At 43.0% G+C, this 60,948-nt stretch overlaps 2 protein-coding genes across 2 annotated transcripts; both read right to left on the bottom strand.

Moving 5' to 3' along the window:
• Window positions 1-11,057: 11,057 nt before the first annotated feature.
• On the bottom strand, window positions 11,058-12,266 carry LOC120930983 (olfactory receptor 11L1-like). The gene has a single exon (XM_040342115.1). The coding sequence runs from the start codon at window positions 12,254-12,256 to the stop codon at window positions 11,255-11,257; it is 1,002 nt and encodes a 333-aa protein (XP_040198049.1). The 5' UTR covers window positions 12,257-12,266; the 3' UTR covers window positions 11,058-11,254.
• Window positions 12,267-53,798: 41,532 nt separating this feature from the next.
• LOC120930652 (olfactory receptor 11L1-like) lies at window positions 53,799-54,746 on the bottom strand. Its single transcript, XM_040341830.1, has one exon. The coding sequence runs from the start codon at window positions 54,744-54,746 to the stop codon at window positions 53,799-53,801; it is 948 nt and encodes a 315-aa protein (XP_040197764.1).
• Window positions 54,747-60,948: the final 6,202 nt, after the last annotated feature.

Below are 60,948 nucleotides of genomic sequence, written 5' to 3'. Positions count from 1 at the left end.
TTCACAACCTTCTTCGGGTTACTCTATTTTTTCACATTTTTAACATTGTCGTTTTTCGGGTTGTAAAAAATGGTCGTGTGTGGGCTTTAACGATGTGAAAAATCTGCGCATGCTCAGAAGCAAGTTATGAGATGGGAGCGCTCGTTCTGGTAAAACTACCGCTCGTAATGGAGTAAGCACATTCATCACGCTGTAACAGACAGGAAAGCGTGAATCGTCTTTTACTAACATGAAATCAGCTAAAGCAGCCTAAAGGGTGGCATCATCCGAATGGAACTTCCCCTTTATAGTGCCGTCGTACGTGTTGTACGTCACAGCGCTTTTCTCAAGCATTTTTTTTTTCACGATCGTGTGTAGGTAAGGCCGTTTTTAATGATCAAGTTGAAAAAAACTTTGTTTTTTCTAGAGCCTGAAAAACGTTGTTTTTTACAACCTGAAAAATGATCGTGTGTACGCGGCATTAGACTTGTTTTTCCAGCACATCCCACACATACTCATTGTTGGGTTCCTCAATCCATTTTTGAACCAATTTTGCAGGTGTATTATGCTGAAATAGGCCACTGCCATCAAGGAATACCATTCTCATGAAAGTGTGTACCTGGTCAGCAACAATGTTTAGGCAGGCGGTACATGTCAAAGTAACATCCACATGACTGTCAGGACCCAAGATTTACCAGCAGTATTCACCCCCCTTGGCTTTTTACCTATTTTGTTACAATACAGCCTTTAGTTCAATGTTTTTTTTTTTTATGAATCATATGTGATGGACAAGTACACAAGTGCAATTAGAACAATATATACTTAAAACTATTTTTCAGAAATAAAAAAAAATGATAATTGGCATGTGCGTATGTATTCACCCCCTTTGTTATGAAGCCCATAAAAAGCTTCAGAAGTCACATAATTAGTGAAATGATGTCCACCTGTGTGCAATCTAAGTGTCATATGATCTGTCATTACATATACACACCTTTTTTAAAGGCCCCAAAGGCTGCAACACCTAAGCAAGAGGCATTACTAACCAAACACTGCCATGAAGACCAAGGAACTCTCCAAACAAGTAAGGGACAATGTTGTTGAAAAGTACAAGTCAGGGTTAGGTTATAGAAAAGTATCCAAATAATTGATGATCTCTAGCACCATCAAATCTATCATAACCCAATGGAAAGAACATGGCACTACAGCAAACCTGACAATATACGGCTGCACACCAAAACTCACGGAGCGGGCAAGGAGGGCATTAATCAGAGAGGCAGCACATAGACCTAAGGTAACCCTGAAGGAGCTGCAGAGTTCAACAGCAGAGACTGGAGTATCTGTACATAGGATTACAATAAGCCAAACGCTCCATAGAGTTGGGCTTTATGGCAGAGTGGCCAGAAGAAAGCCATTACTTTTAGCAAAAAACAAAATGGCACATTTTCAGTTTGTGAAAAGGTATGTGGAAGACTCCCAAAATGTATGGAGGAAGGTGATCTGGTCTGGTGAGACTAAAAGTTGACTTTTTGGCCATCAAAGAAAATGCCATCACCTAAAGCACACCATCCCCACAGTGAAACATGGTGGTGGCAGCATCCTGCTGTGGTGATGTTTTTCAGCAGTCGGGCCTGGGAAACTGCTCGGGGTTGAGGGAAAGGCGGATGGTGCTAAATACAGGGATATTCTTAAGCAAAACCTGTACTATTCTGTGTGTGATTTGAGGCTAGGACAGAGGTTCACCTTCCAGCAGGACAATGACCCCAAACACACTGCTAAAGCAAAACTTGAGTGCTTTAAGTGTAAATGTAAGTGTAAATGTGTTGGAATGGCCTAGTCAAAGCCCAGACCTCAATCCAATAGAAAATCTGTGGTCAGACTTAAAGATTGCTGATTACAAGCGCAAACCATCCAACTTGAAGGAGCTGGAGCAGTTTTGCAAGGAGGAATGGGCAACAATCCCAGTGGTAAGATGTGGCAAGCTCATAGAGACTTATCCAAAGCAACTTGGAGCTGTGATAGCAGAAAAAGGTGGCTCTACGAAGTATTGACTTTAGGGGAGTGAATAGTTATGCACATTGACGTTTGCTGTTATTTTGTCCTATTTGTTGTTTGCTTCACAATACAAAAAAATAAATAAAAAAAACATCTATAAAGTTGTGGGCATGTTCTGTAAATTAAATGATGCAAATCCTCAAAAAATCTGTGTTAATTCCAGGTTGTGAGGCAACAAAACACAAAAAATGTTAAGGGGGGTGAATACATTTGCAAGGCACTGTATATTTACTTGCTGCATAATATATCCCGCAGGCTTTCAGATGCTATTGTCATGAGATAACCAATGTTATTCACTTTACCTGTCACTGATCTTGATGCTTTGGCTGATCGGTGTATATCAATCTAGCAATGAAGTACAATAAAATCAGTAAATTATGCTTTATTAATTCAAGGAATAAAGTAGGCCTAAAGTTGCAAACAGAATTAAGGTCCACCTGCCACCCTCCACATCCCATGCTGCCTTTCTCCAGTAAAAGCTAAGAGACCAGCCAAATACTTACCTCTGATCTGGAGTTGCTGATTCCCTGATACAGCATGCCAAAAGCCATGACCCAGGGACAAGAAATGTGAAAGGCAGATACACTGACTGGTCTTTTTAGCTTTTCTAGAAGGAAGACAGATCAGGAAGGGTCTGAATTCAAGGCAGATTGCGACTTTAGGTTGGCTTTAACCAAACTTTTATCATTCTTTAATACATGTTTATATCAAATTTAATCTCATGCACTTACAGTATTGTACTGTATAACCTGCTGGTAATGATTTAATGCTACAGAATAGTGTTCCTTTATATAGAAGTCAATGAAATGACATGTAATCCCTGGGAAGCTATTCATGATAATTTCACAGAGCTCATTATTTTTGATGTTAGGATAATATATTTCGATTATTTTTTTTCTCTCAAAACCATTTTGTTAACTGTTTATTGGAAATAAGTAAAATGATTGAGAACTGTAGGAAGAATATACACTGATTTAAAGCAAGCTATGAACATTCAAGTAATTGCATTACATTAAAAAGCAGCAACTATGATAAAACAAAAGCAGAAGCAACGCCCCTAACTGCAGGCACTGCAAAGCAAATTAACCGCAGTGCTTTCGCTGGAAGCTTTAATGATGAATTGCTCCACAATGATTGCAGCTACAAATATAAGTGATGACTTATTTAAAAGCACATTTTGTGATTATTAAGACTATGGAGACATCTGAATGATCAATACTTGGCTGCATTATCACCTTAAACTAATCTAAAAAAAGAAAAAACATTTTTGCAAACATGTCAATACTTTTTTTAAGAGTAATTTTTACTATTATACATATGAGATCTTGTGATTTAGAGATGTTGAGGGCACTTCTGCATCTGTGGTGTTTCTTTAACCAGGTTAAAAATATAAATGTAACCTTTTTTTCCTTCTTACTCACAAGTCTCTTGTTATCATTGACAAGGCCAAGAACCAAGATTATGCTGCTGTAATGGTGCACTTCCCTGATCTGAAAAAATAATATATACAGTAGAAGTTAGTGTCAGGTTTTAATGATAATAAGATCTTGTAGATTACCAACTCAGGGTTCCACAGGGTGCAGAGTCTAAGCCCCAGCCTGATTCATCACTAGAGACCCTGATGGCGGGGATGGGCTTGCAGCAAGCTGGAAGCAGGTCACAACCCCCAGGTACGCCCAGCTGAAAAATGGGGAGACCACTCGCTTGTAGAGTACAAGGTTCGAGGTCAGGGCAGGCGGAAGACAAGCACAATGGTAGACATGGACAGTACACAGGAAGTCAGGCACAGAATGCAACAAGGGGGCCCCAAGATCTTGCCTCCCTATGTGAATTAGTGGGGGTGCATTGTACCCCTAATCATTTACCAAAAGAAGTGTCAAAAAGAAATAAGAACGCACACACAGTTTTTGACAATTTCTTTATAAAAAAAAAATGTCCCCTGATGTAGATCCATCATCAATAACGATGCCCTCCTCCACCACTGGACCCAAAAAAAGGAATTTAAAAAGAGCCTTCTAAGGTTAGTAGCAGTGGACTTACGTGGCATGAAGCCTGCCTGGTCTGGATGGACAATAGATCAAAGGATTTTGTTCACTCTTTAGACCAATACTTTTGCCAGCATTTTTACATCACTTTGCAATAAAGAAATGGGTCTGTTAGAACTGGCTTAAGAAACAGAATAACATTTGCCCTGGACATGGATGTAGGTAGCTGTCCCATCTTCAAAGAGGCATTAAACACTTCCAAATGTTTAGGTAGAATAACCTCCCCATATTGTGTGTATACCTCCATGGGGATACCATCATACCTGGTCGCTTTCTAAGTGGGGAAAGAAGCATCTACTGTTCTCAACTCATCCAATGTGAGCGGTGCATTTAATTCTAAGCAGGCCTGTTGGGTCAAAGCTGGTAAAGGTGTGGATTGTAAATAGCACATCAATGCCTCATCAGAATAGTTGTCACATGGATTATACAGGTCAGTGTAAAAATTCACTGTGTCCCTTGTGAGGTGGAGTTTTTGCAGGCCTACAATGGTCAGATGGAATTTCTGTAGACAAGAGGTGATCATGGTTTATTTTAGTATATCATGCACTCCTCGGACATTCCACTAAACTATTGGGGTGGTAGACATATTGTGTATCATAAAAGACCAGGTTCCTTGTGAGGAGACTCTCACAAACTAAGAGGTAAATGAAGACTTCCTTTTGGTCGGCTGAAGGTTGAGGAGTCAGGACTGAAATAGTGACGAACAAGAAGGTATTGATGCAAAAGTTTCAGAACAATGCGTAACTGAGCAACAGTAGCATCTCTATAGGGTGATGTATCACTGGAGAGCCGAGGGGCCGCAATCACCAGTGACAAAGTCAAAGCGATCTCCCTTCTCACCCCAGATGGCCAGTTTTGAATAGATGCATGTGTGCATCTATTCAAAACTGGGCACAAAAAGGAGTACCACAAGAACCGCAACACATATCAAGATGGGTGCGTGTAATCATGGCTTACATGTTTTTCCATTATTCTGAGTGATGTACTAAGCATTTTGTCAGAAGCTGTTTCAATCGCTGAACCAAACTAACTTTAACATGTCCCCTTGAAGAATATATAACTCAAGGGTTAACAAAAGGCACCATATTGGTTGTGGCATATAGTCCTCACAGATGTCAGTCACCCCTGTTGGCATCTCAACGTCGTTGGAGGTTTTGTTCATTATGATCAAGCCATGCTGCTGTACCAGAGGCTGTTTCAAAGAAGATGGACTGCCCTCTGGCTGTGATATGCAGCTTGGCTAGGTAAAGCATTGCGTAGGTCACTTGAAGCCTCTGCAGCCGTTTCTTCACCTCTGCGAATTTAGATCTCTTGCATTGCATCTCTGCTAAAAAATCAGGATAGAATGAAACTTTAGTTCCCTTAAATTGAACAAAGCCCTTCTCTAATGCCAGCCTAAGGATTATCTCACGGTCTTTGTAATTCAAAGTCTGGCCAGCATGGACCTAGCTGGAATGCAAGGTGGGAGGGGCCAAGGTGGTGTCCGATGAGCACGTTCTATGTAATAATGGGGTGATTACCAAATATTTCTTGTAGCCATTGCGCTGTGAATGCCGTAGGGTCTCGGCCCTCAATCTTCTCAGTGAGCCCCGCAATGCCAACATTATTACACCTGAGGCGATTTTCTATGTCATCCGCTTTGTTGTTAGCCTGTATAATTTGCTGTACAGCCATCCTGGTATCCCTGGTGAGAGAGGGTAATTGATCTTTCAAATCACTGATCCTACCCTCCACAGCCGTGGTCCTCTCCCTTATTTTTTGGAGGTCTTGTCTTAATAGGGAGACCATTTTCGTGAGCCCATCGAACCGCTCTTTAAGGTCACCTACTGAAGTGGTGCACTTGTGGACTGCTTGTAAGATTTCAGTAAGTTTGGGCTGCGGGGTGTCATCAGGTGGCAAGTCCAAAATATCAGGCGAGACTTCCAATGGCAGTGTGTCATCTAAAGCTGGTATGCTCTTCTGTCCCCTGACTCATATGCAGAGGCTTGTGCAGGTATAGAAGAGGAGCTGAGAGGACCAGTTAGTTTATGGGTAGAGTTGAACGGACACCTGCTATGTCACTGGGTAAGCCCGAGAAGAGGAAAGGTCTTTCCTCTTCTTGGGCTTACCCAGTGACGTAGCAGAGGGTACGTCAGAGGGGGCGGGGTCACATGACGGGTGGCTCTGCCTCCTCTATATAAGAAATGTCACAGCTTCAGCCGCTCATTCGCTGGGCTGTGCCCAGCGGTGAGAGGAGGTCCGGGATGCTGCTGCTGCGCTGGATGAATGGATGTTCTCATCGCCGGAGCGGAGATCACCCAACGCAGGATCTTCTCATCGTGGGAGATCACCCGCAGGATCAGGACAACGCAACTTCCAGATTCTGATAAACCTCCCGCCCGCATACTCCCACAACCACCGGGCAAGGGTTGTGGGGATGAGACCCTTGTCCCCATCAACATGGGGACATCCTCCCCATGTTGAGGGCATGTGGCCTGGTGCGGTTCAGGAGAGGGGGGGGGCGCACTCTTTTCTGCGGCTGGCCAGGTCAACGTGCTCGGATAACAGGTCTGGTTATGGATATTTAGGGGGAACCGCACGTCATTTTTGTTTTAAATTGATGGCGGGGTTCCCCTGAATATCCATACCAGACCTGAAGGGTCTGGTTATGGATATTTAGGGGGAACCGCACGTCATTTCTGTTTTAAATTGACGGCGGGGTTCCCCTGAATATCCATACCATACCTAAAGGGTCTGGTTATTGAATTTGCGGGGACCTCCGCACATTTTTTTTCCCCCGAACTCCGATCCCGGACCCAAACTTTTTTCAATTATTCGGGTTCGGGTCCGGGTTCGGGAAAAACCCAAAGTCCGTACCAAACCCGAACTTTACAGTTCGGGTTCGCTCAACCCTATTTATGGGATTAGTAGTGCATATCCCTTGGTTACTCCTTCCCCTGTATTTTGTTTGTTTTATGGGACTTACCCCAGGACTCTTTCTGCTTCTCTGCTCCATGTGTTGCAGGCTGAGGCTGTGGAAACCGGGGACCCCATCTTGGGCCTCCAGGGCCGCTGTGGCTGTGGCACATTTTACTCCTTTTTGGGTGATCATGCGCTCCAAGAGGTATTGGATAGGCGCCAGGTATGTCCCAGGTGTAGTAACAGGCGGTTGGGAATGGTGCTGGTCCAGAGAAGCAGCCAGGAAAGGATCAATGTAGGATGTTCAGCGGGAGCTCCGAGCAGTGTGTCCACACACATGCCCGTGCAGACCATGCCCCCCCAAAAAATACTGATATTTACTCAGGAACTTGTGATGCCCATGTGCAAGGGGCCAAAAACATGTGTGCAAAGACATATTATAATGTTGGGAATAGGCGAGTAAAGTTGTATATGTGTTATATATATAGTTTTGTTATATTGTTCTTTATTTTTACCTTTGTGTAATATTGGCTGATTGCTATTTTAGGCTGGTTACAATATATGCAGTAGTTTACATTGTTTAATTATTCATGCCGCTTTGACTGTATGGCTGGTAGGACTAGTTCCCTTTAAACTTCGACCTACATTCCAGGTGACCTCTGTAGTCCCACCTCCCACCTTCTATAACAGCCAATCAGGTCTTAGGAAGAAGCAAAAAAGCTTTGAAATGCATAACTGCCCCCATCCAGAGCAGCACATGTTCCAACTGTTCCATTCCAGCGCCATCTTGTGTTCCACGCTGGTTGTCGCGGTGGTCAGCTGCTTCCTGGTTTCCTTGCTGTATTGGTACTGCTACTGATAAGGACTTGACAGGAGACTCCCAATGTTAAGCCATGGAATGAGGGGTCAGTAAAAACAAGTGGCTGAGCTCCAGTTTTACCACTCCCAGCCGTCCAAATAAGTGCTAATATTACAGCCTGACAGGTTTTGCTTTGCTTTTGATCAGCAGCACTCGCCAACTGAGTTCAATGGTAGAGCACCATGCAAAACATGAACTAAGCGCTGTAAAAGCCTTATCAGATTTTTTGGAACAATTCCACTGGGAAAAGAAAGCAGCCATAGGTTTTCTGCTGTCCTCAGATCTGCATTGATCCACATTTAATAATGAAGGCCGCTGTGAGGATGAATGAGCAATGTAAAATATTTGTTCCTGGTCACCAAAATTGCTCACAAGTAGGCTGCATAAAGAGTGTATAATTAAACTTTTGCCACAACCATTTTATTAAAGGTGTTGAACCAAGTCTCAAATAGATTTAATCAATTATTAAAGTACAATGGAAGTAGGGAACCAGTATCAAGTCTTCATAAACATCGTGGCCAAATGACTGGTAGTTTGCAGGTCGGGGCTTGCTGACCCACCAACCCAGAGCATGAGAGTGCAATGCAGAGGGACTACTTGTAAAGTTGGGGGTGAAGTAGCGAGCAAGAGCCCCATAAGCCGATGTCTCCACTGTAGTGCTGGCTCCTGTCCCACGCAGAGTGATACCAAATGCACTCCACCTTTTATCCCAGCTTATCCGAGCTAGCTTCAGGTCATGTGAAGCAATACACTGGGCATAATGAAAAATGGGGGGGAACCTAATGCGCAAACCACACTAAGCAGAGAATAGCTACAAATAATATATTAAACTAACATCCACCATAACAATAATGATAAAGTGAAATTAAAAGGAATGGTGGTATATATTCCCTAGCAGCGGCCACAACTAAATAATGTTCGCACACTCATAGTATATGAGGAATGGGGGGTATTGGGGCGCTTACTAATAATACAAGTGATAAATACCAATAATGTCAAATAGCAATAAATTAATAATAATAATAATACATAGTAAATATTAAAGTGCATATAGATCAAGCTATAGTGCTTAATAATACAGTGTTAATCTTGAGGAATTGCAAAATTGACAATAAAAAATAAACATAAGATCGTCATGCAGCCAATTCCAAAATGGTGATCCTCAGTAATGTATCCAATCTCATGCAAAAATAAATGAAAAGTCCATAAAGTTCAAAAAGTGCAAAGTGAAACAAAATGTAATTCTCACCTCAGCTGGCTTGTAACATAAGCCTCCCAGTAATAGCAGCAGCAGTAGACTATCAGGGATTACACTCCAGCACTTCCAGGGCTGACAATTTTCTAGCAGATCTCAATAGCAATACCAGGCTCCCAGCAGTGGATAGAAAACAAAGAGGGGCTCCATAGTGCAGTATTGATTAATAAACACGTTTAATCCAATAATTGCACACTTACATAACAGTTGAATGATAACAGCATAAAACAGATTCCACCGCTCTCGGCCGCGAACGGGGATGACATCACCAACGGCTCTCCTCCTCCCGAGTTAACCCTTTGATTGTTCTAGATGTTTAACCCCTTCCCTGCCAGTGTCATTAGTACAGTGACAGTGCATATTTTAGTACTGATCACTGTTTTAGTGTCACTGGTTCCTACAAAGTGTCAAAAGTGTCAGTTAGTGTCAGACATATATGAACAAATACAAATTCCAGTATATATCCCATAGTTTGTAGACGCAATTACTTTTGTGCAAACCCATCAATATATGCTTATTGAGATTTTTTTTTTTTACCAAAAATATGTATCAGAATACATATTGACCTAAATTTATTATGAAATGTGGCTTTTAACATTTTTTTTATTAGATATGTTTTATTGCAGAAAGTAAAAAAATATATATATATGTATATATATATATATATATATATATATATATATATATATATATTTTTTTTTTTATTTTTTGGTCTTTTTTTTTTTATAGGGAAAAACAAACAAACACAGTAGTGATCAAATATCACCAAAAGAAAGCTCTATTTATGGATTTTCTTTTACATAAATGTCATTTGGATACATGACTGCCCAATTGTCAGTTAAAGTAACACAGTGCCGTATTGCACAAAATGGCCTGGTCATAAATAGGGATGAGCCGAACACCCCCCTGTTCGGTTCGCACCAGAACTTGCAAACACACCAAATGTTTGTGTGAACTTTAGAACACCGTTAAAGTCTATGGGACTCGAACAATTGAAATCTAAAGTGCTAATTTTAAAGGCTAATATGCAAGTTATTGTCCTAAAAAGTGTTTGGGGACCTGGGTCCTGCCCCAGGGGACATGTATCAATGCAAAAGAAAGTTTTAAAAATGGCCATTTTTTTGGGAGCAGTGAATTTAATAATGCTGAAAGTGAAACAATAAAAGTGAAATATTACTTTAAATTTCGTACCTAGGGGGGGGGGGGGTTTAAAGTTAGCATGTGAAATAGCGCATGTTTCCAGTACTTAGAACTGTCCGAGAGGATTCCCCTTAAAATCCACACCAGACCTGAAGGGTCTGGAATTGATATTTGGGGGGAACCCCACGTCATTTTTTTTTTAAATTGACGGCGGGATTCCCCTTAATATCCATACCAGACCTGAAGGGCCTGGTAATTGAATTTGGGGGGACCCCCCACGCTTTTTTCAATTTTTTTTATGAATGAATCCTTCTCTGAATTGCCTGGAGCCGACAATTCATTATAGCCGCAAGTCCTGTTTTAAATTACTTTTTTTCTTTCAGAAATGTCACTTTGTGCAGGGACAGTTCTATGTACGGGAAAATGCACTATTTCACATGCTAACTTTACACCCCCCTAGGTATGAATTTTAAAGTAATATTTCACTTTTATTGTTTCACTCTAAGCATTATTAAATTCACTGCTCCCAAAAAAACGTTAGTTTTTAAAACTTGTTTTGCATTTATACATGTCCCCTGGGGCAGGACCCAGGTCCCCAAACTATTTTTAGGACAATAACTTGTATATTAGCCTTTAAAATTAGTACTTTAGATATCTCCCATAGACTTTAACAGGGTGTTCCGTGGCTTTTCAAATTTGCCGCAAACACCTCAAATTGTTCGTTGTTCGCCGAATAGGCGAACAGGCAATGTTCGAGTCGAACATGAGTTCGACTCGAACTCGAACCTCATCCCTAGTCATAAAGTGGGGAAAATCTTCCGGAGGTCAAGTGGATAAGAAAGATTAAATAATTGATGTAATCAGATTTACAGGGAATGATATAAATTAGGAGAATTACAATGATCAATCTATGACTGCAGAACTTTTTAAAACAACGATGTGGAGTCAGGTCTAATGAATTTCATCTTTGAAATGAAGATCTGACATCCAACTTCAATTTAAACTTGCTAAATTATTATTTTATGACTATTTACTGAAATGTGAGTGCCGACAGTTGTTGATGATTTTAGCTACAGCTTCTTTTAAGTCTTTATTTCTCAGGCTGTATATAATTGGATTCATCAGTGGGGTGACCACAGTGTACAGCAATGACAAGAATTTAGTGATATCCCATGACTGTCCATTACGGGGTACCAAATAAACACAAACCATTGAACCATAATAACTGCAAACAACAGTTAGATGAGAGCTGCATGTTGAGAAAACTTTTTGTCTACCGGTAATAGATGGAATTTTAAAAATAGTGATTATAATATAAACATATGATATAATAATTGTAAAGAATGGAATGATAGCAATAATAACATTCAGTAATGTCACTTCAAGTAAAACATTAGCAGGATCAGAGCAGGAAAGTTGTAGGATTGGATCAAGATCACAGAAAAAGTGATTGACAATATCGGGACCACAAAAATCCAATTGTGATATTGTTAAAGTGAGAATCAGTACTACTAAAAGACTTAACACCCAACATGTGATAATCATCACCCAGCAGAGCTGGAAGTTCATTAATAAAGAATAATGTAATGGTTTACAGATGGCCACATATCGGTCATAACACATCACCGTCAGAAGAAGACACTCAAGAAATTCAGAAACAGCAAAAAAATAAAACTGGGTGATGCAATCAGAAAAAGATATTGTGATCCCTTTCATCAAAACAGTATGGAGTGTGTTAGGAAGAATGTCGGTTGCCACTAAGATATCTGATATGGAGAGCTGATAGAGCAAGAAGTACATGGGGGAATGGAGGGATTTGCTGTAGGACACCAGTGCTATGATCAGGAAGTTTCCACATATTGTCATACAATAAATCAAAAGGAAAAGAAAAAATATCAGAAATGTTATACTGTGTGGAGTCTGAAGTCCTAATAGGTGGATCTTGGTAATACGGGACACATTTTTCTCCTCCATAACCTGAAGAGAGAACAAAAAAAGGGAAAAAACTTTTATATATTTTTTCCACATAAGTTTTATTGAAAATATTAAAGTAATGTTTACAGAACAGTAATCACATTGATTAAAATGGTACCCATGACATACTTGTACATCAAAATAACATAGGTTGTAAATGAGTCATGGATCGTATCAAAAAGAACAGAGAAATATTACTCAAAGTTGAAGCGAATAAGGAGACTTGAATGTTGCATGAACAGTAAACATAAGGAACCATTTAGATATCAGGTTCTTTTCTGAGTAAAGCATCTATAATAATGGTAGTAATAACATTAAAACCAGTACCACCAATTCTAATAATAATAGTAATAATGTTAGTAACCCCAACCTGTATTTTTGTAGAAGGGTTTCTGGTTAATTGTGGTGGGATGCAAAAATTGCTAAGGTTGTAGACAGAAGGGGGGGGGGAGGCAATGGAAAATAAAGTAAGAGGGGAAAGAAGAAAAAAGGGGGAGGGGGAAAGGTAATCTCAAGAAGGAAGATTGAATGAGAAATGGTAGGGGTGTGGGTAGGGACCGCTCTCCGACCCAGTAAGAGGTGTGGATCAGTTTCTCCATCTCCTCTAGCTTAGAGATTCAGGTCAGTCATTCTTTAATTGATGGTATATCTGAGGATCGCCAGTGAACAGGTATATAGAGTCTAGCCGCATTGACCATGTGCATAGCAAGTGATTTGTGATAGTCCTTTTTAGGTAGTGTCGTATGGTGTAGAACACATGTGTCAAACACAAGGCCCGTGGGGCAAATCCGGCCCACCAGACCACTTTATGTGGCCCTTGCATCACTCCTGCAGTTGCAGGAGAGCTCCATCCCTTCTTTGGTCCTCCTCCAGTCCCTGCACTTTTTGCTTTCTAGCAATGCATCAGCTTCTTCCCAGCAGCATCACAAGGTAAGGGGGTGTGTACTGTGATGTAAGTGAGAATGGGGGACTCTTGACATATTATGTAAGGGAGGGTGCTCAATATGTAGTGTTACAAATACAACTTACCCTTTGAGGGCAATCATAATGCTGATGCGGCATGCAATGAAATTGTGTTTGACCCTGCGGGATTCTAGACCATTTAGTTGCAATTTTATAGCAGTTTTCCTGAATTGCTACATTCATCGAACCCTTCTGTACATACTCATATATGTCGTCCCAATTTTCATCAGTGAGAGTCATTAGGTCTCTTTCCCAGGAAATATGTGATGCATCTGTTTTTTTTTTTTGGGGGGGGGGGTCTTCCAGGGGTAAGGTGTAGATGTAGGATATTAAATGTCTTTGTGGTGATTTATGCAAGCAAAGGGATTTGAATGGTGTAAGTTGCCTATTCCATGTGGTAGATGAGTCCTGTGTTGTAAGAAGGTACCTCAGTTGTCTGTAAATCCAAAAGGGAAATGAGTTGGTACATGATGAAGACACCAAGTCTTCGTATGGATGTATGCATCCTTTAGAGAAACATTGGGACCATTCCTGCTGCAGGAATGTTCTTGATACCCCAGGAGGAATTTGGGATTTTCCCTCAGTGAAGTCAACGTGTCTGGAATTAAGGAAAGTTTTGAAGTACTTTTTTGAAAGCTACCGAGGTGTAAATGAGGGGGTGTGTCATTAGGGTCTGAGGCTAGTGGGAGGTATCAGCCAAGGGAACATGTGTGTTGGGGTGCGTGTGAAAGAATTTTCCAAGGTGACCCATACCTTCCCAAGTTTGTGGACCTTCCAGTCCACAATCCTTGTCAGATGAGAGACCAGATAATATTTATAGAGGTCCGGTAGTCTGATTCCACCTTTAGTTTTTGTACGTGTGAGGCAAGTGTATTTGATGCGTGGGGCAGTATTTTTTCTCGATGAAAGCCAAACACACTTTCTTGTATCTCGCAAAAAAGATAGAGTAGGAAGTATCATTTTTTACTAGGGCTGAGTCTCCAAACCGGGATACATTTAGGCTGGTCCATTCCTTCAGATCTGATTGTAATCTTGGAGAGTGCTGACAGGAAATTGTAGCTATACAGGTCAGCTATCTTCCATGTGATTTGGATGTCAAGGTAGGTAATGGTGTCCTTCTTCAATAAGAATGAAAAGGATTCTTGACAGTGAGTTACTTCTTGTGGGGAGAGTGAAACATTCAGGTCATGTGTTTTGGAGGAGTTAATTTTGAGGTTTAACAGTTTTCCGAAATGTCCTATATCTTTCAGTAAGTTGGGCAAGGATAATCGAGGTGATTGTAGAGAGAGGAGTATGTCATCAGTGAAGGCTGCAAATTTGAAGTCTCTGTTGGCTCTGGTGAGTCCCTTAATATCAGGGTTAGCTCTCAGTCTGTTTAAGAGGGGTTCTAATGACAGGATGAAAATCAGGGGAGATAATGAGCATTGTTGCCGTGTCCCATTGCTTATGGCAAAGGCATTCGACAGGTGGCCATTCACTCGTACACTCGCTGAGGGAGTGGAGTATAATGCTTTAATATGCGCATACATGCAAGGTAGAAGTCCAATTCCTTTCAGTACCTCTTTAATGTAATCCCAGGCCACTCTGTCGACTGCCTTCTCTGCATCAAAGGAAAGGAAGAAACCCTGAGTTTCAGATGTGGTGAGCCAATAGTATAGATTTAATGCATGTATTGTGTTATCTCTTGCCTCTCAGCCCGGGATGAAGACTGAGGAGATAAGATTGGGTATAAGAGGAAGTAACCTGTTGGCTATCATCTTGGCATAAAGCTTCATGTCCACATTGAGAAATGCTATGGATCTGTAGTTTGAGACTTGTCATCTTTCGGGATGAAAGCTATGTGGGCTTCTAGCATTCTTCCCAGAGATGTCAGGGGGTTAGCAAGGGTAATAAAGGGTAATACAGGTTGATAACATCTTAGATGATAAAGCATCCAAGAAGCATGTATAATATTGTAGTGGGAGGCCGTCAGGTCCAAGCTTTTTACCTACTTTGATTTGTTTTACGGTGGTTCATAATTTCTCCTCGGAGAGAGGAATTTCCAAATCTTTGGCCTGCTGAGTGGTATTTGTTTTGAGGTAATACTGGGCTAGGAAATCCCTGATTTGTGTGGTACAGGATTTTAAGGTATTTGGGTCTGGGTTATCAGATATTAGGTTATAAAGCTTGGAGTAGAAGATTTCAAATTGTTTAGCTGTATCTTAATTTTTGGAGAAAAGATTGCCCTGGTTATCCCGTATATGATGGATCGTAGATGAAGATTTAGCAGCCTGTACCGTGCACGCTATAAGCCTACCACTCTTGTTGTCGTGTTTATAGAACACTCTTTGTTTGAAAACATAACGTCTCCTTGTGTGTTTCCCTAATTCTTCCAGCAGCATGAAGCATGTATGTATTTAAGGAATTGTAAAGGAAAACTTTTTTTTTGCCTAAAATTAATGTATGCAAGGTAGAAAGACAGAATAGTTTAATGATTAAAAAAACAAGTAAATACCTATTAAATTCCTTCATCTATATCACCTCCGGCATTCTAGTTTCTGTTCTCTCATTCACTTCCTTGTTTGCGGCACCTCCTTGAAGTCTCTAACACGTAGAGAGCGTCCTGCTGCACAGATGTAGTTCCCAGGAGGGGGCGAGCATGTCACTGACCACCGCAGTAAAGCCTCCCTTCACGGTGGTGAGTAACAATCAGACAAGCAGGAAGTGAACAGAACAGAGAAGAAATAGAGCAACTTCTGAGCAAAAATGAACAATGAGGAAGTGAAAAGAGGAATGTCTGCAGGTAAAGGATGCTTATTATGATTTTTTTTTCCTTTACAACCCCTTTAATAATTGGATATGAAAGTTATACACCAATCACTATAACATTATAATGACCCACCTAATATTGAGTAGGTCTCCCTTTTGCCACCAAAACAGGCCCATTGCTGCATGGATGCCCCTATAACCACTGACAATATATTGTGGTATCTGTCACCAAGCAAACACTGGCAGATCATTTAAGTCCTGTAATTTTTGAGTTAGGGCCTCAATGTATTAGATTTGTTCTTCCAGAACATCCTACATATAGTTACATAGTTAATCAGGTTGAAGAAAGACACAAGTCCATCTAGTTAAATCATAAAAAATTAAAAATTAACATATTGTACAATCCCATATACCCAATTCTGTACCTACAGCTGATCCAGAGGAAGGCAAAAAACCCCAGCAGAGCATGATCCAATTTGCTACAGCAGGGGAAAAAAACCCTTCCTGATACCCAGAGAGGCAATTGGATTTTCCCTGGATCAACTTTACCTCTAAATGTTAGTACCCAGTTATATTATGTACCGTATTTTTTGGACTATAAGACACACTTTTCCCCCCAGAAATATAGGGGAAAATGTCCCTGCGTCTTATAGTGCGAATATACTGTATGACAGGCACTGCCCCCCGCCGCTGCTGGCACCGCCCCCTGCCACCGCCCCCTGCCACCGCTCGCATGTCCTCCCGCCGACACCTCTGGAAGAGAGGCAGGAAAGCGGGGGACAGACTTTCCAAACCCCCCGTGGGCGCGGGCGATCTTCCGGCTGGTTCCTAAGACAGAAAACAGAGCATTCGGCCGCTCGGGCTGCTCTGTCTTCTGTGCGTTTACTATGGGCATGGTCACTCTGCATTTATTATGGGCATGGTTACTCTGCATTTACTATGGGCATGGTCACTCTGCATTTATTATGGGCAATGTTCACTCTGCATTTACTATGGGCATGGTCACTCTGCATTTACTATGGGCATTGTCACTCTGCATTTACTATGGGCAATGGTCACTCTGCATTTACTATGGGCATGGTCACTCTGCATTTACTATGGGCATGGTCACTCTGCATTTACTATGGGCAATGATCACTCTGCATTTACTATGGGCATGGTCACTCTGCATTTACTATGGGGAATGGTCACTCTGCATTTACTATTGGCATGGTCACTCTGCATTTACTATGGGCATGGTCACTCTGCATTTACTATGACAATGGTCACACTGCATTTCTTTGACAATGGTCAGACTGCATTCCATGGGCACTGGAAAATATTTTAGTACACCATTTGGTTCAGAATATTTTTTTTCGTGTTTTCCTCCTCTAAAACCTAGGTGCGTCTTATGGTCAGGTGCGTCTAATGAAGCGAAAAATACGGTACATCTAGGAAAGTATCCAGGCCTTTCTTAAAGCAATCTACTGAGCAGGCCAGAACCACCCCCTGGAGGGAGTCTATTCCACATTTTCACAGCTCTTAATGTGAAGAAACCTTTCTGTATTTGGAGATGAAATCTCTTTTCCTTTAGAGGTTGATAAGTTTAAACCAGAAAAAATGGACACCACAGTTTGTTGTATATGGGGATGTGTAGTTGCAGACTGGTCAAGGTGCCCATGCTGACCCATGTCCACAGTCAAAAACTCCTGTAATGGGCAAACGAGCATCAGAGTCTAGACGTAAAGGGTGCCCCCTTGTCTTTTGTGTTGACCGTAAAGTGAATAACTCAACACCAAGTTCACTATATGAACCCCTTATATATGTGTACATGTTGATCATATCTCCCCTTCTTCTCATGAAGTTGTTGTGTTCCTCAAACTATTCCTGAACCCTTTTTGCAGTGTGGAAGGGTGCATTATCTTGCTGAAAGAGGCCACTGCCATCAGGGAAAACCGTTCCCATATAAGGGTGTACTTGGTTAGCCCAAATCTTTAGGTAGATGGTACATGTCAAAGTAACATCCACATGACTGGCAGGACCCAAGATTTCCCAGCAGAACATTGCCCAAAGCATCACATCACAAGCAATGCACACAAACCCAGCCGTTCACATGATGTAAAAGAAAATGTGATACATCAGACCAGGCCACCTTTTTCCACTGCTTTGTAGTCCTGTTCTGATGCTCGTTTGCCCATTGCAGGAGTTTTTGACTGTGGACATGGGTCAGCATGGGCACCTTGACCAGTCTGCACCTACACATCCCAATACACAACAAACTGTGGTGTCCATTGTTTCTGGTTTTAACTTATCAACCTCTTGAACAACATATTTACTTGCTGCCAAATACTGTTTATTTCACAGACTTTCAGATGCCATTATCATGAGATAATTAATGTTATTCCCTTTACCTGTTAGTGATCTTGGTGTTATGGCTGATCAGTGTATTAATCTAGCAATAAAATACCATTAAATCTGAAATGTGTGCTTAATTCATTCAATGAAAAAAAGACATAGACATTTCTTGCACAGGTAAAAAAAAAAGTTTGCAATGCATTTTTTACTGAACTTAAAGTTGAAGACGGAATTGAGATCCATCTGCCCCCCTCCCCGCTCCATACTTCCTGTCTCCGGAAAAAGCTAAGAAGACCAAGCAAATACTTACCTCTGATCTGGAGTTGCTGATTCCCTGATACAGCATGTCAAAAGCCATGTCCCAGGGACCAGAAATATGAAAGGTAGATACACTGACTGCTCTTTTTAGTTTTTCATGAAGGCAGGGATATTGTGATTTTAGGTTGGCTTTAACCATTCTTTTATCATTGTAATACATATTTATATCAAATGTATTCTCATGTACTTACAGTATTGTATAATCTGTTGATAATGATTTAATGCTACAGATAAAAATTCAAAAGGGATACAGTGCATCACTAAGTGGTTGCCTTCCAGTGATGAATTGACTAATCATATACAAAGATGTTCCTTTATATAGAAGTCGATGAAATTACATGTAATCCCTGGGAACTGGAAGTGCTTCATAATAATTTTACAGGACTCATTATTTCTAACATTGAAATAATATATTTAGATTTTGTTATTCATTATTTATTTATTCCTCAAAACCATTTTCTTAACTGTTTATTCAAAATAAGTAAAATTATTTGAGAAATGTAGGAAGAATATACACTGATTTAAAGCAAGCTTGTGACTAGGCTATGGACATTCAAGTAATTAGATTGCATTAAAACCAGCAACTGAGAATTAAGAAAAAAACACAAGTGACCTCTGTAACTGCAGGCACTGCAAAGCAAATAATCCTTAAATTAACCTCAGAAGCAGTGAAGTTGTCCAAGGTTTTTTCACTCAGCTCCCCTGTTGCTGTGGAACGGCTCTATATTTACATTAGATAATAGATGGTTGGAAGGCATCCAAGCCAATAAGAGGCAGGAACAGGCAATATGAACTTAGTTTCAATAGTTTTTATTACATTTTTAAAAACAGGTAACATAGATACAATTTGTGATCACAATATCAAGTTACATCTTAAAATACCTATGGAGTACCATTATAACATATACTCGTTTTAGAAAAAGGAAAATAAGAAAGGGAGGGGAGTGAACAAACCGCTATTTCCAGTAGTTAGACACAAACCTCCTCACATGACTATGTATTTTAGTATCAATAATTTGTATTAAGTTTAACACCTTAAGAGAGCGATGTCTCGCCGAAGGTGAGAAGACAGATGGCCAAACCAAACTAAAAATTGTTGAAGGGAAAAAAGTAGGCTTAACGAAAGATTATGGTAGCTAGAGGGGGGGGGGGGCTGGGAAAATAAAAGAAAGGAAAAGGGGGGGAGAGAGAGGAGGGGAATGTAGCTCTGTGCTCCAGAATCTATTAATCTATCACTCCGGGTTCAATCTAGTTCGCAATAGTTCTAGGGTCATGTGACAGATAACTAATTCACGGGTCCCATACGCTATGAAACAACTTCGTCTTATCCTGTGCCAGTGCTGTTAACCTTTGTTTCAGCATAAGCCAAGACAATTTATGTTTGAGCTGATCAAAGGGAGGAGCTGCAGACTTCCAATTTCTGGCAATTGTTATTTTAGCTGAAAGAAATATAAATGTGAGGAGTCGTCTTCGGGGTTTAGACGCCACGGCTACCCAGTCACCCAAGAGTGCGTGTTTTACGGATTTAGTCAAGTTAATCTGGGTGAGGGTATATATAAAGTTGTAGACCCTTATCCGAAATCTCCTGACCTTAGGACATGTCCACCATCAATGGTAAGTGGATCCCACCTGTCTGCAACCCCTAAAACACCCTGAAGTGGCACCAGGTACAAAGGTAGCTAATCTAGCCAGGACCATATACCATCTCAATAAGACCTTGTAATTAGCCTCTATTATAGAGGTATTTGGTGAGCGAACGAGAAGCAGACTCCAGTAGTGCGTGCCAGTCCTTAAGATCAAGAGTTTCCTGAAGGTCTTGTTCCCATTGGAGCATATAGGTCAATTTGGACGAAACATGCATCAGAATAGTATATATAGCTGAAATGTGACCCTTAATTTTATCAAATTGTCCACAGAAATGTTCCATAGGAGTCATTGTCACCAAATCACTCTTACGGGCTAAAGATTGTACATAATGGCGTATTTGAGTGAATCTAAAAACATTCAGTAGATGGCATTTGATATTTATCAATCATAGTACTTTCTGACAATAAACCTTTGTGATCACAAATGTCCGCTATTCTCATCAGTCCTTTATTGATCCACCATTAAAAGGCGTTAGGAGTGAGGCCCGGGGTAAATTCCTTATTCCCCAAGAGGGGCACTAGTGGATTATGAGGAGACTTACATTTCTGAGACTTCGAGAGTCTCTCCCAAATTTCTAAAGAGAAGGAGAGGGTGGGACAATAAGTGGTCTTTTCTTCATGGGGAGCCACATAATGTGGGAGAATAATGCAGGGTGACAGGAATAAGATTCCATAGTCATCCATATTGCTCAAGAATGTTGGGAATGGAACCTAGATAGTTGCGCCAGCTGGGCCGCATACAAATATTTCAACAGGTCAGGTACACCCTTTCCGTTTTGGGGTGTATATGGTACCTCTATTCACCCTGGACCTCTTATCTCCCCAGATAAACTGAACAATTCTTTTTTGAAACCTCTGGAGGTCAGTTCGAATTAATGACACAGGTAGGGAACGGAACAAATACAATATGTTCACTTTTATTGAGTGTAGTCTGGCAAACCACGATGGAGGGTGAAGTTGCCACCTGGCCAGATCATCTGTCAATCATTTAAATAGGGCTCGGTAGTTCCATCTATATAGCGTTTGTATAGATGGGTCAGACTGATCCCAAGATATGGAAGAGCAGCCGGCTCCCATATAAATTTGTAAGACTGTTCTAGTGCCTTTTGGGTGGATATCTGTAGGGAGAGGTTCAATGCCCTAGACTTGCTGTAATTAATTTTTAGGCCTAAAATGTCTGAAAATGGTTGTAAGATAGAATGAAGATTAGGGAGAGAGGTAATCGGGAAAGATAAGGTCAGCAGCAGGTCATCTGCAAAAAGTAAACATTTATGCTAACTATCTCCACAAACTTTACCCTAACGTCCGGAAAGGGGGGGGAATCCGTATGGCCAGAGGCTCGATCGCTAAAGCAAATAGTAACGGGGACAATGGACAGCCCTGCCTTGTACCTCTCCTAATAGAAAGGGATTGGGAAGAGTATCCCCTAAGCATTAATGATGCTGTCGGGGTATCATACAGCGTTTGGAGGAGGGCCAAAAAGCGTTCACCAAATCCAAAGCGATGTAACACGTCAAATAGGTAGTCCCAGGAGAGGGAATCAAACACTTTCTGAATGTCTAAGGAAAGCAGCATTCTTTGTCTGGGTCCTTTACCATCCCAGTCAGACTGGATAGCTGAGATCAAATCTATAACTCTACGGGTTTGGTCGGACACCTGGCGATTTGGGACAAAACCTGCCTGATCCGGGTGGATATATTGTGGTAGTAATGAATTCAATCTAAGGGCCAACACTTTAGTTAGGATCTTCAGATCAGTGTTGATCAAGGAGATCGGGCGATAATTGGCACAGTCTCTGTGATCCTTTCCCGGCTTTGGTATGACATGCAAGTAAGCCACATTCTCATGAGTGGGTATTTTATTACCCCGTCACAAATAATTAAAATAAGAACATAAATGGGGGGGTGAAAATTTCTTGGTACTTTCTATAGTAATGGCCTGGAAAGCCACCCGGACCAGGGGTTTTAGAGGGGTGAATAGTTTTTATGGCCATATTAATCTCCTTTCCGTAAACTCCTTGTCCATCAATTCTGCATGGGGTTGCATTAGCTGGAGTAATTGGACATCACAAAAAAAATTATAGCTTTAGTTAGCCCATAACTAGTCGGGGAACTGTATAGAGCAGTATACAATTTATGAAATTGCTGAAGAATCAGTTTATGGTTTTGAGCGCAGTGACCCGTGGGCAGCTTCAATTTCAGTAAAGTCGGCGTATATGGTCAGGGAACTAACTTCCTCGCCAGCAGTGTGGTGGGCATATCTCCCATGGTGTAGTATTTAAATTTGGACCATGCTATACATTTTTCCGCTTGGGTAGTCAGGCACAAGTTCAGTGCTAGTCTTGCTTCACCTATTTTGTGTCTAATGTCAATCTCGGGAGTCCTATGCTGTTCTTCCATTAGTCTGCCTAAATCATTCTCCAATTGCCTAATTGTAAGTTCGCGAGATCGCTTTGCTCTAGCCGCAAGTTGGATCAATTTGCCCCATATCGCCGTTTTGTGAGCCGCCCAGTTAGTGGCAGGGGAAGTGTCCGCCGCCTTATTGGTTCTAAAATACTCCTTAAGTTATTTCTTAATTTCGGCATAGAGTATAGGATCATTTAGTAGGCTGGAAGTAAGCCTCCATGGAGAGGGGCTGGATTTGACCCAAAGTCCTATTGTGGAAAGCTTAACCAGGGAATGATCGGACCAAGGAGTGGACAATATTTTAACCAACGTTAAGTACGGGAGCAGGGGGGTGCGCACTAGGAGGTGATCGATCCGGGAGTAGGTACGATGTACCTGCGAAAAATGCGTATAGTCTCTCGCGGTGGGGTTAGCCTCTCTCCAGGCATCTATAAAATCATAATGATGGAGCAGACGCGCCACCTTACTGCTACCAATCGGTGGGCATTTAAGAATTGGTCTATTGGGGTTAGATTTAATTCTATCTAACGGTAGATTGCTGCCCCCCCCCCCCATGATTACTTGTCCCTGGACCTTAGGCATCAATATTCTAAGCATTCTGCTAAAAAAATATGTCTGTCCCGTGTTAGGGGCATAGTATGATAAGAATGAGACCAATTGGTCGTGGAGGCGTCCAACCACCAAAAGGTATCGGCCACCCCTGTCCTTGACCACTGTGATGGGTGTGAAGGGGGGTCCGCTTCAAGAAGCAGACCGCCACCCCGCCCCTTTTCTCAGGACCGGAGGCTAAGTAAAATTGCGGATACTTTGCACTCAGATATCGAGGAGCCGAGGTTTTTTGAGTATGATAAAATTGGAAGGCCTTGGCACGTTTAGTAGGGGAATAAAAACTATGAATATTATGGGTAATCACAGAATAGTTGGTGGGTTATGTATTAGCCATCGTGGCAAGGCAGAGCACTCTTACCTTGTGTCATATATGATGTTAACAAAGGCACTGGAGCAGATGTGGACAGCTTCTGGACCTTCTTGAACCGGGTAGCAAAAGCAGAGCACGGAGCCAGGACTCGGGGAGGAGGAAAGAAAGATGAGAGAAAACAGAGGGTAATGAACAATCGAACAAAAAGGAGAAGAACTGTCAGCCTTAGGCCATTACTTGTCTGCTTATTACACATACTGTAAGTAAATTGTCTACATTGTGGGGAAAAAACCCCTCCGGATGCAATGTCCGGAACTGAATGAGCAAGGATACCTTCCTCCGCAGAGGAAAAGCAGACCTGCAAATTGGTGGCATGTATTACTGCCCCGACCCAAAAAACTAAGGCCTATAATCAGGTCTATCGGGATAACTTCCAGTCTAACATAGTCATAACTTAACTATACAGGTGGGCTGCACCAGTCCCCCGGCAACTAGGCCGTCGGACCAGGGAGGACAAGTTCCCCAGCGGTTACTTCTGCCCCAGGTCCGCCCGCCCTGGGAGACCCAAACATCCCCTAAACCAAAGGGACCAGTGCAGCGCACCGCCAATGAAAAAAAAAAATTAGCGAATGACTATTAAAACCCATTAATAAACAAGCAAATAACAGTCAAGCAAAAACTCAATTGGGACTGGGACCTGCAACGTTCATGCAGCATCTGGGCAACTGTATATCAATCATAGTCCGCTACAGACTACATTCTGACCAACATGAAAGAACTCCAGAGCTCCCCATCCAGGGAAGGCGACAGTTTCAATGATCAGGTGTTCCGGGAAGGCCTCCTGGCTTGTGAGTTCCCACGGTCCATCCACAGTGGAGAGAGGGGACGACTTGCTTGGTGATGGGGGGAGGGGGTCCGGGCATCCCGCGTAATGATTCCCAGATCCAGCAGTAGGTCTTTGCGGTCTTGAAGTGTTGAGAAGAAATGGAAACTGCCGTTATATGTAAAGGACAACTTAAAGGGAAACACCCAGCGGTATTTAATTTGTCTGTTTTCCTCAGCTGTTGTAATAATGGCTTGAAGTTTCTGCGTTTCTGAACCGTAGAAGGGGCCAGGTCAGTGAAGAGTTGAATTGACGCACCAAATAATGACAAGTCTTGTCTATTGCGGGCTGCAAACATCAACTGCTCCTTTACGCGGTATTAGTGTGGGTTTACTATGACGTCACATGGCAATCCATCCTTCCGAGGGGCTGTTAGAGCATGGTGGATTCGATCAATTTCCATGTGGTGCGGGCTTATGTCAGGAATCAGTTCTTTCATCAGCTCTTTCATAGCCCCTTCCAAATCAGTATGACTCTCAGGGAGACCACGGATACGCACGTTGTATCTGCGTGAACGGTATTCCAAATTTTTGATTTTGGCATAGGCCTCTTCCAGCCTATCTTGTAGATCCGTTATTATATGGGAATTTTGGTTAACTTTTTTAGCTGTGCTGTCCACCTTTGTTTCAATCAGCACAAAACATTCACCTAGACTGTGAATATCCCTTTTAAGATCAGTCGTGATCATGGTGCAGGCTTTAGAGAGCTCTTGTTGTAACATAGCAGAAAAGCGAGCTAACAGTACCGCATCCCCTGCATAGGGCGCTGGCTGGAGTGCTGCCACATCTGGACTGGGTTGACTAAACATGACCTCTGTCAGCTCTGCCATGATTCTGTCCATAGAGGACATAGGGGAGTCGGCAGGCTCTTGCATGTCCCTGTATGTGTCTGGGGAAGGGGGCTGCGATGAAGACTCACCCCTCTGGTCAGCGTCCAGGTCCCCTGATGATTGCGATGAAAAGGGATCTCTAGCGTGGTCAGAATGATCCCCCCTTGTATGTTTCTGCTGGGACTTTCCTGCTTTGAAAGCTGTGCTGCCTCGTGTATCCACAGGGCCGGACGCCATCTCAGCTTGTGAACTGTATCCGGGGGAGGATGCCGCTCCTTTAGCTGATTTAAGCTGTTTAAATTGTCCCCATTTTTGCTGGCCCTGCGCCCCCTGATTCATCACCCCCTCCGGAAGCCTGCCCGATAGTTTCCGGTGCAGTAGTCCTGCTGCCTGCGCTCAATATTGCTTCAGAGGGTCGGGGGTTGCGGAGACCGCACAGAGCACGTCCTCTCCCGGGATCCCGCGCATGCGCACCGCAATATGAACTTAGATTAGGATTTCAATGCATTCGCTTGAAGCTTTGATGTTGAATTGCTCCACAGTGATTCCAGCTATAAAGATCAGTGATGACTAGATTCAAAGCACATTTTGTGATTAATACAATGTAGACATCTGTACAATCATAGCTTGGCTCCAGTTTCACTTACTAATCTAAAAAAAAATTAAGTAATTTTTACTGTCATACATAATACATATACAAACATACATATACATCATACATATCATAGGTACAACTATAAACATAATTTTTTTGCCTTATTGCTCCCGGTCTCTTTATTTATGTCAAGGCCAAGAACCAAGGTTATGCTTCTATAATGGTGCACTTCCATGATCTGAAAAAATTTTATTTATAGAAGCTAGGCATTTTCTTTTTAATCATCAGCCCAGTTGGTTCACAAAGCTTAAACCAGAAGCCTTTGAAAATGTAATTTGTTATGGGATTTTTTCTCTGTGTGTTCAATCAATATCCTTGCCTGGTCCAAGATTCTCAAAGATACTGTTCTGCTTCCTTGAAAAACAAATTCCAAAATATTCTCTTTAACCATTGTTATTTCATCTTCTGTTGTTCTGTGCAAGAGTGGTAATAAAAAATAATAATAAATGTGTTCTTAACTACATCTACTTCCTTAATTTTCTTCTTCTTGGTTGGAATCCTTGCCGACTATATAACCCAGCACCCGTGGTGCTAAACGTTTTTGGGGGGCGGCAAACAAACCCCCCCCAGGTCCGCACTCAGACACTCCACGGTTACCCGCACTCACCCCTCCACAGTCCCCCCCACAGCCCCTCCGTGGCTTCCTTGGCTTCTTTGGTTTCTCCTCCCAGTGTATGTTTTGTGTCATCCACAGATGGCCAGGAGGTTGCTGGGCCATCAGGCCAGTCTGCTCCATCCCCCGGACAACAGGCTGCTGAAGAGCCCCAAGAAAGGCAGGAGTCCCCAGGACAGGGGAGTGGCCACACCTCACCTCAGGAGGAGGTTGAGGGGGAGGAGGTTGAGGGGGAGGAGGATGAGGGGGGGAGGTTGAGGATGATCGGATGGACCTTGCCAGGGAAATCCTTGGCCTTTTGGATGTGGCTCCCCCTGAGGCTGGCAGAAGTCAGGCCTCCATCAGGGGTAGCCCCTCCCACTCCTCCCCCAACAGGGCTCCCCCCAAGGGTCTCTCTCTCCCCTCCTCCCAGGCCACAAGCCTAAGCTGCAGGCAGGAAGGCCACCCAGAAGACCAGGGGGGTGGCCGAGTTCCTGCCTGCAAATCTGCGGAGGGACCAGGCCCGTCAGACTCAACATCTGGTCATGTCACCCGGACTTTGGCCCAGATGGAGGACAGCCTGGGCTCCATAAAAGTCACTCGGTCATCGAATTGAGCACAAACTCGTTGGCGGTCATAACTTGATCTTGTGACCTGCAGACTGCCACAGCAGGCGTGGCCCTGGAGGTGAGTGCCCTGACCCAGGCTGTCCACGCCAATACCCAGGCTGTCCATTTCAATACGGCAGCCCTCACTGTGTGCTTGAACAGGATAGCTGTGGCCTTGGAGGGCAGGCCAGCAGTTGTACAGACACCAGGGGAGGCTCCTCCTTCCCCTGCTCCCCCCCATGAGTTTCCCCTGGTTGACCGTGGCCGTGGCCGGCCCAGGCGTAGCTCATGCCGCCGTTAATTTTGGGTGTACTTTTGATTATTTATTTTTTTAATTCTACCGTGATTATGATTTGTTATATTTGTGTGAATGATGTATGAATGTGGGGGTGACATTCCTGATGAAAAAAGGGTGTCACCCTCATTTTTGGTGGAGTAGGGATCCCCAGGACCATGGAGAAGTGATTCCAGGTCCATGTGAATGTTGTATGAATGCACAGTGACATAATTGGAGCCTTGGCGTGGCGTTGCTGCTCCCTAGTACCATGCGGGGTACTTCGGTTTAATCCAATTTGATGCGGATGTGGGGTGTGTGCTAGGGACCACAGTGGTGTGCATGCATTCATTCTCATTGTGCCATGTGTGTGTTTACTGTGTTTACTGTGCAAAGATGCCTTCTGCGAGGCGTCTCCTGGCTGCTGTTCCCTCAGAAGAAGGGGTACCCTGGGTTAGGGGGGGAATGTCTGGTTCAGGGGTCAGGTCATCACGTATGTCAATCTTCAGGCCCCTTCTCACATGCAACATGCACCGATGATCTGGCACACAAAGTTTGGGGAATACAACAGGGTACCCCCAGACTTATCCAGGCATTGAAAACGGGACTTCAGGAGGCCAAAGGTGCGTTCCACCACTGCACGGGTACGTATGTGTGCAGCATTGTAGTTTTCCTCTCCTGGGGTTTGGGGGTTCCGGAATGGAGCCATGTGATGGGGTTCAAGTGCATATGCAGAGTCACCTGGAAGGGAAAAGACAGGAGGATGTTAGTCATGCATGTGCCCCTCGTGATGTCTGCATCATGGGGGGGGACAGTCATACCTGACACCCATGTCACTCACCAACCAGCCAGCTGTCCCCATACACGTTCTGTTCAAATTCTCTTGGGATGTTGCTTTGACGGTATACAGTATGAAGCTGTCATGGCTGGATCCTGGGTGTTTGGCACAACATGCCATATGAGGTATTGGGCATCGACTATCACCTGTACATTGATTGAATGCCAATGCTTCCGATTGCGGTACATGTGCTCTGTCTCATGGGGGGGCTGTAGTGCCACATGTGTGCAATCAATGGCCCCCACAGTGCGTGGGAATCTGGCAATTTTGTAGAAATCTGTCATTGTCTTCATCCGCAGGTCCTCCTGGGTGGGTTTGATGATTTGGTTTGCCATGCATCTCAGGATTGCAGGGACAACCTGGTGCACACATCTGCTAATGGAGGATTGTGACATCCCAGCCAACAATCCACTTGTGCGCTGAAAAGAGCCAGTAGCAAGGAAATGGAGTGTTGCCACTACCTTGACCAGTGGCTCCAGTGCATGTGAGTGGTGTGTTGGGCTGGTGATCATCCTGCAGGGTTGTGGTTAATTCCATGATGGCTTCAGGGCTGAATCTGAAGTTGTGATACACCTCAGAAACAGCCATGCCAAACACATCTAGGCGTCTGCGGTATATCCTCTCCTGTGCCCTCCTCCTCCTCCTCCTCCGTTCCCTCCTCCTTCTGCGTTCCTCTAAAGTCACTAGTATAGCTATGAGCATGGATGCCCCTGGCATGTTGGCATACAGATTGTTGTCCTGCAAGTGTGTGTGCTCAGCTCTTCCCTAACGGTGTTGCTTTAGCTGACCTGTACACGGCTGGTGCAAAGTTAATCTCAAAAATATTCCGATTGCACACCTTCCGGCAAAATGGCCAAGTAGTAAAAGGGTGCTGAAACGATCACCGGCTGGGAACCGGAAAGTAAATCATATATATATATATTCGCCAGCACACCAGGGATCATCTTAAAAAAACGTCCAAATATTTAATGCATATCGATTGATCCAAAAGAGCAACGTTTCGAGGCCACGCAGGACCTCTTCGTCAGGCAAAAGATGCCTGACGAAGAGGTCCTGCGTGGCCTCGAAACGTTGCTCTTTTGGATCAATCGATATGCATTAAATCTTTGGACGTTTTTTTAAGATGATCCCTGGTGTGCTGGCGAATATATATATATATATGGTGCAAAGTTAAGGCACCTTTTATAAGGTGTAAATTTCCGCTGTGAAACTAGCAGATGCGCACAGGGCGTAGCCTACGCCGCACAAGTGTACTTTTGTGGATCGCCGTATCTCCCTCATTTGCACATTTAACTAGCAAATCAATGGTGTGTCTAGCGTATTTTGCGCTCCAAGATGCGCCGGTGTAATCGTTTTACGTCGGACGGAAAAAAATGGTTTTCAGGCGTATCTCGTTTTGAGGATACGGCGCATAGATAAGCGCGGCACATTTTTGAATTACGCAGCGCATCTCTAGATACGTTGGCGTAAGTGCTTTGTGAATCTGGCCCACAGTTCTTACTATCAGGGATAAATGTCTACCTGAATATTCAGCATATGAAATCAGAGTGCAATGCGGTCAGCTTAAGAGCATACTGGTGAGTGTGTGATCAGTACAATTAGTACAATTGTGTGTATGGAAAAAAACAATATACAGATAAGAGCTTAATAACTTAATAATATAGTAAGTGTAAGGCCCCATACACACCATAGAATCTATCCGCAGATAAATCCCATCAAATGGGTTTCTGCGGATAGATCCTATGGTGTGTACACGCCAACGGATATTTATCCGCAGATAAATCTCCCCTGGAATGGATTTCCAGCAGATAAATATTTGTCGACATGCACAGAATATCTATCTGCTGGAATCCATTCCAACGGATGGATCCGCTCGTCTGTACAGACTTACCGGATCCATCCGTCCAAAGGGATTCCCCGCACGCGCCGTAATGAATAGACGCATGCGTGGAATTCCTTATATGACAGCGTCGCACCCGTCGCCGCGTCATAATAGCGGCGACGGCGCGACACGTCATCGGCAGAGGATTTCAGCGTGGATTTCAATGCGATGGTGTGTACACGCCATCGCATTGAAATCCTCTGAAATCTTAGAGAGGATTTATCCGCGGATACGGTCCGCTGAACCGTATCTGCGGATAAATTCTATCATGTGTATGGGGCCTATGTGATAGGTGAAGAATCGATTATTACCTGAAATAAATATTTGTGTTGTATAGGTGGTCTATTTAAACACTAAACAGTTGCTCAAGCTGCCTTTTAGTAAACAGGAGGTAGCAGATTCCCCGCTGAACATGGGGTCCTGTAAGCAGTAAAAATATTGATTAGGTTCTGACTATTAAATCCTGGCTATGCAGTGCAGCCAGCATTCAGTAGTTGAAATTACAATTGATTCCACAATAGGAGTATGCAGACATCTATCTGTATATGGCGCTCAAGTGGTGTGTTTACCACTGTGTCTATTTATGGTGTGTCTGATAGAGAGTTCCCACCCTGCGACGCCCACAACACTGTGCATCCAAAATAATGGAAGAGAGGAGATCCCTCTGGCATCAAAAATAGTGGAAAACTCCTGAAAGGTATATAACTATGCATACATTTTTAACTAATATATGTAAGCTTAGAATAGCTAATCGAGATATGTGTACCAATATAATATATATCCTATACATATGCACTTATTTTATTTATTTAGAACTGACCAATGGATGTTGGTGTCACTTTGGGAGTTCCTGTGCCTTCCGGGGTGGGTCACCCCTTGATCCGGTTCCCAGTGACCTTTGTTGTGGCGTGGCTCCCCCCCCTTTTAGTGAGATTTTGGGATGGGACTGACTACGGCCCATGGAATGGATGCTTGCCTTTATATGAAAAAAATTATTGATTATATCCACATTGTAAAATAATACCAATAATATTCTTTCTATTTATAGTTATGTGACAAAAATCCATGTGTACCATCTGATAAATCTATACTTGTGTAAAGCTCCTGAGGAAGCGGATATAACGAAAAAAAAAAACACAAAACATGTAGAGCCTCTATACATATACTGTGGATGGTTGGAAATTTTATTGGCAACAATAGAATGTAATATATGAGTTACTGCATGGTTGTCACAACATAATATATTTATTCTATGAATATGTAAATGAACTTTGTTTATTTTTGTAATAAAAACTATTTTTTAACTTTAAAAACTTGACTGGTAATCAGTTACACATATGGTACCATTAAAGTCCACCTTAGCCTCCCTCCAATTCCCTCAAAATTTATTAAAAATGGCCTGGTCATAAAGTGGGGAAAATCTTCTGGAGGTCAAGTGGATATGAAAGGTTAAATATTTGATGTAATCAGATTTACAGGGAATGATATAATTAGGAGAATTACAATGATCAATCTATGACTGCAGAACTTTTTAAAACAATGATGTGGAGTCATTTCTGATGAATTTCATCTTTGATATCAAAATCTGACTTCCAACTTAAATTTAGACCTACTAAATTAATATGTTATTACTATTTACTGAAATGCGAGTGCAGACAGGGGTTGATGAGTTTAGCTACAGCTTCTTTTAAGTCTTTATTCCTCAGGCTGTATATAATTGGATTCATCAGTGGGGTGACCACAGTGTACAGCAATGACATGAATTTAGTGATATCCCATAACTGTCCTTTACGGGGTACCAAATAAACACAAACTATGGAACCATAATAAATGCAAACAACAGTCAGATGGGAGCTGCATGTTGAGAAAACTTTTTGTCTGCCGGTAATAGATGGAATTTTAAAAATGGTAATTATAATATATACATATGATATAATAATTGTAAAAAATGGGATGAGAACATTAATAACAGTCATTAATGTCACTTCAAGTAGAACATTAGAAACATCAGAGCAGGAGAGTTGTAGGATTGGATCAAGATCACAGAAAAAATGATTGACAATATCGGGACCACAAAAATGTAATTGTGATATTGTTAAAGGGGGAATCAGTGCTACTAAAAAACTTAAAACCCAACATGTGATAATCATCACCCAGCAGAGCTGGAAGTTCATTAATAAAGTATAATGTAATGGTTTACAGATGGCCACATATCGGTCATAACACATCACTGTCAGAAGAAAACACTCAAGAGCTCCAGAAACAGAAAAAAAATAAAGCTGGGAGATGCAACTAGAAAAAGATATTATGATCCCTTTCATCAACACAGTATGGAGTGTGTTAGGAAGAATGTCCGTTACCAGTAAGATATCTGATACAGAGAGCTGGGAGAGGAAGAAGTACATGGGGGAATGGAGGGATTTGCTGTAGGACACCAGTGTGATGATCAGGAGGTTTCCATATATTGTCACACAATAGATCAAAAGGAATATAAAAAAGATCAGAAATGTTATACTGTGTGGAGTCTGAAGTCCTAATAGATGGATCATAGTAATACGGGACACATTTTTCTCCTCCATAACCTAAAGAGAGAACAAAAAAGGGAAGCAACTTTATTTTTTTCCACAAAAGTTTTATTGAAAATATTAATGTTTACAGAACAGTAATCACATTGATTAAAAGACATGTGCATTAGTTTTCGTCTGAACTTCAGGGATTTTCACATTCGTTTTAACAAACGATAATGAGCGCGCAGAATCCGAACACCGAAAGATCTGTTGCGGCAACAGTTCGATATAGATAGAAAATTCGACATGACAGTGACAATAGCAATCTGTGTCTATCGAACCTGCGGTCGAATGTGCCTAACCTGACTCTATTAGTCCAAGAATATTCTACATAGAGAGGAAAGATTCGACAATATAGAGACATGAATTTTTGACGAAGCAGCTAAAAACATACGATCGCCAGAAAAGGACATGTATGGTCAAATGCTCCGCCCATAGGATATAGAAGAATTCTAATGTTGGCTGACTAGTAATAATAATTAATAAATATAATTATTACTAGTCATACAACATTAGAATTATACTATAGCTTGTGGGCATTCGACAGGAAATGTACGATTGCGGCGTCATACAGTTTAGCTGCTTCGTCAAATTTTCTTAGAACATTCGACGGACACCATAAGCCCTCAATGACAGATTTTTTTCTTAATTAATTCGGATTTTCAGAGGAATGCATTTTTTAATGAAACAAAATAAATAAAAACGAGCTTTGGGAGTAACCAAATAAATTTATTTTTTGCACGAAAACTTTTTTCGAAACAAAATATTTCATTGTACACATGTCTATTGATTAAAATGGTACCCATGACATCCTTGTACAATAAAATAACATACTGTGGGTTGTAAATGAGTCATGGATTGTATCAAAGAGAATGGAGAAATATTACTCAAACTTGAAGCTAATAAGGAGATTTGAACGTTGCATGAACAGTCAACATAAGGAAACATTTAGATATCCGGTTCTTTTCTGGATAAAGCGTCTATAATAATGGTAGTAATAACATTGAAACCAGTACCACCAGTTCTAATAATAATAGTAATAATGTTAGTAACCCCAACCTGTATTTTTGTAAAAGGGTTTCTGATTAATTGTGATGGGATGTAAAGATTGCTGGGGGTTTGTAGACAGAAGGGGGGAATGGGGGGCAAGGGAAAATAAAGTGAGGCGGAAAGATGAAAAAAAGGGGGAGGGGGAAAGGTAATCTCAAGAAGAAGATTGAGTGAGAAATGGTAGGGGTGTGGATAGGGACCGCTCTCCAACCTGGTACCCCTGCCTGAGATGAATGGACAGTGTCCTCTATCAGATAAAATGGGTAGTTGTTTTAGGTTAAGGAAAATAAGAGCTATAGCTCTCAGTGGTCTTGAAATTAGTCCAGAAGGCCCATGTGTTTGTTAATTGTTGTATGCGTTCTTGGGAGGTGTGGATCAGTTCCTCTATCTTAGAGATCCTGGTAAGCCATTCCCTGATTGATGGTATATCTGAGGATCGCCAGTGAACAGGTATACAGAGTCTAGACGCATTGACCATGTGCATAGCAAGTGGTTTGTGATAGTCCTTTTTAGGTAGAGTCGTATGGTGTAGACGATATTGTGCAGGGTTGTAGTCTAAAGTGTATGGTGTGGTGATTCGTCCAGTTAGTGTGTGTACTTCCCTCCAAAATGGTTGGAGTAGAGCGCACTTCCACCAAATGTGGAGCATAGAACCTTCTGCTTTCTTACATCTCCAGCATATATTTGGGATAGTAGGAGAGAATTTGTGAAGTTGAGTTGGGGTTCTATATGATTTAGTTGCAATTTTATAGCAGTTTTCCTGAATTGCTACATTCATTGAATCGTTGTGTGCATACTCATATATGTCGTCCCAATTTTCATCAGTGAGAGTCCGTTGTAGGTCTCTTTCCCAGGAAATATGTGATGCATCCTTTTAGGGAGGGAGGGATCTTCCTGGAGTAAGGTGTAGATGTAGGATATTAAATGTCTTTGTGGTGATTTACACGAGCAAAGGCATTCAAAAGGTGTGAGTTGCCTATTTCATGTGGTAGATGGGTACTATGTTGGAAGAAGGTGCCTCAGTTGTCTGTACGTCCAAAAGAAAAATTAGTTGGTACATGACGAAGACTTGGTGTCTTCGTATGGACGTATGCGTCCTTTAACTGCTTGCCGACCAGCCGCCCGTGCTCTGCTGGGCGAGAGCACGTAGTATAACGTCACCTCGCCCAGCAGCCAATAGGGGCACGCGTGCACCCCCTGCTCGCCCAGCAATATGGTCCGGGGGTTAAGTGATTAAAGAACACTTGGTATGCAAGCACTTCCTTGTGGGGCCATTCCTGCCGCGGGTATGCGCTTGATTCCCCATGGGGGAAATCAGGATTTCCCCTTAGCGAAGTCAACGGGCCTGTAATTGAGGAAAGTTTTGAAGAACTCATTGCCTTTTTGAAAGCTACCAATGAGGGGTAAATGAGGGGGTATGTCATTAGGCCCCGAGGTCAGTGGGAGGGTATCTGCATAGGGAACACGTGTGTTGGGGGGCATGTGAAAGAATTTTCCAAGGTGACCCATACCTTCCTAAGTTTCTGGACTTTCCAGTCCACAATCCTTGTCAGATGGCAGGCCAGATAATATTTATAGAGGTCCAGTTGTCCAATCCCACCTTTACTTTTTGTACGTGTGAGGCAAGTGTATTTGATGCGTAGGAGGTATTTTTCCAGATGAAAGCCAAACACACTTTTTTTGGATATCGCTAAAAATTAAGGAGATTGGTGGATTCGGATTGTCTGCATTAAATTTTTTTACTAGGGCTAAGCGTCCAAACTAGAATAAATTTAGGTTGGCCTGTTCCTTTAGATCCAATTGAATCATTGGAGAGTGCTGACAGGAAATTGTGGCTGTACAGATCAGATATCTTCCTTGTGATTTGGATGCCAAGGTAGGTAACGGTGTCCTGCTTCCATAAGGATGGGAAGGATTCTTGACAGTGATTTACTTCTTGTGGGGAAAGTGAAACATTCAAGAGTCACCCCAAAAGTCTGGACTGCAGCTCCCCAGCTGCTGAAGAGCTCTGAGATGTGAGTATCTCTTTCACAGCCCAGAGCCAGTGACTCTGATGTATGGGACACTCTGCAGACTCTGATGTAAGGGGACTCTGCAGATTCTTAATTTTGGAGAATGTCTGTGGGATTATTTGTCTATTAGGCCAAAAGAGTACTTGTAAGGTCAGATACTGATGTTGGACAAAAAAAGCTAAATCACAGTTGGCAATCAAAATCTTCCAAAAAGTGTTCAGTAGGGTTGAGGTCATTTCCACCAAACACATCTAAGGAGCTGTTTTTGAACACTGGGGCACAGTTATGATTGAACACAAATGGACCTTCCCCAAACTGTTATCACAAGGTTGGAAGTGCACATCTAAAATGCATGCTGTAGCATTAAGAGTATACTTCACTGGAAATGAGCATTCATTTGGCTGGGCATCTGTACAACAGTGTAGGTGAGCAGAACAGTGGCTTGGTGATCAGCACTTCTGTGCACCAGGACATTATCTGTATGGAGCTTGTATGTTCTTCCTGTGCTTGTGTGGATTTTCTCCCCCACTACTGGTAGGTTAATTGTCTCCAATCTAAATTGGCCCCAATATGTGTATGTATGGGTGTAAGATCAGGATCTTAGATTGTAAACTCCCTAAAAGGCAGAGATTGATATAAAGTGTGGTATAAATTGTCTGTGCTATATAAATGTCTGCAATACATAAATAACACACATTTGGTCATATATTGTTTGTAGCTATGGGGTATTTTATACATTACTGAGAAGAAGCAACATGCTCTATCATTTGCAATATACATACTACATACAGTATGTAGTGTTCAATGAAACATAAAAAGCCGCTCCAGGTGAGTGAGTCTCTGGTTAATCCCCACACACACTAGTCAGGTGCTAGTCCAGCCCGCATGCTGTGTAACATAAGGAAACAATTCCGGACAGCTGCACTTCCAAAAATAATTTTATTGAAGCTTCATATGAAAAGTGATTAACCACTTACCCCCCGGACCATATTGCTGCCCAAAGACCAGAGTGCTTTTTGCGATTCGGGACTGCGTCGCTTTAACAGACAATTGCGCGGTCGTGCGACGTGGCTCCCAAACAAAATTGGCGTCCTTTTTTCCCCACAAATAGAGCTTTCTTTTGGTGGTATTTGATCACCTCTGCGGTTTTTATTTTTTGCGCTATAAACAAAAATAGAGCGTCAATTTTGAAAAAAATTAATATTTTTTACATTTTGCTATAATAAATATCCCCCAAAAATATATAAAAAAAAAATTTTTTCCTCAGTTTAGGCCGATACTTTTTCTTCTACATATTTTTCGTAAAAAAAAATCGCAATAAGCGTTTATTGATTGGTTTGCGCAAAAGTTATAGCGTTTACAAAATAGGGGGTATTTTTATGTCATTTTTATTATATTTTTTTTACTAGTAATGGCAGCGATCAGCGATTTTTTTTTTCGGTACTGCGACATTATGGCGGACACTTCGGACACTTTTGACACATTTTTGGGACCATTGGCATTTTTATAGCGATCAGTGCTATAAAAATGCATTGGATTACTATAAAAATGCCACTGGCAGTGAAGGGGTTAACACTAGGGGGCGGGGAAGGGGTTAAGTATGCCTGGGTGTGTTCTTACTGTGGGGGGGGGTGGCCTCACTAGGGGAAACACTGATCCTCGGTTCATACATTGTATGAACCGAAGATCAGCATTTCCCCTGCTGACAGGACCGGGAGCTGTGTGTTTACACACACAGCTCCCGGTCCCCGCTCTGTACCGAGTGATCGCGTGTGGCCGGCGGCGATCGCACCCGCCGGGCACACGCACGGGAGCGGGGGGCGCGCGCGTGTGCCTCCGGCGGCGCACGCGCGCCCCCTAGTGGCGGCTGGGAGAGAGGACGTCTTATTACGTGCTCTCGCCCAGCAGAGCCACCTTGTGGACGTATAACTGCGGTGCGCGGTCGGCAAGTGGTTAACAGATGGAGCAGGGGACAAAAAGGTAGATGTGTTTCGCACAAATGTTAGCGCTTAGTCATTACCTATTGAAACTAGTCACCACAATCACCTATATACTGCTCTAATGCGTCATCATTAGGTTAAATTAGTACTCAGCTGGTTACCCGGCTAGAAAGCACAGGACTTACACTAAAATCTGATGTAAAGAGTTTGATCCAAATCCACTGCCAGAAAAATACTGTTTACTATGTATCCTAGCTGGGTTTTCTTTGTAACATCAGCTGAGTACTAATTTTAATTGGTTAGTTCCCCTGTAACCTAATGATGACACATTAGAGCAGTATATAGATGATTGAAGTGACTATTTCCAATATGTAATGACTAAGCGCCAACATTTGTGCAAAACACGTCTACCTCTTTGTCCCCTGCTCCATCTGTCAACCACTTGTCACACAAAGCTTCAATAAAAGGATTTTTGGAACTACAACCGTCCAAAATCATTTCCTGATAATGATGATAATAATAACTGATAATGGATGACAGGGTCCCGAAAATAGCAGTCTCAGGTTTCACTTTTCCTCTTCAATAACTTTGATGCAATTTCTTATATCATAATTTTCCCAGCACACCTTTGAGTCTAGGCCTTATTATTTTAACATCAAGCAGTCATGTCAATTCCAAATCTGGGACCCCAGCAGTAGCTCTACTTAAGACTCTTACTATAACACTGAGCTGGCTGCTGTTTTTTTTCTTCTCTGTGGTAGACAAGACTGTTGCTCTTTAAATTCTAGAATTAGTTGCAGTTTGAGCTTAATAATTGGATATGAAAGTTATACTTCAATCACTATAACATTATAATGACTAGGGGTGCAACGGATCAAAAAACTCACAGATCGGATGGATCCTCGGATCAGGAGTCACGGATCGGATCATTTTCGGATCAGCAAAAAAAAAAAAAGTCCATTTTCATCGGTCCAAAAAAAAAAAAAAAAAATATATATATATATATATATATATATATATATATATATATACAGTATATATATATATATATATATATATATATATATATATATATATATATATATATATAATTTTCACACGCACACTTTATAGTCATTGTCAGAACTGGGGGGAAATAACATGCAGTAGTAGTAAATAATCTTGCTGTAAAAACAGCAAGATTGTACTTTTAACAAGTCCTGTCCAAACAGCCTCTTTAATCCACCCTTGTGAATTGCTACTGTGCTCTTTTTTTCTTTTTCTTTTTCCCCCTCCTCTCAACCAGTGCTTCACTAACATTCCCTCTCCAAGTCTGCTTGCCAGAGCCCAGAGCACAGCGTGACACGCCTCCCCGGGGAGGCGTGTCACGCTGGGCTCTGGCAAGCAGACTGGGTGGAGCAAGATGGCCGCCGCTCCGGAGCTAGGCCGAAGCCGGGGACTTTCCTAGGCCTAGGCTCCGGAGCGCTCCGCGGATCGCGGGGTGTGCCGATCCGAACGGGGTGACCCGTTCGGATCACGGATCGGTGACGATCCGTTTCACCCCTAATAATGACCCACCTAATATTGAGTAGGTCTCCCATTGGCTACCAAAACAGCCCCATTGCTGCATGGATGCTCCTATAACCACTGACAATATATTGTGGTGTCTGTCACCAAGCAAACACTGGCAGATCCTTTAAGTCCTGTAATTTGAGTTGGGGCCTTGATGTATTAGACTTGTTCTTACAGAACATCCTACATATAGTTACATAGTTAGTCAGGTTGAAGAAAGACACAAGTCCATCTAGTTCAATCATAAAAAAAAACATATCTTAGAATCCCATATACCCAATTCTGTACCCACAGTTGATCCAGAGGAAGGCAAAAAACCCCAGCAGAGCATGATCCAATTTGCTACAACAGGGGAAAAAAATCCTTCCTGATCCCCAGAGAGGCAATTGGATTTTCCCTTGATCAATTTTACCTCTAAATGTTAGTACCCAGTTATATTATGTACATCTAGGAAAGTATCCAGACCGTTCTTAAAACAATCTACTGAGTTGGCCAGAACCACCTCTGCAGGGAGTCTATTCCACAGTTTTCACAGCTCTTAATGTGAAGAAACCTTTCCATATTTGGATTTGAAATCTATTTTCCTCTAGACGTAAAGAGTACCCCCTTGTCTTTTGTGTTGACCGTAAAGTGAATAACTCAACACCAAGTTCACTATATAAAGCCCCTATATATTTGTACATGTTGATCATATCCCCTTCTTATCAAGAAGTTGTTGGGTTCCTCAAACCATTCCTGAACCCTTTTTGCAGTGTGGCAGGGTGCATTATCTTGCTGAAAGAGGTCACTGCCATCAGGGAAAAGCATTTCCCATATAAGGGTGTACTTGGTTAGTCCAAATTTTTAGGTAGATGGTGCATGTCAAAGTAACATCCACATGACTGGCAGGACCCAAGATTTCCCATCAGAACATTGCCCAAAGCATCACATCACAAGCAATGCACACACACCCAGCCGTTCATATGATGTAAAACAAAATCTGATACATCAGAACAGGCCACCTTTTTCCACTGCTTTGTGGTCCTGTTCTGATGCTTGTTTGCCCATTGCAGGAGTTTTCGACTGTGGACACGGGTCAGCATGGGCACCTTGACCAGTCTGCAACTAAACATCCCCATATACAACAAACTGTGGTGCCCATTTTTTTCTGGTTTAAACTTATCAACCTCTTGGACAACATATTTACTTTCTGCCTAATACTGTTTATTTCACAGACTTTCAGATGCCATGATCATGAGATAATCAATGTTATTCACTTTACCTGTTAGTGATCTTGGTGTTATGGCTGATCAGTGTATTAATCTAGCAATAAAATAATTAAATCTGAAAAGTATGCTTAATTCATTCAAGGAAAAAAAGACATTTCTTGCACAGGTTAACAAAAAAGTTTGCAATCCATTTTTCACTGAACTTAAAGTTGAAAACGGAATTGAGATCCATCTGCCCCCCTCCCCGCTCCATACTTCCTGTCTCCGGAAAAAGCTAAGAAGACCAAGAAAATACTTACCTCTGATCTGGCGTTGCTGATTCCCTGATACAGCATGCCAAAAGCCATGACCCAGGGACCAGAAATATGAAAGGTAGATACACTGACTGGTCTTTTTAGTTTTTCATGAAGGAAGGAATATTGTGACTTTAGGTTGGCTTTAACCATTCTTTTATCATTTTAATACATATTTATATCAAATGTATTCTCATGTACTTACAGTATTGTATAATCCGTTGATAATGATTTAATGCTACAGATAAAAACTCAAAGGGATTCAGTGCACCACTAAGTGTTTGCCTTCCAGTGATGAATTGACTAATCATACACAAAGATGTTCCTTTATATAGAAGTCGATGAAATTACATGTAATCCCTGGGAACTGGAAGTGATTCATGATAATTTCACAGGACTCATTATTTCTAATGTTGAGATAATATATTTAGATTTTGTTATTAATTATTTATTTATTCCTCAAAACCATTTTCTTAACTGTTTATTCAAAATAAGTAAAATGATTTGAGAAATGCACTAAGAATATACACTGAATTAAAGAAAGTTTGTGACTAGGCTTTGGACATTCAAGTAATTTGATTACATTAAAAACCAGCAACTGAGAACTAAAACCTCTGTAACTGCAGGCACTGCAAAGCAATTACCGTATTTATCGGGGTATTGCGCACTCCGACGTATAGCGCGCACCCCTAATGTGGACCCGCATTCCTGTAAAAAAAACATTTTAGTACTTACAGTTTTGGTGTCTTGCGCGGCGTCCATCGGTGGCCTAGTCGGGTCCGGCGTCCGTCTGCAGCTACGGGGTGTCCTCCTCATCGGGTCCGGCGTCCTGTGCGTCCTGTACGTCCAGGACGTGACCGCGAGAGGAGCCGAGCCTGCCGACTATACCTGAGTGTACTGCGCTCGGTATATGCCGGCGCAGTGGTTCAAACTCGGCGCGGGAAGCGGGTATCAGCGTATATCGCGCACCCACGATTTTGCCCTGATTTTCAGGGCAAAAAAGTGCGCAGTATACGCCGATAAATACGGTAATCGGTAAATACGGTGACGGTTTCCTCACTTAGCTCCCCTCTTTCTGTGCATCTGCTCTATATTTGCATTAGAGGTTAGATGGTTGGAAGTCTTCCAAGCCAATAGGAGACAGGAACAGGAAATATTAACTTAGATGAGGATTTCAGTGCTTCTGCTTGAAGCTTTGATGTTGAATTGCTCCACAGTGATTGCAGCTATAAAGATCAGCGATGACTAGATTCAAATCACATTTTGTGATTAATAAGATGTAGACATCTGAACAATGATAGCTTGGCTGCAGTTTCACTTTAACCACTTGCCAACCAGCCGCTGTCGTTTTACGGCGGCAGGTTGGCTCCCCTGCGCGAGAGCACGTAATATAACGTCGGCTCTCGCGCAGGCCACTAGGGGCGTGTGTGCGCCCCCTGCTTGCCCCCGACTCCTGTGTCCGTGCCCGGCGGGCGCGATCGCCGCCGGGCACACGCGATTGCTCGTTACAGAGCGGGGACCGGGAGCTGTGTGTGTAAACACACAGCTCCCTTTCCTGTCAGGAAGAGAAATGCTGATCTTCTGTTCATACAATGTATGAACAGAAGATCAGTGATTTCCTCTAGTGAGGCCACCCCCTCCTACAGTTAGAACACACCCAGGGAACATACTTGACCCCTTCCCCGCCCCCTAGTGTTAACCCCTTCACTGCCAGTGGCATTTTTATAGTAATCCAATGCATTTTTATAGCACTGATCGCTATAAAAATGCCAATAGTCCCAAAAATGTGTCAAAAGTGTCCGAAGTGTCTGCCATAATGTCGCAGTACTGGAAAAAAATCGCTGATCGCCGCCATTACTAGTAAAAAAAAAATATTAATAAAAATGCATAAAAATACCCCCTATTTTGTAAACGCTATAACTTTTGCGCAAACCAATCAATAAATGCTTATTGCGATTTTTTTTTATGAAAAATATGTAGAAGAATACGTATCGGCCTAAACTGAGGAAAAAAAATTTTTTTTTATATATTTTTGGGGGATATTTATTATAGCAACAAAATTTCAAAATTGTCGCTCTATTTTTGTTTATAGCGCAAAAACTAAAAACCGCAGAGGTGATCAAATACCACCAAAAGAAAGCTCTATTTGTGGGGAAAAAAGGACGCCAATTTTGTTTTGGAGCCAGGTCGCACGACCGCGCAATTGTCAGTTAAAGCAACGCAGTGCCAAATCGCAAAAAGTGCTCTGGTCTTTGACCAGCAATATGGTCCGGGGGTTAAGTGGTTTTTAAACTAATCTAAAAAAAAAATATTTTGCAAACAACACTTCAAAACTTTTTAGAACTTTTATTTTAAAGTAATTTTTACTTTCATACATAATACATATGCAAACATGCATATACAACATACATATCATAGGTACAAATATAAACGTAACCTTTTTTGCCTTCTTTCTCCCGACTCTCTTTATATACAGTATGTCAAGGCCAAGAACCAAGATTATCCTTCTGTAAAAGCGCACTTCCATGATCTGAAAAAATAATATATACATATATCCCTAGCCTACAATCTATTGATTTTGTTTCTTTTGGGTACATCTACTGTACATACATACAGTCATGGCCTAAAATATTGGCACCCCCAGCATTTCTGTGAGATAATGCCACACTTTGCCCATAAAATTGTTGCAATTACAAATGTTTAGGCATTCTCATTATTATTAATTTTGTTTGTATTGGTATGATATTAAAAAGTGGGGAAACAAAAAGCCAAATCTAATGCCGCGTACACATGACCGTTTTTCGGGTTCTAAAAAATTATGTTTTTAAGGGTCTAGAAAAAAAAATTCAACCCGATCATTAAAACGGCCTTGCCTACACATGATCGTGAAAAAAAAATGCTCTAGCAAAGCGCGGTGACGTACAACACCTACGACGGCACTATAAAGGGGAAGTTCCATTCGGATGATGCCACCCTTTGGGCTGCTTTAGCTGATTTTGTGTTAGTAAAAGACGATTCGCGATTTCCTGTCTGTTACAGCGTGATGAATGTGCTTACTCCATTACGAACGCTAGTTTTACCAGAACGTGCGCTCCCGTCTCATAACTTGCTTCTGAGCATGCACAGGGTTTTCACGTTGTTAACGCCCACACACGACCATTTTTTACAACCTTAAAAACGACAACGTTAAAAACGTTGTGAAAAAATAGAGCATGTTCGAAAACATTTTTTGCCATTTTTTAGAACCCGAAAAATGCTCTGAAGCCCACACACGATCGTTTTTAATGACATTAAAAAAAAAAATTTAGAACCCGAAAAACGGTCGTGTGTACGCGGCATAACACATTCCACGCAAAACTACGAAAATGGACTAGACAAAATTTTGGCATCCTCAATTTAATATTTAGTAGCACACCCCTTGGAAAAAAATAATTGGAATTAATTTCTTCCTGTAACCAATGAGTTTCTTACAACTCTCTACTGTAAACTTCTTTCGGCAACTGCTCCAGGTCTCTCAGATTGGAAGGGTTTCTTTTCCTAACTGCTGTTATGAGATCTCTCCACAGGTGAGCTATGGAATTTAGATCTGGACTCATTGCTGGCCAGTTCAGTACTCTCCAGCGCTCTATCTTAAACCATTTATGGGTGCTTTTTGATGTGTGCTTTTGGTAATTGTCCTGCTGTAAGAGCCTTGACCTCTGATGGAGACCCAACTTTCTGACACTGGGCCCTACATTGCATCCCAGAATTGTTTGGTAGTCTTCAGAATCAGGGAAGCTGGTCAGAGTTGATGGGAAGATTGATGGAGCCAAATATAGGACAATCTTAGAAGAAAACCTGTTAGAGTCTCCAAAAGACTTGAGACTGGGGTGGAGGTTCACCTTTCAGCAGGACAAAGACCCTAAACATACAACCAGAGCTACAATGGAATGGTTTCGATCAAAGCATGTTCACATGTTAAGCCTCGTACACACGGCCGAGGAACTCGACGTGCCAAACACATCGAGTTCCTCGGCCAGTTCAGCACTGAAGCCGCCGAGGAGCTCGGCGGGACGAGAGCTCCCATAGAACAACGAGGAAATAGAGAACATGTTCTCTATTTCCTCGCCGAGCTCCTCGTCGGCTTCCTCGGCCGAAAGTGTACACACGACCAGTTTCCTCGGCAGAATTCAGCCAGAAACTCGGTCGGAAGCTGAATTCTGCCGAGGAAACTGGTCGTGTGTACGAGGCCTGAGAATGGCTCAGTCAAAGTCCAGACCAAAATCCAATTGAAAATCTGTGGCACAACTTGAAATTGCTGTTCACAGACACTCTCCATCCAATCTGACAGAGCTTCAGCTATTTTGCAAAGAAGAATGGGCAAAAATGTCCCTCTCTAGATGTTCAAAGCTGGTCTGGTACAGACATCCCAAAAAGAATTGCAGCTGTAATTGCAGTGAAAGGTAGTTCTACAAAGTATTGACTCTGGGGGGCGCTATACTAATGTACCCCACACTTTTCACATTTATTTGTAAAAAAAAATTGCAAACCATTTATCATTTTTCTTCCACTTCACAATTATGTGCCACTTTTTGGTGATCTATCACATAAAATACATTTACGTTTTTGGTTGTAACATGACAAAATGTAGAAAATTTCAAGGTGTATGAGTACTTTTTCAAGGCCCTGTATAAGCTTATTGGGCATCCCATTCCAAAGTCATGAAACGCAATATGAAGTTAGTCCTTATTTGTGTTTATAACAGCCTACATTCTTCTGGGAAGGCTTTCCTCAAGATTTTTGAGGATGTCTTTTTTTTACATTCTTTATTTATTAATTTTTTTTGTGGGGGTTCATTTACTACAACGGGAGAGTGATGAATTTTGTGCAGTTCTACAAAGAAACCAATCAGCCTCCAGGTTTTTTGTCAAAGCTTAATTGAACAAGCTGAAGTTAGAAGCTGATTAGTTACCATGAAGATTTTGCACTCTCCAGTTTTAGTACATGAACCCCAATGTATGCAACGAAACATACCAAAAATAATACTGCTCAAATAAATGAAGGAACATCTCAGAAAGTTAAATTAAGACTGATCTTGTACAAATAAATAGCAAACGCTAAGGTAAGGCAGATCATGTATGGTTCAAATCTCGGCTAGTTCAGCAGGTACCGGCCGAGATTTGAACATTTAATGGGCAGGCTGAATGCACAAAGTTGATTGATCAATCAACTTGGTTGCAACCAGCCTGCCAGATTCTCTTTTGGTTATTGGTAGTGGCTGTTATAGCTGCTATTGATAACCTCCCCCCTACAGGGGAAGACAGTGACCCTGCATTATCTCATGAAGGTTGGTTAAGAAACATAAAACATTTATTACATGCAGGGATAAGAGCTCCAATATACTTGATAATGAAAATTCTGTAGTGGTACAAGATTGTTTGTGGACTGTCAAATTGACTTTAAGTGTACAAGAAGGGAAGAAAGGAAAGGGGATGGGGGAAAGTAGGGAGCAGGATGGCATAGTGAGAAAGAGAGGACAAAAAAAGAGGAAAAAACACCCAAAACACATAACCTCCAAAATGCCTAACTCCCTTAGTCCTGCAATGTTGTCCGGAGAATGTAGGTACACCCTCTTGTTGCAAGTATTCTATCACACCCTCTTGTGTCTTGTGTGTTCGAAGAGATAATTATCTGGTATTCTGGTATTCTGATCCAAGTAGGGGGGGGGGGGGCTACACAGTAAGAGTGAATGGGAGGGATAATAACTTGAAAAGAAGGGAAAGGGGCAGGTAACTGATGGGGGCAGAGAGAAAAATGGGGACCATGATGTCCAGAAAATTGAAGCCACATAGTTATTGTTTTCCTGACATGACATGCTACACACAGGTCACCCTCATTGCTGGGAGCTTAGTCACCATTTTTTGGTATGTTTTTCCTCCCTTGTTTGGCTTTGTTCCTTACACATTTCCCCATACACTCCCCTTATGGGAACACATTGATACCTTGCTACTCCATTTTTTACATTTCATATATATATTATTATTATTATTATTTGACACTTGTTTTAGGAACACTATGCACTCTATGTGCACACGTAGCATTTTGGATCAGGCTGTGACCACCGTGTTATGCTCCGGACGCTGTTCCCCGTCCTTGGAGGATGTCCCCGTCTCAACCCCGGGGGAGACATAATGCCCGAACCCCCCTTTTTCTTTGCAGATACCGGACTGGTCTTGAGGTTGTATAGTAAGTCTCCCAACTGTTTCCATCCTGTCCCTGTACTTCCCTATTCTTTTTTTTTTTCTCAAAAAAGGATGTTTATTGAATAGTATAAACATGCATGGTTACAAATATTGCATCAGTTTCATTTCTCAGTCTCTGTATTACATCCATGCATAAGCGTAAAATAATAAAATAACAAGAAGAACAATCCACACATAAACTTCTGGAATGCTACCTTCTCTGCCCACTAGACCAACTCATTTTACATCGAAGGCAGTGTATGAGTATCATCAAGCTCCCACATTCCTGGACCTACTCCATTATACATGGGGGTGCTGTACCCTGCCCTCTCCCTCCCCTGCAGAGTGCCCCAGATCCAGTCTTAAGTCCTTGCCCCTGACCTCTTACATTAGTAATCTGTCCAACACCAACTCGAGTGGAGCTATGACTAAGCACTGACGCCAGTGCGAAACGTTGGCCATACTGATTTTTGTGGGCTTGCAGTGACTGTATGCACAGTTGAAAATAAAGACATCTCTTTTAAAGAAAATTTTGGAGTGCGGCTGTCCAGCTTTTGTTCTTTTGTTTTTTTGCGAGTGGAGCTAAACCCGGGGAATTTAGCCAGGGGGCCCACAACTTTTCAAACCTGCCCCACCTTTTCCTGTGCTGATATATGTATTTCTCTGCCTGTAGAGTGGATCCCATCTGGGCTATCCACTCTCCCAACCCTGGAGGCTCCACGTCCTTCCAGTGCCTTAGGATTAGTTTGCGGGCCTGGAAAAGGGCCCTACCAACTGCCTTTTTGTGGTTATCCTCCAGCGGTATGTCTTCTATAATACCCAGTATACATACTTTAGGGGTTTGGGGTATTTGAATCATGAATACCCTGTTTAGTGTTGTGAGAACCCCCGTCCAGTATAGATGCAGCTTGGGACACCGCCACATTAAATGGATGAGGTCACCATGGTCCCTAGCACATCTAGGACAGTTGTCATCCTCAGTCAGCCCCATCTTACGCAATCTGGCCGGGGTAAAATGTACCCGTAGAACAATGTACAGTTGTGACAAACGGTGTGCTACGTTGAGCGAGGCTCCCTGTATGGCCAATAATGCTTCTTCCCATTGTTCCTCCTCAAAAACACCCACATCCCTTTCCCAGGAGTCCACTACCCTAGAGGGAAGGGCCGGCAGTACAGCTGTCAGCAGCATGGCATATGAGCTTGAGATGAAGCCCCTGAAGCTAGCTATCCCAGTCATAAAGTGGAAGATCGGGGCAGGGGACAGTGTCCAAGGGTTATTTCCAGCCTGGGCCTTGATGGCATGTCTCAGCTGTAAGTAAGGAAAATACATGGTCTGGGGAAGATCAAACTTCTCTCGGAGCTCCGCAAAAGAAAGCAGGCGGCCCCCAGAGAAGATATGCACCAAGTGTGTAACCCCATACCTCCTCCACTGCTCACCACAGGTCAGAGACAGTAGTTCCTCGTAGTATCGGTTGTTCCAAATTGGACTGTGACCGGTAAACCCCTCTATGTTTTGTAATTGGCGGGTTTTATTCCAGACTTTCTGCATTAATGCATATGTAGGGAAAAGTTTATTGGACTTAGCACATTGCAGCGACTCGAGACCAGTTACCATATTATCCATGCCTGTCATGTGATTTACTATGTCGACCACCGGGTCTCCCCTTCCCTTACTCATAGCCCGAGCTATATGTTGTAGTTGTGATGCCAGGTAGTATACCCAGGGATTTGGGAGAGCAAGCCCCCCCACCTCCTTTGGCTTTTGTAGTTGTTCTAGCTTAATCCTGGGGGGTTTATTAAGCCAGAGAAACGCTCTGAACAGGGAGTTAATAATTCTAAAAATCCTGAGAGGGATAACCATGGGGGTGTTGTGCAGAATATACAGCAACTGAGGCATAAATACCATCTTCGTGAGGTTCACTCTACCAACCAGGGACATTTTTAATTTTGACCATATCTTAATTTTGTCTCTAATCCTGCCTATCAAGGGAGTGAGATTTAGGGAGACATAATCAAGCGGTTGGGGGTGACCCAGACGCCCAAGTATTTAAATTTAGTCGCCACCGGAATGTCACGCAGCGTACGATCCTGCGGATTCGACGCATCCAAAAACATAATTGCGGACTTAGTCCAATTTATCAATAGTCCCGAAAAGGACCCGAAGGTCTGAATCACGACATTGCCTCCCGGAGAGAACCCGACGTGTCTCCCAGTAGTAGCATGGTATCGTCCGCGTAAAGCATGATTTTTTCATGTATTAATCCGTATTGAAATCCCTTGATTAGGGGGTTAGAGCGCACCAGTGCCGCCAGCGGTTCTATGGCAACCGCAAATAGCAAGGGTGACAGAGGGCACCCCTGCCGAGTCCCCCTATGTAGCGGAAAGGGAGGAGACACTCTGCCCTCCTCCCTGATAACCGCCAGAGGGGAGTCATACAGGAGGCGCACCCATGATTGGAACACAGGCCCGAACCCGAATCTAGACAACGTCGCCCACAGGTACTGCCACTCAATGCTGTCGAATGCCTTGTGGGCATCTAGAGACAGCAATGCTCTATCCCCCCCATTATCCGCCGTCGATTGCATGTTTACAAATAGTCTCCTCAGGTTAATAGCTGTAGATCGTTCCGGTATGAACCCCGATTGGTCTGAGTGTATTATCGCCGAGATCACCTTATTCAGCCTTGTTGCCAAGACTTTTGCTAGTATTTTTATATCACTTTGTAAAAGTGAGATTGGCTTATAGGAACCAGGATCCAATGGATCCTTTCCCGGTTTAAGCAGGAGTACTATGCTTGCTTGTCTCATAGAGTCTGGAAGTCGCCGTGCCTCTCTGGCTGCGTTCAAAGTTTGAAGCAGCCTCGGGAGCACAACGCTCCCATATTGCTTGTATACTTCAACTGGTATGCCATCGTCCCCTGGTGCCTTAGTATTGGGAAAAGAATTGGTTGCCTCTATCATCTCCTCAATGGTAATGGGAGTCTCAAGGGACTCCGCCTGGGACTCCGTTAAACACGGTAGCTCTATCCCCTGCAGAAAGTCCCGAGTCTCCTCTCCAGTGTGTGTTTGCTTCGATTCATATAGACTGGCATAGAATCTGGTCAGTTCCCTCATTACCAGGTCGGGGATGTTCACCAACCTACCTCCCTCAGTTCTAAGAGCTCCGATAGATGGGGACGTCTGTTGTGATTGAACTATTTTGGCTAAGAGTTTGCCCGTTTGCTCCCACTCCTCATAGAACCCCATTTTTGAAAAAAAAAGTTTTTGTCAGCTCTAGAAGCGTCTAGTCTAGCCAATGCGTCCTGAGCCGCTATCCACGCCTCCCGGGAGCCCTCCCTCGAGTTAGCTATGTACTCCGCCTCTAAGCGTTTCACCATCTGTGCTACCTGGTCCCTTTGTTCGGTCGTGTTGTGTTTTATGGCGTTCACCTCAGCAATAAAAACTCCCCTCAAGTAGGCCTTAAAAGCATCCCAAGCAGTGTCTGTTGCAGGATGATCTGCATGTCTCTGCCAGTAAGCCACTATGTCCTTCTCAATTTTCTCATGAGAAGGGAAGAGGTTGAGCCAAAAGGCATTAAGCTTCCACGGTGCTCTGGGAAGAGTAGAAGGAGGCCTGACCCTCAGAAAAAGTAAAACGGGGGAATGATCCGAGATGCACCGGGGAAGGTAATGTATATCCTCAACATATTGTGTGGCAGACGCCGAGCACAAGCACAGGTCAATCCTAGACAAGGACATATGTGTCTTGGAGAAGCAAGAGAATTGCCTCTCGAGGGTTTTTTTTTTGTCTCCAGGGGTCTACTCAGCCCACCTCTTCCATAAACTTAGCCATGGCCGTTCTAGTCGTCCCCGGGGGTCCCCTCGGGGGGGGGGGGTGTCTATCCAAATATGGATTCATTATCCCGTTAAAATCTCCCACTACCACTAGCGGGGTTCCAGGATGTGATAGCTGAAAGGCAAGGAGGGACCTCAGTATCTGCGGGCTGAATGGGGGAGGGACATATACTGCAGCCAGAATGAATGACAGTTGGTATACCCTACACAGCAGAAACACATACCTTCCCTCCTGATCAATCTTAGAATCCATACAGTGAAAATCCAGGGATTTGTGTATCAATACACTCACACCCCTTGAATATGAGGTGTGAGTGGAATGATAAGTCCAACCTGCCCAGGCAAATCCCAGCCACGACCTAGTGTCCGGAGTTAAATGTGTCTCCTGCAAAACGCAAATGGCCGGGAAGTGCTTCCTAAGGGAGGTGGAAACCATAGTACGTTTAAGTGGTTCTCCCAAGCCCCTCACATTCCATGAGACTACAGCAATTCCAGACATCCTTCCTTCATTATAATATCAATACATGACATAGCAATCCTCCACCCGCCTCTTAGATCACTGTGTCTTTCCCTCTCGCCCAATGGCGTCACGTCACACAGTGTTTTCCAGGAAAAGCAGGTAAGCTCCCGGGAGCTCAAAATTAAAAAGGCAAAACTGAAAAGGAAAAAAAAAAGGAAAAATGTTACTTGTGTCGGCATCTCCACATAGTCAGAGGTGGGCCATTGCAGGGTAGTAGTCCGTGTCTCCTCGCCCGGTACAGTTCCGTGGTAGGTAGCACAAGTCCGGAGCGGGAGCTCCACTGAGCGTAGATAGTAGAGAGCGGCTTCCAAAAAAGAGGGGAGCAGAGTCAGCAGCACCAGACAAAAAAACAAACTTATCAACTTTGCGGACAAAAGCCGCCGGGCATAACCTTTGCCCTCAATATGCCACAGACGCAACAGGCAGTCCGTGGCCCCAACATTGCGCCTCAAGGGGCACTCCTCGCGTGATCCAAATCGCATGTGGAACAGGCAAAATCAGGAAATAGAATGCAAAATAGTCAGTTCGCTCCGTTCCTGTGCAGAAAAAAATTCTGCATATATTGTTCTCCCGGTCCTTAGACCATGTGGGTAATAACAGAGATAGACCCATAGTTCAATGGTAGGTAAACGAAAAAAAAAGAAGGGGAAATGAACCGGCTTACCATCAAACTCTGCAGTCCATAAACTCGAAGCACATCAGTCCGCATCTGCACCTGGATCCTCTGCTTGTCGAATCTGATGCTCATTCTGGTCCAGCCAGGATGAGGCCTCCGTAGCTGATTCAAAGAATTGGGCCCTGCCTCCTGCAATGATCCGGAGCTTAGCAGGGTATAACATCGCGTAGTTGGCTCGCAGGCGTTGCAACCTTCTCTTCACCTCTCCAAATTTGGCCCTGCGCCTCTGTACTTCCGCAGAGAAGTCGGGGTAGAATGACACCCTTACTCCATTATATTGGACATTGCGGCGTTCTCTGGCCAGCCTCAGGATGATTTCCTTGTCCTTAAAGTTATGCAGTTTGGCTAGCATGGTGCGTGGTGGGTTACCAGGAGGGAGAGGCCTAGGTGGTACTCTGTGTGCCCTCTCAACTGAGTAGAAGGGCGTGAAGGCATCCTTGCCAAACACCTCTTGCAGCCAGGTCTCCACAAATGCAGTGGGATCACGGCCTTCTGTCTTCTCTGGCAGGCCCACTATGCGGATATTACTCCTCCTCAAGCGGTTTTCAATATCTTCATTACGGCTTTCGTTAGCTGTCGCGATTCTAGCCGTGACCTGCAGTTCCCTAATAAGAGGGGCCATCCTGTCCTCCACCTCGCTTACACGACTTTCCACCGCAGTGGTGCACTCTCTGATTTTTTGAAAGTCTTGTCGGATCAGTCCCACCTCCTCCGTCAGCCCCCCAAAGTGTTGCTGCAATGCCTGCACTGTGGCCGTGCACTTATTCACTGCCTGCAGTATCTGGGCCAGTGTGGGTTGCTCAGCACTCTCGTCCTCCTCCTCCTCTCCTGCACTCTCTGCATGTGTTACTTGTGCTGAGGCCTGTGAAGTCCGGGCAGAGCAAGGCCCCGGCGCCATTGTATTAAATATATCAGGCGTGGCATCCAACTCCTCGTCCGAGGGGCGGTCAGCCAGGCCGTTAAATTTTTGTGCATAATACACCATGTCCTTAGGGGCCTCTTTTCCCATGGCTTTAGGTGTCTTGGGGGGGATCTTACCGTGGTCCTGTTTGTCTCCGCGTGTCTTCCAGGCCGCCGCGGCGCCATTTTGGAAATCAGGGAGCTCATCTCCTTTGAGCTGTTTACGGGTCATCATACCGGTAATCGGGCTGGAAAGCAGGTCGCTGCGTGCACCGAGTGCTGATGTACAGCTGGGTGGTGTCCGTTTCCAGAAACGATCAGTATTTCGGCCGGGATAAGGATCGCTGCAGTGTGCTGTTTGGGAGCTCTGTGAGACACGTCCGCTCACATGCCGCTCTTGGCCACGCCCCCCACTTCCCTATTCTTAAGGCATTATTATTTATCCTTGTTTATTTTTATTTCCAGTATACTGCTTTAAAACACTCCTGATGATTCGCTGAAATGCCAGGAAATGCGTAGAGTGCCACTAGATGCCAATAGTCACCTGCTTATACTTCATATGTTTTTTTAATTGATCCATTTTATCATGTATATCTGCCATATCTGTTTTGTATTTTTGCATTGCATGCTATTAGCAGCATATTTAGAGTAAGTCTTGTGACTACCTATCTATTTGATACAAAATATCTGACATGTATTCAAGATTGTAATAAATATATCATGTACTGTAACCTAATCGTTATGGTATTATTCCCTCTGACATGGCGTTCCCTCATTTAAAGTCCCACTCACCCCTCTTTTCCAATGATCAATCTATGACTGCTGAACTTTTTTAAAACAACGATGTGGAGTCAGGTCTAATGGATTTCATCTTTGATATAAAGAACTGACATCCAACTTCAATTTAGACCTACTAAATTATTATTTTATTACTATTTACTGAAGTGTGAGTGCAGACGTTGGTTGATGATTTTAGCTGCAGCTTCTTTTAAGTCTTTATTCCTCAGGCTGTATATAATTGGATTCATCAGTGGGGTGACCACAGTGTACAGCAAGGACAAGAATTTAGTGATATCCCCTGACTGTCCTCTATGGGGTACCAAGTAAACACAAACTATGGAACCATAATAAATACAAACAACAGTCAGATGGGAGCTGCATGTTGAGAAAACGTTTTGTCTGCCGGTAATAGATGGAATATTAAAAATGGTAATTATAATATAAACATATGATATAATAATTGTAAAGAATGGGATGGCAACATTAATACCAGTCATTAATGCCGCTTCAAGTAGAACGTAAGCAGCATCAGAGCAGGAGAGTTGTAGGATTGGATCAAGATCACAGAAAAAGTGATTGATAATATCGGGACCACAAAAATCCAATTGTGATATTGTTAAAGTGAGAATCAGTATTACTAAAAGATTTAACACCCAACATGTGATAATCATCAACCAGCAGAGCTGGAAGTTCATTAATAAGGTATAATGCAATGGTTTACAGATGGCCACATATCGGTCATAACACATCACTGTCAGAAGAAGACACTCAAGACCTTCAAAAACACAAAAAAAATAAAACTGGGTGATGCAATCAGAAAAAGATATTGTGATCCCTTTCATCAAAACAGTATGGAGTATGTTAGGAAGAATGTCAGTTACCAGTAAGATATCTGATAGAGAAAGCTGGGAGAGGAAGAAGTACATGGGAGTATGGAGGGATTTGCTGTAGGACACCAGTGTGATGATCAGGAGGTTTCCACATATTGTCACACAATAGATCAAAAGGAAAAGAAAAAAGATCAGAAATGTTATACTGTGTGGAGTTTGAAGTCCTAATAGGTGGATCTTGGTAATACGGGACACATTTTTCTCCTCCATAACCTGAAGAGAGAACAAAAACGGGAAACAGCTTTGTTCAGAGAGAAGAAAATAAATGAATTAGGTAATCTTAACTTTTTTATAAAAGGTGTTGCAAAGATATATTAAATGTTAAACATGCCATAAGCCATACACCCTATGATCGAATGCGTGTAGGTATTAATTTGACCATCACAACTACATAAGCTTGTTGGACATCCCAATGACAGAACTACCAGGGTCGCAAAGGTGGCCACTGTCGGGGACTCCACCCACCCAAAGAGCCTGATGCAGGGCTCTGAGCTGCAAGTGTCTCTTTCCCAGCCCAGAGCCAGCGACTCTGATGTAAGGAGGGCTTTGCAGACTCTGATGTAATGGGAAATTCGCGGACTATAATGTACGGTAGGGATGAGCCGAACAACCCCCAGTTCGGTTCACACCAGAACATGCAAACAGGCAAAAAATGTGTTTGAATTCGCGAACACCGTTAAAGTCTTTGGGACACGAACATGAAAAATCTAGAGTGCCAATTTTAAAGATTAATATGCAAGTTGTTGTCATAAAAAGTGTTTGGGGAACTGGGTCCTGCCCCAGGGGACATGTATCAATGCAAAAAAAACGTTTTAAAAACAGCCATTTTTTTCGGGAGCAGTGATTTTATAGTGAAATATTCCTTTAAATTTCGTACCTGGGGGTGTGTGTATAGTATCCCTTTAAAGTAGAGCTTGTTTCCCGTGCTTAGAACAGTATCTGCACAAAATGTAATTTCTAAAGGAAAAAATTCATTTAAAACTACGCGCGGCTATACTGTAATGAATTGTCGGGTCCCGCAATACAGATAAAAGTCATCGAATAAAACGTCAATTCATGAATAGCCGCAAGTAGTTTTAAATTACTTTATTTACTTTAGAAATTACATTTTGTGCATGTACTAAACATGGGAAACATACGCTACTTTACAGGCATACTATAGACACCCCCAGGTACAAAATTTAAGGGAATATTTCACTTTTATTGTTTCACTTTAAGCATTATTAAAATCACTGCTCCCGAAAAAAAATGCATTTTTAAAACTTTTTTTTGCATTGATACATGTCCCCTGGGGCAGGACCCAGGTCCCCAAACACTTTTTATGACAATAACTTGCATATTAACCTTTAAAATTAACACTTTTGATTTCTCCCATAGACTTTTAACAGTGTTCCGCAGCTTTTCGAATTTGCCGCGAACAGCCAATGTTCGAGTCGAACTCATGTACGACTCGAACATAAAGCTCATCCCTAATGTACGGGACATTCTGCAGACTCTGATGTAAGGGGCTCTCTGCACACTCTGATGTAAGGGGGCTTTGCGGATTCTGGATTTTTGGAGGATGTGTGTGAGATGATTTGTCTATTAGGCCAAAAGAGTACTTGAAAGGTCAGGTACTGATGTTGTTTAAAAGGACCTCACTCACAGTTGTCATTCAAAATCATTCCAAAAGTGTTTAGTTGGGTTGAGGTCAGGGCTCTGTGCAGGCCACATGTATTAATTTCCACCAAACACATCTAACCTAGTCTTTATGGTACTGCAGCTGCTGACTTTTAGTAAATGGACACTTACCTGTCCAGGGTGCCTGTGATGTCCGCAGCCAAAGACGAGCAATCGCTCATCTCTCGGCTGTCCCCGCTGCCATCCTCCGTGAGAGAACCAGGAAGTGAAGCATTGCAGATTCACTGCCCGGTTCCCTACTGCGCATGCGCCAGTCGCGCCTTGCATTTTTACTGGTCCCCGCTGTGTCCGGGGGAAATGTGTGTTTCCCAAAACACAGCGGGGGGGGGGCGGTCTTCTGTGGACATTCTGACGATATCCCTCCCCAGAAGTGGGTGCAAATACTTGTATTTTACAGATATCTGCAACCCCCTCCCCCTGAAAGGTGCCAAGAGGGGGTAGGAATCCGATGAGTGGAAGTTCCACTTTAGGGTGGAACTCCGCTTTAAGAATTTCCATATAAAAGTAGAAAAATATCACAAACAAGAATTATATGTCAGCAAAGGCATCAGGAGAAATAGCATAGCCTTCACAGAGTTAGACTAAGAGAACAGCAGTAAACATTCTCATCAGTGGAGGCGGCTCTCTAACATGGCAGACATGTGACTCCTGAGCTACGGTCCCGCTCTGTGATCCACGGCCTCTGTACAGCATCCACATCCTCCGATAGAACCAGGGGTAAGACTCCACGACTCCTCAACCCCCCCTGGCACTTCATGGGCAAAAATCGGGGACTGGTGATCCCTCTATTGAGCTACACAGCGGCTTTTCTCCATCATGGATCACTACCTGGCTAGGCCCGAGTCCCCGGTCTTGATTTCCCAGGGAGATTTGGAGGACTATGTCAGCTCCCTAATGATGGAGAACAGAGCCCAGCAGGCCATCCTCCCACACATTGCCCCCTCTCCCCAGCCGATCCTGACTCCGGGGATAATGGACCTCAAACTTCAGGCCCTGGCTCAGCAGGTAACCAGGGACATTGCTCAGGAGATGGGGAGGATATCTAGAGAACTCAGCACTTGGTGAGGGCATGGCTACCATGGAGACAAAATTTGATGAGACTTTGCAATATGTACAGGCTCTTGAAGAGGAGATTGCTCTTCTTAAAAATTCTATATCCCAACTACAGCTTCAGCAGGGGGACCTTGAGAACAGGGAAAGATGCCAAAACCTTAGAATCTGTGGTGTCCCTGAAATGGTAGCTGACAACAACATTAGGCCTTATCTACTGAGTCTTTTCAACACCCTGGCACTTGAAATTGTGGACATTGACTGGCACCTTGATCGTGCGCATAGGTCCCTGGCCCCTAAACCCCCTGCGGGGGCCAGGCCCCGAGACATAGCGGTGAGGTTCCACTTTTATGAAAGTAAAGAGACCCTAACCAAAGCCACACCCAAAGGTCAGGTATTGATTATGAAGGTGACAAAATTCAACTATTCAGTGACCTCTCTCCAATCACATTGGCCAAACGCCATTCCCTACGGCCCATCACCTCTCACCTACAGCTGCACAAGATCCCTTACTTCTGGGGCTTCCCTTTCCGCCTCAATGTTACTATGGATGGGGGTCCAACATGTCCTTCAGGACCTTCAGGAGGGAGATGCATTTCTCAGGTGCCTGGGCCTCCCTGCGGAGGTTGACCAGACCTCACCTGCTACTCCACATCCCCTATCGGCTCTTTCCAGGATTTGGACCCAGGTGAGAGGAAGAGGATCGAAGACCTTCTCCACACCCCAGCACAACCAACATTCTAGACCACCCACTTTATCTACTGAAGGCTACCCTCCTGCATCTCTTTTTGTCCGACTAGGGAACTTGACTCCTAATCGACCCTCCTTCAAGGGACTGTTTTGTTTTTACACCATGCCTTCCCATGGAGGCATTTTGCCATGTCCCAACTACGTTGCTCGCTTTTCTTGTTTTTTTCAACTGGTTTTTATTTTCAGTTTTTCTTCTACATCTCCTACAGTTGTTTATTACCCGGGAGTTTTTGAGGAGTGTTTAAAAGGATAACATTATAGGCGGATCACCGTGGTGGAAAAAAAACACGTATCCCTCACCATGTTGGAGACTGCTATGCTCCCCCACTTGTCCTTAGTCTGCAGCCAGGGACTCCTGAGTCGCTTTTGCCGCTCAGGCCTTTTTGTGATGTTGTTTTTTTTTCAATTTCTTGGGCCATTCAGGCTTTTTTGTTGCCAAGCTACATTCTCTTTATGGTCCCCTTTTTGGACTGCCTCCTGACAGTTTTGGTTTTGCTGTTTTATTAATTTTATTTTTGTTCCTTTTATTTTTTGTTTCAATGTGGAACGCCTCATGTTTTGCGAGCTCCTGTCTCTGTCTCATGGCTACATGCACATGTTTTTATTGCTGGGCTATCGCCCAATGTATTGAATGTTCTAAGGCCTAATTGTTGTATTATCTCATGGCTTTGAAACTATTATCATATAATGTAAAAGGTCTGAATTCCATAAAGAAAAGATGGATGGCTCTGAAGGAGTTCAGGGTCTCTGGCTTTTATGGTAATTGGGGGTGACTTTAATGATGTCCTCTCGCCCACTCGTGATAGGAAATCCCTATTCCAAGCCACGCCCTCCCCGTTTCACAATCTTTGGCCACTTCCTTTCGGAAACAAATCCAAACCCATATGTTTGATACGTGGCGGATTAAGCATCCCACAGGTAGGCAATATTCGTTCTAACCCCCCCCCCCCCATTAAGATGTTTTCCAGACTGGATTCTTTTTTTGTATAAGCCCCACTGCTCTCCCATGCAGTGTCTTCCAATCTGGGTCCCATTACCTGGTTGGACCATGCCCCCCTGACCCTTGATCTTTGCCTCTCTGCTGCATTTCCCAGGAAGTGTCACTGAAGACTCAAAAAATCTCTACTAAAACATCCCGAAACTAAAGATAAACTCCTTACCGCTTTGACTGAATGCTTTCAATTGAATACAGGTTGCGTGTCCAGCCTGTCAGTCCTCTGGGAGGCCCATAAGGAATTGTTTCGGGGACAATGTATATCTGTAGGATTTCAGAGAAAGAGGGATTCGGACCTCCTGAGATCCTCTTTATTATCTGAACTTGCCGCCGATGAGCGTTATTTGGTCCACACTCCCACAATGGGCTGGCTGCGCATGATAACCTTGCTGCGTAACCAAATAAAATCCCTAAACATGTCAACCATACATAAATCCCTCCACTGGGCCAAACAAAAATTCTACGAATTCTCCAACAAGCCACATAGGACGTTGTTTTTTTAGGCTTAACCCTAGGCCTTCTCTCTCTCACCTTAAACGTCCAGACGGTACCCCCACCTATTTCCCGCAGACTATGACCCAAGTCTTTTGCGAATTTTATGACAAACTGTATAATTGCCTTACCCCTGACCAACATCTTCCATTTGATCAGTCGACTTTTGAGACATTTCTGGCCGATCTGCGATTACCCCATCTCTCTGAGTTTGATAGGCAAGCATTGAACACCCCCATTACCGAAGAGGAGCTAACTAACACTGTCAAGTCCCTCCCATCCCATAAGTCCCCTGGCCCAGATGGACTTCCATGCTCCTATTATAAGACCTTTCTCCCGATTCTTTCAACTCACCTGATTTCCCTGTATAATTACCTTCTCCAGGGCAAACTCCCTCACCAACAGTTTCTCCATTCTTTTATCACAGTCATACCCAAGCCGGACAAGTCGTTTCCCGACAGTTATAGACCAATAGCACTTTTAAATTCAGACTATAAGCTTTTTACCAAAATCTTGGCCAACCACCTCTCCCAATTCCTGACAAAATTGATAGATAGAGACTTATAGGTAGATTCAGGTACCTATGCCTAACTTTGCGGCGGCGTAGCTTAAGGCATTTAAGCTACGCCGCCGTAAGTTAGCTAGGCAAGTACATGATTCACAATGTACTTACCTGCTAAGTTACGGTGGCGTAGCCTAAATCGGCAGGCGTAAGGAGCGCTTAATTCAAATGTGTTTGAGGGGGGCGTGTTGTATTGTAATGGGGCTTGACCTTACGTTTTTTATGTTTTTTGCGAACTGCGCATGCGGCGGGCACCTACATTTCCCAGTGTGCATTGCGGCTAAGTACGCCGCACGGGCCTATTAATTTTGACGTGAACGTAAACAACGTAAATCCCGATTCACGGACGACTTACGCAAATGACGTAAAAAATTTGAATTTCGACGCGGGAACGGTGACCATACTTGACATTACTATTCCAATAGGGCCTAGCTCTAACTTTACGCAGCCTATCTCTTACGTAAACGGCGTAAAAGTACTTAGTTGGCCGGGCGTACGTTCGTGAATCGGCGTATCTACTCATTTACATATTCTACGCTGACCGCAATGGAAGCGCCACCTAGAGGCCATCCAAAATATTGCAATCTAAGATAGGACGGCGCAAGCCGTCGTATCTTGGATATGTTTAAGCGTATCTCTGTTTGAGCATACGCTTAAACATAAGTCGGCGTAGATTCTGAGTTAGGTCGGCTTATCTACTGATAAGCCGGCCTAACTCTTACTGAATCTACCTATTAGTGTGTTTTGTCCCCACTAGACATGAGGGGGATAACACCAGGTGGACCATAGACCTCATTGACATGCTGAATAGAGTCTGTCGCCCTGCCCTGATTCTTAGCCTTGATGCCCAAAAGGCATTCGATAGATTAAGCTGGCCTTATATG

This window comes from Rana temporaria, chromosome 3, assembly GCF_905171775.1.
Source record: "Rana temporaria chromosome 3, aRanTem1.1, whole genome shotgun sequence".
NCBI lineage: Eukaryota > Metazoa > Chordata > Amphibia > Anura > Ranidae > Rana > Rana temporaria.
Note: the sequence above shows the minus strand (reverse complement) of the source record. Positions and strands in the feature narration are given on the sequence as shown.

Coding starts and splice junctions, on each gene's coding strand:
- LOC120930652 (XM_040341830.1), bottom strand. CDS start 54,746: ATGGAGGAGAAAAATGTGTCCCGTATTACCAAGATCCACCTATTAGGA.
- LOC120930983 (XM_040342115.1), bottom strand. CDS start 12,256: ATGTGGAAAAAATATATAAAAGTTTTTTCCCTTTTTTTGTTCTCTCTT.